This window comes from Zonotrichia leucophrys, chromosome 4 (assembly GCF_028769735.1).
Source record: "Zonotrichia leucophrys gambelii isolate GWCS_2022_RI chromosome 4, RI_Zleu_2.0, whole genome shotgun sequence".
NCBI lineage: Eukaryota > Metazoa > Chordata > Aves > Passeriformes > Passerellidae > Zonotrichia > Zonotrichia leucophrys.
Window position 1 is genome coordinate 57,335,590 of NC_088173.1, and position 72,089 is coordinate 57,407,678.

General features: G+C 38.1%; 1 protein-coding gene across 2 annotated transcripts; it reads right to left on the bottom strand.

The window, feature by feature from the left end:
• Positions 1 to 7,312: 7,312 nt before the first annotated feature.
• Positions 7,313 to 56,583, bottom strand: TAPT1 (transmembrane anterior posterior transformation 1). 2 transcript variants are annotated; one of them, XM_064711825.1, is made up of 15 exons: positions 56,351 to 56,583; positions 51,726 to 51,856; positions 47,515 to 47,633; positions 42,493 to 42,516; positions 33,709 to 33,871; positions 29,851 to 29,986; positions 28,953 to 29,050; positions 28,716 to 28,785; positions 20,939 to 21,019; positions 19,994 to 20,103; positions 18,291 to 18,350; positions 16,800 to 16,868; positions 15,730 to 15,806; positions 12,095 to 12,255; positions 7,313 to 9,446 (listed from the first exon to the last, which is right to left on the bottom strand). In XM_064711825.1, exons 1-15 carry the CDS (start codon positions 56,565 to 56,567, stop codon positions 9,217 to 9,219), a joined length of 1,746 nt encoding a protein of 581 aa, XP_064567895.1. In that variant the 5' UTR covers positions 56,568 to 56,583; the 3' UTR covers positions 7,313 to 9,216. The 2 variants fall into 2 exon arrangements, with proteins under 2 accessions (XP_064567895.1, XP_064567896.1); XM_064711826.1 differs by lacking the exon at positions 42,493 to 42,516.
• Between the last annotated feature and the right edge of the window lie 15,506 nt (positions 56,584 to 72,089).

The following is a 72,089-nucleotide window of genomic DNA, read 5'->3' on the forward strand; positions in this document are numbered from 1 at the left end:
TCAGGCTCCAGGACTTAACTTCATGCCTGAAGTATTTTATTTCAATTCTCATCCAAAAATATAACATCCAGACCTTTGACACCTCGCTGGAAGTGTAAATGTAAAGATTGTTGAAGTGCAAAGGAAATTGGGCAAAGCTTGCAGCTTTCCTCTCCCCTTCACAGGATCAAGGATTTCATGTCAAGACAGTGGCATTGTAAGTGGAGCTGATAATGCACCTCAGCTGCCTGCTTCAGGTCTTGGAATGAAGTGATGTTTGATTATCTGTAATCAAGGTGTCAGGGTCCCAAAGCCAAACCATTAATCCATATTTATGGCTGTTACACCTTAATAATAAGAAGTGCCAATCTCAACAGAATATACAGGAGATCAGTTTCATGAAACTATTCAGGTGTTTAAATAAAATTAATTACTATCTAAATCTTTTTAAAGTCCAGTCTAGACTTGGTTCAATTTGGCCATGCTGCTACATGAGAAACATCCAAACTTTATGCTGACAGAGACAACTTGATGATAGATTTGCTTTATCAACTATAAGGTATTTCAATAGGAGCAAAACATGGAAAGGAAGAATCCCACTGTTGGTTTTGTTCCAACAGAAGGGTTTTGTGAAGCCTTGGCAGGAGGATGGCCTCCAGTTTTGGGACCAATGCAGATAAATTAGGGAGAGTCTACAGGAAAGAACTTTAAGCTATTTAGTCTAGGAAAGAGGTGATCAAGAAGAGTTATTATAACAGTTCTCCACTAAAAATGTAATTTGGAAGAAAGTGATTTGTTGCTCACTCTACCTGCTAGGGTAAGGAGAAAGGAAATTATTGCATCACAGGCTTCCTCTGCTTCCGCTCCTAGCAGGTATCACCACAAAAAAGATGGTTTGTTGTGCTGCTCCAGCATCCTGTCAGCAAGTAAGAATTCATTCTTTGTTGTAGAAAAGAACAAATGGCTTGCCAAAAAAACAAATTACAGTCACCACTGCAATGCAAAAGCAGCAGGGGCTGGTGAAAGGTTCAGATGGGTGTGATGGAAGGGCTCCTGCCCAGGAGATGTGTTCTCTGCACCCAAGCAGCACAAGGACAGCCAAGTGACACAGGAAGGGATGCTGGCCAACAGAGGGCAGGGGAGAAAACAGTAGGGATGCTGCTCTGGACTTGGGAATCCTGAGCCTTCTGCTCTAGGGTCAGGTGAAGCCAAAAGCTTCCTGCAGGGAAGCACACAGGTGATGTTCCCAAGGTGGCTTTGTCACCCTCAGCCAAGGGGTGGCATTGCATGAGCTGTTGAGGAAGATGAGAACCCTCTTGACAAGGGAAGCTTTGTCTATTGGCTTTCCAGGATGGGGAGGCTTTTAGTCAGATTTGGGAGGAAAAGAATATCAGGAGCCCATTGGTAAGCAGTAACTGTTCAATCCCAGCTAAAGCCTAAGGACCAGAAAAAATGAAGTAGTTCCTGTAAATCCAAGGCAAGGACAGGTAGGAATGGGCCTCCACTGAACATTTCAGGTGCTTGTGGATACTGCCTGAGCTGCACACCACTCCATCTCCCTGAGACAGCAAAGCACCAGGACAGAGGGAGAGCCACAGCCCTTACCCTGTGTTTGAGGGTCATGGTAGCTGATTTTGACTTGGCTTTCTTGTTTCCCATCACTGGGTACTTAGGACATCACAAAATGCTTCAGAGATTTATCTCATACCTCCTCTACTCCTGCTGAAGGGCCTTTGGAAAACATCAGTTCTGGTGGCACTGCTCTCCTTTTACCCCTAGAGGTAATCAAAGGCACATTAGCAGGGCTTTGCACACCATGAGAGCTTCTTACTTTATTCATATTACCCTTCTTTGTAGAAACTACGACAGAACACAGCAGTACAAACCCACCATTCTCCCTACCAAATATACCACCAGTAATCTTATGGGAACTTATGGGGATCTTGACACATCAGTATTGGAGGGATGTGAGATTTTTCACTCAGCTTAGGTCTTATCCTTGGCATCAAAAGAGAAAACTCTGAAAAGTGGCTAACAAAGTTGGTAGCAGAATTCTTGTGATTTAAAAGCACAATCTTTGGAAAAGGGAAAAAGGAAATGATAGATCAAACCAACTGCAGTCTTCCACAGTTTTTCTGGGCACATAATCAGATTTGGGTTTTGTTCTTTTCAGCATTTGAAGAGTAATGTGATGATGAATGAAAGCCAGCATAAATTTGTCAGATCATTTCAAACCAGTGCATTTCCCTTCAACACAGCACACCATAAGGTGAGAAGCAGCAGATAATCACATATGTTGACTTTTATGAGGCTTTTGATACTCTTTCATGTGATCTTTCCAAACTAAGGAAACATAGTAGAGATTAAAATTGCTTGGAGCAGCTGATAAAGCTTCTTGGGAAATCCTGCTTGGGGAATATTTATCACCATTTCATCCTCACACAGCAGTAAGGTTTTGCAGGAGTCTCTTCATGCTCCATTGCCACTCAGTGTTTTTAATCAGTAATATTGGGCAGGTGCCAGAGAAAGGTGAAGTGGAGGCTGTGGATACACTACCTGACAGGAGTTCAAAACAAACCTGACTAACCACAGAAACAGATGGTAAAAATTTGAACTGAAGCAGCTCTAATACAGGATTTTACATTTTGGCAGCAGTATATACACCACGAGTGCAGGCTTGGGAATAATCGGGCAGTTCCATTGGAAGCATCTAGTTCCTGCAGCACATTCAAACTCTCCTGGGTCAGAAGTGGCATCCTGTTTTTAAGAGGGAATTTCCATACCAGGATATGGCAGCTAAAAGCTGGCTGATGTAATGCTCAGGTTCAGCTCAGCTGGGATGGAAGGTATCAGCTGGAGTTCTGTGCTCAGAGTGAGCATGGGACACACTCAGCACACAAACAGAAGCTGAATTCATTGTGGGGGTTCAGCAGGAGCCTGAAGGGAAACACAAAGCAGTCTCAGCTGCCAAGGATGTAAGAAGAAAAGAGAGGGAGAGGCAAAATCTATTCTCCATGCCACAGATGGACAAAAAGTAGGGAGGGTTAAATTTCAGTAAGGAAAACATAAAGTGGGAAGGTAATAACAGCATTTGCAGTGTACATATTTACTGTTCAAGAACATTGTAATTTGAGATTGAGAAAGATGTTAATATCAGGATTGGACACTGCATTGGGCAGGACCTGAGCTAGAATCAGTAGCTCTATCCAGCTTCTGATACTGTGAAACAGGCTTGATTAACAAGATTAAAAAATTAGGGAAAACAAGTGAGTGAGCAGTGAGCCCTGGAACAAAACAAGCAGACACAGCTGAGCAGGGCACAGGACAAACCTCAGCTCTGGCACCAAGCTGCAGGGAACCCAGCCACTGGTGCTGGACTATGTGACAAGCACCAACACACAGCAACAAGGGGGAACAGCAGCAGAATAGAACCAGAAAGATCAAAATTTTGACATTGGCTTTCCAGGGCACTCCAGCTGCTCTGGCCTAGTGCACTGGACTCTCTTCCCTGATTCTTTACAAAGCCCAGGCTTTGAGAGGCCCAGCAGTGGAAGGGCTGGAGCTGATGTTGGGTGACTTCAATGCCTCCTTTGCCTTCTGATGCCATTAGCAGAGCATCCATGCAAAGAATCGCTACTGGGGCTTTGGTCCTTGCTTTTGAGAAATGAGGGTCTGGCACAAAAACTGGCTGGAGAATTTATTTGCTCCCACTTGGAAGCCAAATAGCTGGTGGTCAGTCAGTGAATGGCTGAAGATGCAGCACAAAGCATCACCTCAAATGCAGCAGAATTCACTTTACTCCAGTGTTAAAGTAATTTAAAATGACTAAAGACACTCAGATTTTTTCATCAGCCCAACAGGTGTATCCTCTGCTATTGCATTAGGGACATTGTCTCCCATCAGAGGTCAACACAAGGTTCATTTTCATTGCAGCTACACCTCAAGAGACTCCAAAGGGCAGAAAGCATCAACCTGAAAAGTGTCCCACAGCTTGCAGGTTGGATACACATGGTACTTCAGGAATTGTTCCCAGAAGGAACTCACCTATCACAGCTCTGCTGCCTTGGCTACAGAAAGGTGGCTGCTGGCTGAATTGCTGCCTTTAACAGGAGTGCCAAGCTCAAATCAAAGCTGCAGGAAAATTTTGGTCTGACATTCAGAGCTGTACCAGGATTGTACTTGGTAGCATCAACTCACACACATTCCTGTGTTGATTTAGTGTATTGGTCCTAAGAATATGCTGTCCAGTGCTGCATTTTAAGTTTCCTTTCACACTTCTCAGTATATCAAATGCATCACTTCCTAAGAATCTGCAATTCCACTTATTTTAAACTGTCAATATCAAACATGTCATTCCTGAGCTACCTTGACAGCAGACAGGGAGCCTACAAGATGGAGAAACTTTTACAAGGGCATGTAGTGACAGCACAAGGGGGAATGGCTTCAAACTGGGAGTAGGTTTAGATTAGACATTAGGAAGAAATTATTTAAAGTGAGGCTGGTGAGACACTGGCACAGGTTGCCCAGAGAAGCTGGAGATGCCTCATCCCCAGATGTGTTCAAGGCCGGGTTGGACGGGGCTCTGAGCAACCTGGTCTAGAGAAAGGTGTCCCTGCCCATGGCAGTGGGGTTGGAATTAGATGATATTTAAGGTCTCTTCCAACCCAAACCATTCAGTGACTCTGTGATCTAAGCACCTGTCAGGACTGGGCATCATAGGAACAGGACGCCCAGTCCTGACAGGTGCTTAGATCACAGAGGTACTGAAAACTGTCAATAAAGTTACTGCTATTGTCCAGCAAACAGCATGGATGGAAAGAACAACCAACATAACCTGAGACTTCTTGAACACCAAAAATTGCTCTATTAAAAATATACTGCCTTGTAGCTCTCATACCACCACTCCAAGATTAGTAATTTCTGATATAAAAGTGTGGAAGCAGCAAACACAACATATAATGCATGGAACGTGTTTGCCTTTACAATACAGGGTTTATCTAGCAAAGCTTGTCATAGAACTGCTCAGGTCAACCCAAAAAAACCAGAACCCAAGGCAGTGCTACTGAACCCAATTCTTCCTACCCACAAAAATTGATTCCTGTGTCTCCCTCTCCCCACAATGCTCAATATTTCCTTGCAGTTCATCTGTCAGACAGAACTGCCTCCAGCTGGGAATGAACCTCAGCTCTGCTTGACAGCATCACTGTCCTAGGCAGTGGTGATGAATGGGAGCAGTGACAGCCTACACAGCCTAAAGCTGCAGCTGTGAGGCACAGGTGGGCAGCAGTTACAACACGGGCACGTTTTAAAAGCTGAGTTTGTATCATGACAAACATGATAAGTGTTTTGGTAAAAATTGTGACATTTCTTAAAACCTATTGCAATTTTGGATTTTTTTTGTTATTACAACTGTGAGCTTATGAATAAATGTTCTTTAGTGTTATAAATTTATGATCTTTTACAACTCTGCTGGCAGTGTTTTACTAAATCAGGGTATACTGAAGTTCTAAAAAAAGACTCAGGCTTGGTAGGTATGGTTGATGAAAGTTACTACAAAAAAGACTTACAGAAATGATACATCATTTTCTGACAGCCTTCACAGTCTAATCATTTTATATAATTATATACAGGAAAATTCCTTTGAGATAAAGGTGGTCCCAACTGCAGCTCGCCCTGACAGCTGCTCAGTGTTTACACAGAGCTATTTGCTTCCCTGCATCAGCAAAATTAAGCCAGTCCAAATTTCTAAGAAAGAGCACTTATTCTGAAGAAGTTTTAAAAGCAAATTTTGTTTAACATTTGTGAAGAGCATTCTGAAGCTATGACTCCCCAAGACTGAGTTGAACAACACCTAGTTTACTCACAATGAAAGAGCCCGGTTTATAAAACAAAATGTTTCAGGAGCTTCAGAGTCTGATTATGTTTATGCTATAATTAAGTTGCATCCATCCTTGCTCACCACCACCACCACCAAGATTCACATCTCCAGCCCTACAGCTGAACTGGCACAGCAGCCACAACTGGGCAAACACTGCCTTTAACAACAGTGACCTCATCAATTATGCTGAGTCACAGAAACAGACTTTGGAACAAATTAGTGGACTACACAAAATTTTGCACCACAAGAAATTAAGACAAAGTTGAAAAGTTTTCACAAACTCACTTTAAATTAAGAGGAGAGTAAATTAACAGCATGGTTATGATTGTAAAACTACTATGCTTGAGGGGAAATTCTGCTTGGCTGATGAGCATCTGAAAGGCTTGAAAAGATTAATTAAATAATCCTGTCAAAACCAGTTGTTTCTTAATGCTCCCATAATGAATAATACTAATTATGAATATACACTGTACTCAATGTGTGCTTTTGGAATTAATTTGGCAACTGTGACTTTGGCTGAAATGTTTCCTAGATTTTATTTTTGGAGGGATTTATCAATTGAAGAACTTAATTTATTCACTACTTAACTTGTGATGCTCTTATCTGTATCACTGTTAAGACAGGAGCTTTTCAAGAAAACCTAAATAACTTCTTTAGATGAGAAATTAGGTGTTGCTGTTTTTTCTTGTTTAGTGGTTTGTTCCCCTTCAGCCACCTCTACAGTACAGAGGACCACCCAGGGTCAGAAAGCAGCTGTGATTTTTCATCAAAGATACTCTGCTAGAGATCCAAGGAATCCCTATAAATCATGCACACAAAGATGAGAGCAGTCAGAGCTTGCAGCAAAGGAAGGAATGCCCAGCAGGGCCCCCCCAGAGCTGGGGGGCTCAGGGGAAGTGCTGTGCTTGCCGTGCCCCTGCTCAGTGCCCCGAGTCCCCCTTGGTGCCATGGTGCTGCCAGGGCAAGGAAGCCTCGCCTGCAGGGCAGGCAGGGCTGTGCCAGCCACACCCAGAGCCCAGCTGGGCTGCTTCAGAGCAGGAACCACAACTCAAGTGCCAGACCAAGCCCCGGGAGGATTCAGGCCCCAGTGCTCAGCAAGGGCTCTGCCTGTGCTGCTCCTGCACTCACACCTGGCTTCGTGGGGAGGTGTAAATCCAGTTGTAGGAACTGACTACAGAAAGTACAACTCCCTGAGACACGGGATTTTTTCATTCACATGGTGTGTGCCCTTAAAAACCAAATTAATAATAGGTTGGCATCAATATCTTCTTTCTCCAAGTGGCAACAACCAACTGCTACAGGAACAGATCTGAAGCCATTGATAACCCAGTTCTTACACTCATATGTGTCCCACATTTGCAAGAATCCTACTTTATGGAAATTGGAAATTAACACATTAAATACTTTGCAAGATCACCAACTCTGAATATTAAAAAAGAAATGTCAACGCTGTACTTTTCCTTTTTTAAACAAATATTACAAAATTGAATTTTATTGAGTTTCACACAAGATGCACTTATAAAATTGATACAGAATGTCATTCAACAGAAAAAAAATTAAAGCAATTTCAAGCTTTCTTTAGCAACTGCTAAATAATTATAAAATAAGATACACCCAATTGACAGATAATCTTAATTTCAATGTGTGAACATCTCCAATTAGTATAAAATACATCAAAAATTAAAGATTTTCAAATTTTTCCACAGCACAAGTCCTCTTCTTTTTACTTCATCCCTAAACATAACCACAGATTTTGGCCATTACTCCCACTACTCTTAAGGGAGAGGAGAGGCTGAAAGACTGCAGCAGGGAGTTCCCACCAGAGCAGCCAACCCCAAACTGTACAGCAGAGTTCTCTCATTATCAGTCTGCTCAGACACACAACTCTGTCCAACTGCCTCCATCTGCTATATTACTGTAGTCCTGCAAGTCTCAGGGATTAGCAGATACATTAAACTTTCACATGTTCCTACAGCAAAGAAACTTTGGCTTTCCCATTCTGACAAATTATGAAATTAGCAAAGAGCAAATTGTCTTCATTTGTTCAGTACTGAAGTACTTTTATGATACCTTCCCTTGGAAAGTAAAATTGGTGTTTACTTGAATGTCTGAAAGGCATTTTGGAAGCTAATGCTGTGTTTTAACAACATATGAAGAATTTATCACTAACTAAGGGGTCTCTTCTGATAAAACTCTCCAGCCTATGTTTTGAGCACAAATTTAATCCACTCTTGGTCTGAGGATTCCAAAACTTCTTTTGTCAACCCTCCCAACTCTGCATCTGACACAGAAATTAAGATGCATTGTAATGCTTAAATGCTCTTTATAGATCTAGTCCATCTACTTAAGTTTGACTACAACCAATCAATTACATTGAATGGATAATTATGGTTTGATTGTCAGTGTGAGCTTTTATAGGCATGTTCTCAGGCAAGTTAATACACAGATGTCATTCTCCTAAGAGTTATATGCAAAATGCAGTGCAATGTTCTTTACTGCTGTGTTAATGCCACACCTACAGTTCCAACACAACACTTGCTTGCTGCAATTAACACTCCTGTTCTTTAACATTAGAAGTGCCCCTTAATATTTTTTCCTACAGCAACAAAAAATCCTCAGCTTTTAAAAAAAAAATTCTAAATAATTTGCCTTGCAGGACACACAACACATGAAATGAATATGCTTCATATTTGCCCAGTTAAGCAGAACCTTCATTACTGTGATTTTTCCTCGGTGTTTAGTATTCAGATAAAATACTAAGCAGTAAGTCTTTCACTTAAAGGCAAAATTTTATTCTGATTACAAGATTTTCAAGATACATCTTGAAAATATTTTTGTTGACAAGAATAACTGTCTTGACTTACTGTTTTATGTACCAATGCTTTATGTGTTTGTTGATATAAGCACGAGTTTTGAATTCTGCTTGCAGATGTTTAATAAAACACGGTAACTGGATAGGCAAGCTTCCGGTCAAGTCACCAAACATTTCCAGGAATATCCTTACACTGGAGGAACCTTCATGACCAATAGTGTTCTGGAAGCATGGTTGCATAATGCAGAACAGGGTTATGCTTTTTTCCAGTCTGTGTTCCAGAAAAGTGATACTGCAGCTCTGCCACCAGGCTAGAGACTCATGATCCACCACATTTTCCAAGAGGCAAGTTAAAGATCACTTACTTGACCTGACCAGATACCAAGCCAAGTTACTTGTAGAAAGAAATTAATAATTTTTTTGCCATTAATAATTTAAGTTTTTAAATAAATATTTATTTGCCTTTTGGCAACTGTCCATTCTGGTAGCATCTGCTGTCCCAACAGCTCAGTATCCTTAGCACATAGATTTCAAAAAAAATAAATTCTTAGTCAATTCTGTTTCCACAAATAGTAAACCTGTCTATCTCCAACAAGTCTTTCTTTGCAGACCTGTGTTTTAATTCTGAGCTGTCTTGGCTTATATCTTTTTCTTCTCCATCAGGAGTTGTCAGAAATTGATCAGAATTGCTTGTTACAAGTAAAGATGGCATATTCTCCTTCTGATGCACTGGTTGATTGGTAACTGATGTAGAACCGTTTTCATCTGTGGAAATTCCTGTGGGAACAGAAGGTAGTTACAAAGATAATAATGAATTTAACACAGACATATCGATACAATGTGCAACTTCCAAATTCGTCCAAAGCTATCCTGAAAAAGTGTGCTGCAGCAAGTCAGCAGAACAGCAGAAAAATGCTTTCTGGAAGCCACTACCTCTTTTTAGCTTTATGGTAAGAGATTTCCTTTTTTAATTTAGAAAACATATAGAAAATAAATATACAGCAAAAACAAATTCTACAGCAGTTCAAATAATCAGCAAGAGAATAAGCAGCAGAAGTTAGGACATACATGCTTATTTTTGTTGGCTTAAGCAAAAAGATTTGACAGTCCTTGTGTGAATCACACAAATGTTTGCTACTGAAATGAACAAAAGGAATCTCTGTAGCAGGAACTAGATGTGCCTAATCCTCTTGATAAGTACAATAAACCTGCCTTCTCCAGGGATAGCTAATAAATGACTCATGCACTGCTATGCACTGGCTTCTAAAGCAGTGCTATTAAAGATGTCTATTTTTATTCCTGTCTCTTACTTCAGTGGAACTGAACACTGACTTCATTAACCTAGGATATTGGTAAGTTATATCCATGTGTTTTTTCCTATTTTGTTAAAATGCTTAAAGAATTAAAATGCACAAGCAAATCACAAGGAGATAAGAAAAAATATAAGAAAAAAATTATCTCCTCCCCAGTAAAGACTGAGCTATTGTTTCTAAAGGAGTCTGAAAAAATCTGATTGATGTGGAGAGTACTGCAGACCAGCCCAAGGAAACGTTACCTGTCAGAATGGCAGCATTATCCAAATTACTACAAAATTATTTCTGCAGAGCATCTGTCCACACTATGCCATCTACTACTTGGAAGTACATGAGTTACCCTCTACAATCTTACAGAAATTAAAGGTACTAAACTTGCATTGAAAAAGGACACAAATAATTTTAATTTTAGAATTTGGTTACAAATGTAAATATTTTCTACCTCAGCAGCTTCCAGATGTAGCTGGTCAGCCTATAAATGATTACCAGTAATTAGAGCTTTCATCCTTCAAGAGCAAGTTTAGAATTTTATTATTCAAAAATTCAACTGGTTTTGTGGACAAAGTGGAAACTCTTTAGGAAATTAACTGACTTAAACTATAAGCTGGCAGAAAGGAGACCAGATTAATTAATTCCCTTACCCTCATTCTAAGAAGAGATGGGTTGAGAGACTGTATTGTAAAACTCTGGTAAGTGGGGCACAGAGACTGACTAATACTGCAGAGTCCATCCAGCAGTAATAAGGCAAAAGCTGGGAAAGGTAAAATCATTCTTTCATGTAATCAAGAATTCTAGTAAAAAGAGGTGCTAAAAAACATAAAATCTCCAAAAAACTGTAAAATTGAGCTTTTCCCATCACCAGTGGAAGCCAGGAATACTCTGAATAAAATCCATAAAAGCTTTTTGGTTGCTACGTTTTGTTCAAAAGCTTTCTGCTGGAGAAAATAAGCATCCCTGCTACTTCAGCTCAAAAGAGTCTTCAGGATTTATATAATGTAAGTTAAAAGCTCAATGTAAGTAAGAACAACTTACAAATGCAGTAATAGAATGTTTAATTAAAACATTATCATCATTATAGTACTCTAATGAAATGCAAAATTGAATGCAAATATGAATTCAGAACAATTCAGATCACATTCTTTCATCATGAATGCAAAGCAGTTGTATGAACCTAAAAGTAAACATTTGCACCAAGTTTGTGCCTGATGTGATCTGACACATATGAGACACAGAGGTTTAAGCCAAACACTGACAGATTCTTAACTCTCCCCTTGCTGGCCAGACACTCTGACGACTAACGAGCACCTTGCATTTCAGGCTGCTCGAGTTGCTGGCAAGCCATGGAGTGAACACAATAAAAGCCCCACTGTTAGGTTCTCTAAGGCTCTCATTGAGCTTTTCCCACAGGAAGATGCAATCCAATTCAGTTGACAGGAACAATGAAGGTTTCTGTTTCCTTCTATAATGTGTCACACAAACACAATACTGCCATATTCCCATTATAAATTAACTGCTGATGCTGAGGACCTGTAAGAGGAAATGGTGCTGCACAGACTGGAAATGGGGTAGAGACCCACTGAAATTCCTATCTGGATATCATAAAGCTTTTCATTATGTGTTCATGACAACTACAATTAACTACACCTATGCATAAACCTACCATGTTTTACTTTGATTTCCAAGAGAAATACAGATTGCTTCCCTACTGAACTTAAGCACTGTCACAGATGATGTGTAAATATTCACTTGCACAGTGACATAGCAAAGGGGGTTGGACTAGGTGGTCTTTAAAGGTTCCTTCCAACCCAAACCAAACCATTCTATGGTTATGATTTTAAAACAAAAGCATGCTTCTATTCCATTGTTTCTATCACCTCCACATATCACAGTGACATCTTATCAGAGATATGAGAATTTATTACTAAAGAAGATGCATGAACTAAAAGCAAAAAATTCTACTATATTTGCAGACTTGTATTCATAGCTGTGCTATGGCACAATTAAGGTCCAGCAACAGGGTTTGTGCAGCAAATATTGTCATGCATCTGGTTTATTATCAAATTTAGTCTGAAAAATTTTCACTGAAAAACACATCAAGGCAGCTGGCCTTACCTTGGGTAGATTTAAATGTGCCTTGCTGTTTGCCAGCTGGCTTCCCTGGGGTGGCAGTCAGGATAGGATTGAATAATTTCTCCTCCATTTTTGCTTCCTTTACATATTGACATGATTTCCCCAGCAGTACAATGCTGTTAAGGACCTTGAGAGATATTAACCTGGAAAAAAAACAGTTTACATATTTGCATTACCACATTAAAATAATTGCATATTATTCATACTGCAATTATTCATATGAAAATAATTACATATGGTAAGTGCTGTCTTAGAAGGATTAGCTAACAAGTTAAATCCTTTCAATATCAAGATCAAAAGGTTTCCTAACGATTTGTTTCAGATTCAATGCTTAATTTTCTTTTTCCTCCAGAAAGCATCTAGAAAAAAAGTCAAGTTTTATTATTTAACTAAAGGACTACAAGGACAATTAAGCAGCCATTTAGGACATTAAATATTTAAACACAGAATTAAAAAGTGCCCTCAACACTGCAAGTCCAAAATAAATGTACCCAAATTAAGTGTGCCCAGCCAAGGATCTCTAGTAGACTTGGAACCACAGCACAGCAAACACAGAACCATGGAATCATAAAGGTTGGAAAAGATTTCCAAGCTCATTGAGTCCAGTCATTAACCCAGCACTGCCAAGTCCAATGTCTAGCTTTTACAAGCTACAGGCTAATCATGGAAAGTCATTTTTCACATCACAGGAGACAGTCCATAAAACTCAACAAATCCAAAGAGGTAGCACTGCATTAACATCATAGCACAGTCCAAGTGATGGCAGATTCTTTTTCTACTATGACTAAAATGCAGCACAAACATCACTGACTCCCCTTCCCACCTGTCTCCTTTTTTGAAGAAAAGGCCTAAACTACCATCAAGTGCTTTTTTACCATTCAACTGAGTTTTGCAAAATCTGATTTTCATTACTAGCAACACTTGACTCATAGAGCAATGTCCACTCCAGGGAGTGAAGGCTCATTGCAGAACAACAAGGAGAGAGGGATCTGTTCTCTGCAGAATGAATGAAATATTCTCTATGCAAATGAGTGAACCAAATGCAGACTCTAAATTCATTCTCCACTCTCTGAAGTCTGTTTATCATGTACATCATTAAAAGACTAAAAAGACAGCTTGAAATGAACATTCACAGACCCATGGAGCAGGTCTAACTGTTTCATCATAAAGTGACTCAGGCACACTCCAGCAGCAGCTCCCCTATCTCTCTGTGTAAATGTAATCAGAACTTGTCAAACAAAAAACCAAACTACTCTACACCTTTAAGGGAAAAAGTAAGTTTATTCTATTTCAAAAGAGAAATGGAAGAATGTGCAGAGCACACCACTTTCAGTACTCAGAAGAGAGTGACATTTTAGTATCCAAGCAACTACAAAGAAGATATCATTTTATATAATTTGAAAGCTGTGCTTCTCTTCAATTTTATTATATTATTGGGACAGATTTTATTTCAGACAGTTGAGAAGGCTTCCTTCATTTTTAATGTTTTAGAGGTGTTTTTCTTATGCTTCTTATGTAACATGTTTTTTGTTCTGAGAGAACAGGTTTCCACAGCATAGTTTGACTCTAATTTAATGAGATCAGAAGTTGAAAAGGCCATAAACCACCACTTCCCTGTATCAGTTCCAGCTTCTCACAGAAAATTATGCAAGCATTTCTAGCAATTCTTTATTCTTTTCTGCCAGCCTACCTCAGGCTCAAATTTCTAACAATGGAAGTTTGAAGTTGTTCAAAATTCTAGCAAAAGAAAACTCATGGGTTTTTGGCAAGACTCTTTAACTAGGATTAAAGTTTAACTAGAGTTTTTAATAGACAATACAAAATTAATCCATCCATAGTATAGGCTCAATTCTTTGCCCAGCTAACTGCTTCAGATTTTATCATGCCATTTCTCACATATCTATGCTATTATGTTTGTATTCTATATATATTCTAACATCTGATGAAAAGCTGAAATTTATGTTTCAGAATATGTTTCTGATGAAAAGCTGAAAATTATGTCTCAGAATAAGAATTATTTGAAAGATACAGGAGGTGAGCTAGCTCCAAGTCTGAGATCACAGCAAGAGTAAAAATTTCTTCTCACTTTTCAATGAGGACAAAATAGACCAAAATGCATTTAGTTTTGTGATCTATGTCTTTAAATAGCAGCATTTAACAATTAATGTTAATCACATTACTGCTTTCTGCCCTCCATTCCCCAAGCCAAAGAGAGGGAAAAATCCTAGGTTGCAGCAGTGGAATGGTAGAGGTAGGAAAATATTTACACATATTGGGAAAAAGGAAAAACCACTGAGCAGGATGAAAGTGCTGACCCTGATGTACCACAGCTTGAATGCGATGATCAGGGCAGAGTGCTTTGAGTTATACAAAGCTAGCTTTAGGGAGAACATGGGCACAGCATGTAGTATGCTGGGGAAAAAGTCAAAGTATGGTACAAAGGAATATGGCTAAAATTTTACTGTTTGGCCTATATGCAGTATCTCAAAGTCTTAGTTATCTGTCACTGAACAGATGTGTCCCTACATGGATGTAGACAAAACACTCCTGATTGAGCTCCATTTTTTGCAGATTAGTGTCAGATTAGAGATAAGAGTCTATCTATTAATTAAGAATGTGTAGTAATCCTATTCTTTTCACAAGCTATTGTAGAACAGCAGCCTCCTCCCTTCCAGCATGGTCTCCTCTCTTCCTGCTGAACCACTGCCTCAGCCTTAGCAGTCTTATGCTTCTCAAGCCTTGCTGCCTTCACTTAAAACACAGCTTGGCAGGACACTGGAAGAAGCACTCCCACAATACTGCAGGCAGGTTCTTCTGTCAACAGCTTGAAACACTTCATTGCTTATGATCAATTTTGAGAGACAACAAACAATGACAGTGCAGTATACAGCTTTCCTAGAAATTACAGACAGTACACAGCAAGTGTCTCAGGACAGGCAGACTCAACTGGATGTAAAGTACACTTATGCAGTCTAGAAATACCTATCAACTGGTGAGAAGTTAAAGGTAAGGTAAGTATAAACTGACTTGGCAGTGAAGGGATGCTGAAGGAATAATTACACACCTTTGGTATGGAAAATGAACTGCCATTGAACATTGTATTTCTTAACTAAGGTTACTTAATGACCCACCCTTCCCAGGAAATGTGAGCCTTGCATTTATTTTTTTTTAACAGTAGTTTCCTAGACCAAAGTAAACCTTGCATTTAACTACCTGAGAGAAAAATTCATTATCTGCTCAGAGCACTTGAACTGCTTGCTTTTGTTCACTTATTGAATCTTTTGGTCTTTTTACAGAAAACTTCATTCCTTGGAATCCAATTTCCCTTTTTACACAGAAGTATGGTGCTTGTCTCTCAGATTGTCTTAGTCTTGTTGCAATGAGTTATTTCCATTACTGAAGTTACTTATTGAGGGCAATAATCTCCCAATGTACTCACAGTACTCAGGGACAAATCTGCACTGTCAATTTCAGATTATGAGCATAAGGGTTTTACATTTTTGTTCTACTGAATATAAATTCTGTTTATCCTTACATCCAGACATATCAACAGAAACTTCTTGCACATATGTAATCAAATAATAGTGAATACTTTTCAATTGTGTGGATTTACTTACCCACAGTAGAACAGCACAACACAAACATACGCTAAGACTCCTTGTACTTTTATTGAGCTTGTTACGACTCTGATGAGCTGTTTTAAGGATAAAAGTTAAAATTTAGCACACAGTTATTAACAGAATGTTGTAACAGACATTTCTTATTTGGTGAATAAGAAAATTCAAGAAAAAGTAGAAACATTTACACTAACAGAAATTTAGTCTAATGCTCCCCTTGGCAGTACTAACTACTCCAGATCTTGATCTGAATGAGTATTGTACCAGCACTTAGTTGCAACTTTGCCAAAACCAGAGCTTGACAATGTTTCCTTAACACTGACTTTCAAGCAAAATAAGAAGTGGAAAAAACCATATTTGCTGACAAAGCATGCACAGATCCCCAGCATTATAACTACTGCTTGTCTGTATGTGTGTATCTTATGTGTGTAGGGGGAAAGTTGGGACAGCTACTTAGAGAAAACATTCTGCAATAGTTAATTCAGGACAGCACATGGACAGAGTTTCATTAATTAAGTCATTCATTTTATAGCAATGTGCATGTGTAACAAAGTCAACTATTTCAGAGTGATATACTCAACAACAGATCAGGAGCTCAGTGCCCCATATAAAAGAATATTGAATCATGAAGCATCATTATAGGGACAGCCACAAGGATTTCTATGAAAAACCTCAATAAACTGCTGCACTACTGCTAACCTTCTGCTTCTGCAGCAACCAGCTGCTTTGACCTTTCCAAATGAATGAATAGGATAACTGCCAAAAGGAATACATGTTTAGTAAATGCAGATGTAGTTTAATTCCACTGGTACAATTCAAGTTCCTTCAAATTCTACAGAATTAATATATATTTGATTTTCATGAAAGGCTGGGAAACACTAATGCATTTGTGAAGCCCCGAGTAGTATGTGATACAGGTTATACTGAGTGTTAACTCAACCTTTCAGCATAATTTCAGTTACCTCAGATGATAATTTCATCCTTAAAACATCCAGCCAGCTATCTCAGAGGGACACATTCTCAAAGTGAGATCTTATTGACAGAAAACTGATAGGAATGATACTACTTACTAAAACAGCCAGTGGAAGAGGAATGAAACCCATTCTTCTGGAAACTGAATCACTATAATCTGTATATGCCTAGGAAAAGAAGAGGAAGAATAATGAACTATTTATGCAAAGGAATGAGCTTATTTTAGCTTGGCACACCCTCCAGATAAGAATAAAGCTCTGTTAACAAACACTATACTGGTATAAAGTGTACCTATTCACATTTTGGAATTCAAATGCAGATAGCTGCACTCTCAGACAAAATGTAATAAATACTACCATGACCAGTAAGATTAGCTTCAATGCCCTAAATCAAGAGCAACTGGAGTATAATACAAATGTCTAAACTGAGAGCAACTAGGACACTGAATCCAAAGCCACTATGATATTTCATCTGTATATTATTACCAGCTTAGAGACCTTTTTGTATTAATTTGACTGATCCTCAAATTCTCTACAGAAAAACCCGTTACAGGGATAAAAGAACAATTATCCACCACACTAGCAATTTTAAATCATTCTACAAACATCTATAATGAGCCTTAAGATAACTGCGTTAAAATTATTCTGAAAATGTTTTTACATTTGTACTCAAAACACAAGTACTTCACATGACAGTTTGCCTGCAGTATTGAACATCACACCAAAGTCAGTGCCTAAATGATGCTATTTTATTTCTCAGAGATGATCCTTAGGAAAAGTAATGGAGTTTTCAAAACTTATGAACTGGGGTTTTTATTACTAAGAAATAATAACGACAACGATAATAATAACAATAATTATTATTATTATTAGTAGTAGCTGTTGGTGTCTAGCTTCTTTATAAGGTTTAAGTACTGCATTCCTCACAACAGCCCAAGAAACAAGCCCAAGAAAACTAGAGAAATCATAGTAAGGAAGTTCATTTATAGTTACAGCACACTTCTAAAGCACTGATGAGTGAAATGCTAACAAGTCAAACCTAGTCCTCATCCATGAAAGGTGTGCAGTAAACAGCTTTCCAAAAAATGGTACTAACTAAAAACAAATGGTCTGTGTGTTCTATAAATACCCATGCCATGACAGTAATATGCATAGTACAAACATCTCTAAATATCTGTGCACTCTATCTGTAAAGAAGCCTAAATTCCTAATGAATACTGTGCTTTAACCCAACACAGTTAAAATACCATGAAAAGAACAGTAATATGAAATTACCCTGTTAAATTTACTTACTTCCCATGTATGGCAAAAATGTAAAATTGTTACAATTGTCCCTTTACTGTAAGTATATTTGGAAGAGACTACTCAGCAGTATATTAAATGAAGCTCAAACTGACCTGAACAACTGGATATAATATAAATCATAAAGAAACATTCCTGTTATCTCTTATTAAAGAAAGCAGAGCAGAGTTTCAGCACTGCAGGAGTGTAACAGTACTGTAAGTATTTCTTTAAGAGTTTGTTCCAACATCCCCCTTGTAACAATTGTCTTAGTTAATACAGGAAAGAGCAATTTATTTTCAGGCTTACATTTTTCTGTCGACTGCTAACAAGGTCAAATGCAAGACTGGCTCTGTATTCACTGTAGACCTGGAAAAAATCCAGCACATCAGATGTGTGAATAATTTGTTATCACATGTTATAAAAGCAACACAGATACTAATAAAGTATTTCCATAAAGTATTATGAACTTATGCATTGGCTGAAAGAGTCAAAGCCAGTTTTTCTGAGGTCTAATGGCACTCTTCAAGAGATGAGCCTCTATTTCTGCAATGAAGTAATTTGCATACATATATATATATATACACACACACAACAAACAACACTATGCTATGCTTTAGGAGTTGAATGAGACTTCATAAAGTTACTGAATTTCAGGATCATGAGAATGATCCTGACAAATAACAGGAAATAACAGAAATAACACAAAAGAACAGAAATCACATTTAGTTTTTTCCCCCCCACAGTTCACAACTGCTTTTAAGCTACAGGAAAGCTAGCCCTGGTATCAAATCAAACAAATGAGAGAGCTTTCTTATACACTAAGCAAATGATCGTATGCAAAACTCAAACTGCATCTGAAGATGAATTAATTTTTTCCTTCTCTTTAAAAAAGTTCAGCATATTAAGAAAGAAAAGCATCTATCTTAAAGATAAGTGGCAGGACAACTTGCACTGCAGGTGTTAATAATTCTGGAAAAAGTCTGATGTAGCAACCATGAATCTTTAGAGTTTCATACACAAATCCCACAAAGTTTATTTAATAAACCTTGCAAAAAATTGCCAGTGACTACCCCCATCCTCCAGCTGTTTCAGCACTCTGAAGCATGCTACATTTTTGGCTACCATGGCTTCATTACTGCTCTTTTCCATGCTCTCTATACAAAAGTAGGGCATGCATAAATGCCTCTGGCATAAGGGAGCTTATTAAGTGCATCTATTACACTTGTTTCTACACCTCACAGTTACTTTAGAGATGCTGAAAAAGAAAGCACCTCACAAGTTCTGATCTCATTTTCTGAGAAGTGGTTTTAACAGTGAAAGGACACTGGCTCACATCTTCACAAATTTATCGAGTGTGTTTGAATTCCCAGTGTGGAACACAAATGGCCCATGTGTAATGCTGCAACACACAAGAAGCAACCTCATCCACTGCTTTAAAAGAAGGACTGGATAATATATGCGGCCTAAGAAATTTCAGGAGTGGGAAACTAACATAACCTACTTCCTATTAGTGCTCTAGGGACAGTGGGGAAAAAAAGATCTCTGATTTCAGATTCCACTTTTAACATACATGCGATAATAGAGGTAAAGCAGCCTAACAAAATGTGGTTTTCCAAAAGCCCGAATTTTAACCTACAGTCCATTTTGTTAGGGAAGGCTACAAGCTCTGTCTAGAATATTGAACAAGTAACTTTCTTTCAGTTTAAATCACTTCACAAAATGATCTGCCAGTAATGTGAATTGTAGCTATTATGTGAGCTGTTATACCAAACTTGCAATAATTCATGGATCTGGAACTACCAATTTAGTAGAGATGTTAGTTACACATTAAAAAGGTCCTCAAAAGTATATTGTATCAGGAAACTAGCAAGCTTTCCCAAGTGATATCAAACATATGAAAATAACAATTTTTACATTTTCTTCACTGGAAAAAAATTAATATTAAAAAAAAAATAGCAAAATTAAATACAATTTAAAATAGCACCCAGCATTCCAAACAGGATACCTACATCTGCCGTGATGTCATTGAATTTTGTTATAAAGGCATGTTTCACAATATCCACTGCAATTTCTGAAGCAACCACCATGCAAACATCCGGGAATAACACCCAAAAGTGATCTGAAGGTAGTGAAAAACAAGTTAGGCCATTTAATTTATTGTGAGCATACAAAAAGAATTATAACAATTCTATTCAACAATGAAAAATCCTTGTGAGTCTGAAGAATATGTAAGTTGACATATCACTAAGCATGCAGTGTGCAAATTCTTGCTTATTCCATTGCTGTCCTAAAAACTTATCAGTGCAGTACTATCACACCACAGTTAGGATCAGGCTCTAAACTTTTCACTTTGTAAACCTCTACCTCTAGTAGGAAGATAACCTTTGTAAGTACTAGATAAATGTGTTCAGTATGTGTAAGACATAGACAAAGCATCTGCAGTTTTAGGTACTTAAGGTAAAATTTAGGTAGACTGGTAAGATTCAGGCAAAATATACTACACAGAGCAGGGGTCAAAATTATTAAAACAATGAAATTGTTATTTTACACAATATTTATTTAAGATGTCATTAAAATCTTCAGTATAATCAATATTAGATTAAGAATTGTATTTTAACATAATCTTTATCACATTTCAATCTCAATAGCTACTTTCTGGAGATCCTTCATTCACAGCATATTTAAAGGAAAGGAAAGGGCTGGGAAGAAATTGTTCCAGACACTGCTTGAAAGATAACTACACATGTTTATAGCATAACAATAGATATTTCTAGCAGAAAGAACACTGTCATTCTTAGAAGAATACCAGAAATAGAAAAATGAGAATCTAAGGTATTTGATAAAATTAGGATTTGTTAATTAAATGTATTGATTACTCTTCTCTTTCAGATTGGAGGAAGAAGTAAGAAATACAGCTCTTGATAGCACAGAATTTTTTCTTCTAGTTTACTCACCTGGATTCCATGAGAACTGTTCCATATTTCTTAAACATACAATTAGTAGCAGCACGTAATTAGTGAACCTCTCCTTTATATCTGGATTAAAAAAACCACAAAATCTGTCAGCTCCCAAGGAACATTTATTTGCATACAAAGATATCTACTCATTCTGAGGTTCCATCTATTAATTCTTGGATTAGATAACATTTTCCATAAATTATTTAACTGGATTTAAGGGGTAGGGGAAATGCTGGGAACCACACCATGGACAGCATTTCCACAGTAGGTTGTGAACTGGTCTGTCCAATGCTGCCTCACCTCGGAGTTCCCAGCAGCAGAAGGGAATTGTGACTTACTATCACCTCTTCTAATACATTAATAAAATCATCATTCTTCTTGATAAAGTCTGTGCTTTCCTTCTGTGATTCAAAAAGAACCAGCACTTCCTGTTACTAAAATGAAAAGAATGTACCAATCTGTCCTTTCAAGCTATTAGCAAGGTGCATTTCATTTTCTACAGATCATAGATATCCAAATTGCTGTATACTGGGTTCAGTGAAAGGAAGAAAAAATGTTTGAAGACAACTGTTACATCTTTCACAGTCTTTCACACTGCCCTCTTAAAAGGGAACAGCAGGATATATCAGCAGAATTATCAAAATTGTAAGCACCACAGCACCAGAGCAATCTAATTCGGGACAAAGTCCTATGCCTTGCCCCCCAGACAAGGCAGTCTTTTACTCTACCTTGGTATTCTGTCTCCAGAGATGACACACATAGAGCTTGCTTCAGGAAGCATCACAATTTTTACCTTACTAAAAAACACCCTCCTGAAACTGTATTACTAAAAAGCAAGGTAAAACCTAAAACATAATGTCATCACAATTTAGGAAGTCCAAAAAAGTCTTTTTAGAAGATAGAGCCACTGAGAAAATCTGTGAAGACACTCTTATTGCTTGTCACACCTGTCAATAACCACAAAAATAATTTCTTTGTGGGCCCAAGGGTTCATTTTCTTAAGCACCTCCAATATTCTGTGGGGTTCTACCTACTGATTTTGGGAAACAAGAAATAGAAATGTTCAGAAGAACACACAAGGATTAAGCTGGAAAAAAAAAATTGACTTTTGTGTCAACAGTTTCCATCATCTATGACTGACTACAGGTCACCAGCAGTGCTTGTGGCTGCAGTTACTACAGTGTAATAATATCCCTCATTTTAGAATAGAAGTTTGGAAATAACTGGCAGCTCTGAAAAATTGGGCAAAAATAATAGAAGAAATCCTCCAGGAGAAGGAAAGAAAAAGCACACAGAATTCAAGAAGAATGAGATTTCATGCACAGTGTCATAAATTCATTTGTCAGTATGTCCCTTCCTCTCCCTGGGGAAGGGACAGAGGAAGCACAAGCTTTTAAAATAGAATGAATGGCATATATATGGGGGGGGGGGAGAGAAAAAGGAAATATTTTAGTACAATAAACTTAAAGCAGAAAAAAGGACTTAAGTAAAACCTAATCATAATTTCCTCATTTCCTGCCAATAACACTCCAACAAGTGAAGTGCATTCTTCTGTGCTTCTGAATTCACAAAATACTGCCCAAATGACCAGAACACAGTACTGTCTGAAAAACCTAGTGACAAGGCACCACTTGACACTGTCACAACTGGATGAAAATGCAGTCAAGCACTCATTGATCTACATGCTTTATCATGCCCATTAGTGACTTGGAAATAACCACTGAATTTCAAAATAGTTTTATCTTCTATTTCCCACACTGCCATGACACACCACTGGCCAGCAATGAAGAACAAACACAGATCTCATCTCCATTTTTTCAAGTCCCATGGAGGCCTGTACAGAGAGATATTCTCAAGTGGGAAGCAAGGACATTAATTCAGGCCTAACATTAAAGAATGTCTCAAGCTAATCCTCCAGACATTTATTACCTGCTTGGTATATGTTAGCTCACCAGTCAACAGGATTAAATTGAGAAAGGACATTTTGGACTTTAAATTTCTTTTTATAATGCTGTAATAATACCAATTTTTCTTCCACTAATTTCTGAGACTGGGTGACAGGCTGATACCTATTTTCCCCCTCTGCTTATTTCCCATGTTCTCAGTGGCCTCTCTTCTAATCTGTTATCTCCTCTGCCACAGCTGTTCAAGGCTGTTAGGAGGAAGAGGAATAACTGTGGCTGCTGCTCTTCATTCTCATCCTTCTCATCAACTGTCAGAGCTGCAAGCAAGGCAGACAGGGCACTTTACAGCAGCTTCAACAGCAAACTCAAACAAATCAAAAATTCATTTCATTTCTCACCCTCATGGACAAGGACAAAAAAGGCTTCAGGATATCCAAAATAACTACTGGTAATCAGTTTTAAATATTAATTAAAATTCCAGAATACAAAATATGTACAGTAATGTTTCATCATTTATTATGAACTAATTTGATGTTGTATATGTTCATCTGTTTTTTTTAAATTGTTGAGGGGATCTTCCTGTACCATGTATTGCCACTTCTTGGATGATGTGGTGAACTATAGAACAAGTGAAGCTACATCCCTGGGTCCACACTTGCTCATGCTCTTAAGAACAACAAAGGTAAAGTATATCAATGCAATTGTGAATTTGGCAAAATGGTGACAAACCACCAGTGTTAGTGATTAGTTACAGATAGCACAGGTACGAGCAGGAGGCAATCATTCTATTCTGCTTCAGCATAACAAAGAGTAAAGTGGAAACAAAAGTGATCTCTTCATTCTCCATGGTGACAACGCTTAGTAACATTGATATAAGCCATTTCAACTCACTTTTGCACGTATTCCACTAAATATATATGATAAGCACAGCACATAACTGTTTTTCTGTCAGGATACAGTATAGCTTCAATAATCTTTGCCATTATAAATCAGGGTTAAATGAGAGTCAAAATGTCAGGCCAATGACATTTTAAATGGTCTTCAGCTACCTCCACAAGGACATGATTAAGAAGCTTGCTTTCTCAGTGTTTATGAATCTAAGTGTTAAAAACCTGACATGTAGCACTAATTCAGATATATTCATTCCCTTGACCAGTCTCTTGTCAGCACATGCCATGCACAGTGCTGATGACATATTGTGCATGAAATCTGGATGGATATCAGTGACAGGTGCTGCTCCTCAAGGGTCCATATTGGGACCAGTGTTATTCAGTATCTTCAATAACAACACAGATGAAGGAGCTGAGTGCACCCTCAGCAAAACTGCAGATGACTGAGTGCTGAGGTTGCCTCACCAGAAGGGTAGGATGTCATCCAGAAGGACCTGGACCTATGGGAGTGTCAAGAGGTGTAATGAGACCAAGTGCAAGGAGCTGCAGGGTTGGGGCAGCCCCAGGTACCAACACAGGCTGGGGATGAACAGATCAAACCAGCCCTGTTGAGAAGGACTTGGTGGTTCTGGTGGATGAGAGGCGGGGCACAAGCTGGCAATGCTGCTCACAGCCCAGAGAGCCAAATGTGTCCTGGGCTGCATCACAGTGAGAGCCCAGGAACAGAGATCCTGAGGTAGGGTAAATAGTCTTCAGAACACACAGCTATTTCCTTCCAGATTTCCTGACACATTATGCAGGATTCCCAAACCAGAAGGAAAAAAAAATTATCATGCTAATCCCACTGTTTATATGTTTAGATCAAAAGCTAGTTATAAATTGTAGCATGTAAGAAGTGAAAGAAGATCTTTTGGTTTACATCTCAGCAACTCCTAAATAGCCATAGTGCCAACTACTTCTTAACAAGTGACCAGAGCACAAGAAAGGATCAAACACTGAACAAGGAACCATCAAGGACACACCAATCTCAAACACAGTCCTGCCCCCAAATTCCTCATCTTTAAAATAAACAACTTGATTAGAATAATGGTATTAAAGAAACCCAAAGCCACACAAGAAAGCAGTTCAAATTTCAAAGACCAAAGGTAAAAATAAAGGCTATTCAGTATTGAGATCAAAGTCAGAGACTGATAAATTTGGAACAAAGAAGAAGAGAGAAGAAAAAGTACAGAATTATAAAGAAGAAAACTGAAGTTCCTAAAACTTTAGAATAAATATGTTAAATTTTTGAGACAGGAGATTTAAAAAACAAGGAAGAGTCAGGCCTAATAACGAACTGAAGGAAATAACCTAATGCACTACATCTAATGCACTTCTTTGCATGAGGTACAATTGACTTTTGTGAAAAAATTCAATCTAGAGCTTGAAATTAAAATAAGACATTTAAAAGCATAAAGGAAGGCAGCATGCTGGGCTTTCAACAATGATGAAAGAACTTCTCTTTATAATTTGGTCTCCTTGTTCTCTAATACTGACCCTACAAAATTAGTTTACAGGTAAGTATTTCAAAAAGAGAATATACTATTTAAATTTAGGGAAATATTTCTTTCTGATACAACAAATAAAAGGCTTTGTGTATAGAACTGCTTTCCAATGGCTGCAATGTTTAGATTGCCTGGGTGTACATAAATTTCCTTGTAAAAGTCAGGGTGACAATGCAAAAGTAGTTTTGCTGCAGCTGACAAATCAAAGCTGTGGGAATAGCATGGCTGAAGTCCCAGATTCTGTAGCTGCAGTGTCAAGCAGCTATAGAAGCCCCAAGGTCTTTGTTGATCTGCTCCTAAAAGATAACAAGTTTAGTTTTATTAGATAACAATTAACTTATGTATATTTCATGTCCTGTTCAATTTATTTTTATGTAGATGATTCAGAGTTATTTTGATCCTGAAGTTTTAGTGGATTAGCAGTTACAGTAGAATTTTAAATGGCCATACAAAGGTGAGAAGGATCACTGACTCCATTAAGTCCAGAAATGAAATGTAAATACTGAGAAAAATAATACAGCTACACATCAGCTTGCTATCCACCAACTGGTGCTGAGCTCAATGCCAAGTGAAAATGATTTCACAATTTCCAGCAGCTTGGTGGCCCTTCCTATCGTGATGTCATAATATGTAGAAGCTTGAGCCAGGCAGGGCTCTGCAAGGTATTTCAATGTGTGATACAGGGCATTTCTTAGAAAGTACAGCTTGCACAGTTAATTTCCGTTTTCACACTTTTATTCACAAGAAAACTTGCTTTTGAGTTTTAGTTGTAGCAACTTCTGTTGAACACAATATCTACTCTTGTGGTCATTGCTTATCTTTTCTGCTATGTCATATTTTTCTTTTGATTAACATGCTAAATAAGAAGAAAGTTTCACCTACTCATGAGAAATTCCTCAGATGCCCCTGTGAGACTCCTATTATTCCCCTCAAATTATTTACCTACTTTGTATTAATCAGTACATTCACACTGAATTGAAAACATTTAAATACTATTTAAATACTGTTTAATAACAGTAATACTTTGAGCTGAGCCCAGAAAAGGTGAATCCATTCAGTGTGTCCAAGCTTCACCAGCTACTGCTGCCATCATTACCCTACAGATGACTGCAGACCTCAGAAAATTACTGAAAGAAGCAGAGAAAGGTGGGGAATATCTGGGAGTGCCTAGATTTAGTGTTTCCTTTCAGAAGTTTAGTTCAGCCCAGGCATGCAGTTTGAGCACAGGGTGTTCTAGGACACACAAGACACTCCAAAGGCTAACTGGAAGCTCAGCTGACAGGAGCAGACTAGCCTCAGTCCCAGGATAGGATGAAGTACTGGCATACCATGCCACCACCATCATAAAGATACACCATCAAAAGATGCACCATCATTTCAGCTGAATTAAATAAAACATTTAAGGGATACTAAAGTGATCAGAATACATGAATTGAAACAAAACTCTTCCATCCTTACTGAGGCTGTGATGCAGTAAATCTGTTCAAGTTCAAAAGAGGTGAAAAGCTCTACTAAAAATCTGTCAGTTATTTATCTCTGAGAAGAAAAACACTGCTATTTACAACCATACTGAAAGGTGTTCCAGGAAAAGTGATCTGTTTGAAAGGAATAAATTAGCTTGTTTTGTGCACTCTTCTATGTACGTACTCACTGCTTCCATCCCCACACTAATGAATGGCAATACTTCTTCCATCAACTGATAAAGGACGACCTGGTTCTGCTATTATGGGTCTTCAATAATAATGTCCAGCAATAAAATATTGATACCCTTTTCTTTTTATGGAGGAAATTGCTAGCAATTTCTAATATCAGTCCCTTGCTTATTTCAACATGAAAGAGGCCTCACCTTTAGGCAGGAGAGCTAGATGCATAGTTGTAACTATTTTCTGCACTAATAATAAACCTTATCTAGGTTTTCTGTCAATAGTTAAGTAAATTTCATTTTTAGCATTCTCACTGTAAAATTAAATATGTCTGATTTTAAAATATAAGTAACTAGATCTTGGAACTGAAAATAATACTATTACTACAGAGTAAACATTATCAACATATCTGGGAAGATCTTTTTGGGGAGGTTTAAGCTTAAAATTTAGTGTTAATTTTCTGTTATATAATTCTCTGTGATATATTTAAGGTTTTACGTAAGTAGTCTTTCATCCAAAGAATTACAGAATATTTGCACATAATATTGAAGTTTGCAGATGAATTAGACAGGGGTCATATCAATAGTCAGAACTCAAAACCTGATGTAAGCCTATTGAAAATTTAACTTATGATACAAAAATGTGAATAATCTGTTTTTAAATAAGTAGCTATTTTAATTTTTTAACCTATTGCATATTTGAGTTATCTGGTTTAAAAACTTTGGGCTGTAATGAAAAGAGTATGTTCTATTTTCTGTGCTCATCTGTATCAATGAAAGTGGGGAAATTCCAATCAGATATGCTGAAGGAATTCTTCACTGTGAGGGTGCTGAGGCACTGGCACAGGCTGCCCAAAGCAGCTGTGGATGTCCCCCCTCTGGAGGAGGGGACCAGGGTGGATGGGGCTCTGAGCAACCTGGTCTAGTGGAAGGTGACCCTGCCCATAGCTGGGGGTGGAATGAGACAATCTTTGAGGCCCCATCCAGTCCAGGGCATTCTGAGATGCCACAAAACCAGTACAAGCAAAGAAGCTCTAGCACAGCCTTAAAGTGCAACCATTCCTACTGGCTTTAAAATCAAGAATTCAATAAATATTTCAAATTGTTGATATCAGTATTAGGAAGAGTCTCCATCAAAGGGTACCGGAACAGCTTTTATTCATGAGACACACTGAGTACAAGTGCCCAAAATTCATCCTGAGCAGCAACACAGTTAAGAAGTGCCAGAAGCATGCTTCTTAAGTACCTTCTACCTATTATCTTGGGAACATATCACAAATTAGACTAATCTCTGGTATACCCCTCATATATCAGCTACTTTCTTGAGCTGGCTTTTTGTTTATTTGAGGTTTTATTTGTTTGGGATTTTTTTTTGTTTGTTTTAGGGTTGGGGGGAGGTATTTCAAAATCCACCCTCACAGCCACCCAACAATATGCATTCTGAGATCTCTGTGTCAATACAGCACACTATAAAGTCAATTTTTTGAAAACAGAAGGCTTGATCACTTGGAAGCATGGACATTTCAGCACAAAGCCAGTAGGCTGTTTTAGCACCTCAAATAAAAACTTGCCATAAAAGGACTAAGTGTTCCTTGAAGTGGATCTCAGTTTCATCCTACTGAACCAATCAGTAAAATGGGTGATGAGGAATGCAAGTCAGAACACTCAAATTCACCAAGGTAAAAGGTTTAGAGTAAGAATAATATTAAATACATTGATTATATTAAATACACAAATGAATTAAATAAACAGTCTCCCTCCACATTTTCTCCTGATCAGCACTGCTATACATACCACTATTTGACATTTGAAAAAGATTGTTCTTCTCAAACTTCTTGAAAACGCTTCCTTTTATTTCGACGAACTGCAATTTTTAGAAACAGTTAGTTAGTTTTTACTCATATGAAATTCACATAAATAATATTATCAAAAAAGATGTTATTTTAAAATATTAATATTTAAGACATATGATACATAAAGACATAGGATTCTGAAACAAATGAGGGTAGCTAGACAAAGGTACATACTCACATTATTGGACATCATGATGGTAAGCAGTGATTTATTGTGGGAGTTGAAGGCCACATTAAGGGTTGTTGCTTGAACCATTATGAGAATAGCATGCAGGACTGCACAGCAGGGTTAAGGAAGAATATCTGAAATAGGTTTTCTGCACAACAGTACTGAAGAGCAGTGCACTACAGATCTCCTATTTTGCTTTCAAAGTTTAACAGGAAAGTTTCCACATTCCTGTAAACCAGACCTACAGTGAGACAATACTTACATGGATGTAATAAATGTACAGTGCTTTGTAGCATGTAATAATGATGCTAATTTTTTCTTGCTCTAAAAAAATCCAATGAGATTAGTTGTGAGAAACATCAACACAATCTGAAGAAAAAAATCTCAGCTAAAGATGCAGAATTAGCCTAAGAATTTCACACAAAATAGGGAAAAATTGTAAGAATTTTAAATTCATTACCAAAACTACAGGACTACAGTATCTCTTTAGATTCATAAATTCATTTTAAGATTATTTCACACTGAGAACATTTGCATCCTGAATATGCATTAGTTTATCCTTCCACTTTAAGAAAATATACTCATGCTAGATGCATTTAACATACCACTAAAAAACAAAACCCCTCTATCTTTAAGGCCCTGTGAGCCAAAATACTCCAAACCAAATCAGAAATAAATTTTTCCATGAACTATCCAGCTATGGCTTTTCATTTTACTACAGGTACACCATCATGAAGGGATTATTTCTTTTAAAGCAGGTGGTATTGGCAATCTTACTTTTCAAGTAAAGGAAGACTGATTTAGGAATACTATCAATTTTTCAAATGTATTAAAATAAAATAATTCAGAGCAATTACTCTGTAATTTAACTTAGAAAATGTTGTAATTTATCAAAGAAAAAGGATACAGACATAGAACACTGCCATGAAGAAGTGAGGAATCACACCTATGTGAGCTCTTTTTCTTTCCTTAGGTTCTGTAGCTGTCCAATAAAGAGCATCCAAAATATCTTGTCCAAATGAAGAAATCAGACGATCAGCCACCTAAACAAAAACAACTTTACTGCTTTTTTCTCTCCAACACTTGAGTAAGCCACGTCAAGAACACTTCAAACTAAACGTATAGCCCAATCTAAAAAAGGTTTCACATATATATCACTTTTGATCTCTTACTTATTCCATTTTCTCTCTGGATTTCACAGCACCACCATTCCTTTTTGTATATTAAGTTCACTTTCCCTTCCAAATTTACTATCCCTTTTGCAACAGTATTTGGAATAAAAAATAATATATTGTTATCTTAGATGCTTTCTTGAAAGATACTCAAGTGCAACTCAAACCTCAGATTTTGATAATGTAGTATGTATGCTGTAACAAACCATTTAAAATGTTTTTCCCCATCCGTCTGGGTTTAATAGAAAAAAACCCAACAATAAAAAAGTGAATTCCAGATGACAGGGAACATTAGCATACAGGTACAAAAAGCCTGAAATTAGACTTGGCTTTACTGCTTTCTATACACTGAAATATACACTTAATGCCAATGTCTACTACATAAAGCAGAATTCAAAATTAAAAGTACTATAGCACAAAAACAAGCGATTAAGAGTGACTTGAAAGTCTGCCAAAAAGGGAAAATATGTTGAAAAAACAACAAACACCGGGAGTATAATCCAAAGAATATACACACAAATAGGAAAAAAACCCTCTAGCAATAATTCTAAAGATAGAAAACATATGGACAGTATTTTGAACTTGTAATTTAATACCACAGCAAGAAAGGTCGTAGGGAGTTCCACCAGTTCCCAACATTTCAGCAACAAACATATAAAATTGAAAATCATTACACAGAACAACATTTTTTCTGTCTATACACTGCTGTTCAATAATTTTAAGACCAAGTTGCACAGGGCAACAAAACCAGAACTTCAAAAATTAAACTTGGCATGTCTGGCTAAAAAAAGAGCTATCTCTCATTGCTTACTAATTCAACCAAATGGAAACAGGTAAAGATGACAAACTGATTATCTCTATTTAAAAGAGACAAGGAATATTTTCTCTTAGTGTCTTTCTGTAAAACAACAATTTTGGACATGTTAAATCAACATGTAGCAGGACAGAACCAGGTGCACAATGTCCCTACAAATACTGATCCTACTAGATAGAAAGTAAGTTCTTGGGACAACACAAACCTAGACTTCAGATAATCTCCTGACTTTTTAAACTAAATAATTGTCAAGGTAAAGATATTGAAGTGAGGAAAGTCATACTTATTTCTGACACTATTACTGAATGAAGTTTCCTAAAATATGAATATTGAATTAAAACAAAATTTTGCTGGATGCCTCAAGCAAATGTACAATGTGCTGTGCCCTAAGAATCACCTATGAAATAAAATAAACAAAGCCGTGAGCTGATGAATTATCATAAATCTGAAGCTCCCAACCCCATCAGTTTGAGAGATATTTACAGTGGCATTGTTTTCGGCTTTTAGATTTTGTAAATTGACATTGTCTGCATTATTTGGTTCCTGCTCATTGTGATGACCCATTGAGTAATTACACCTGGTGTAGTAACACCAGCTACAGAAACTTAAGAGTTTGGTAAGTTTTTGTTCACAATATTGTGAGGGTTTTAATAGATAAAATGGTGGCTTTACTTTCCTTTCTATTTAAGCAGTCCTTGGTTCTTTGCTGAAAGGATGGAAAATATTAAAACCCACCACACAATATTGTTGCTTGCTTTTCCAAATGTGACTTACCTAAACCCTACATGCCGGCTCCAGGCTCCAGCAGAATTCCATGGTGAGTGCTGTCACCAGCGTAACGCACACTGGGGCTTCACAAGGAGCAGGAGCCGGTGGGGCTGAATCTACAAAAGAAAAGTGTCATTTAAGCCAAATGTGCTGAATGCTCCCCTTAGCCTGTCAGTTGGGAGCATTCAGCACATAATTTGAAGATTTTGCATTCCTCATATCTGTCCAGGACAATACTCCCTGGACTTGCCAACAGCCGAAAACATTAGGACATTGTAAACATCTCTGCTGCTAAGTGATTTACTAGACTGAAAAGATCTTCCTTATTTTGAAAACTTGGGAAAATATGTAAAGCATATTGCTTAAAAAAGAGCATATTAAGAATTCCTTAAAAAAATTGCTTGCATCAGTAGCAAAGACTTTTAATAAAAATCACCAAAGCAGTCTAAGCAAGCCAATATTCAAACTGTTGAAAGCTGACTATCCAAGGCTTTCAGTGGGTTACATTTTCTGCCAATACTGCTGCAACCTGTCATGGTAAAAAAGCCCCTTAAAAACACACACTCTGCTTGGCATGCTGGGTTTCATGAGACACCATGGAAATTAAATACTGTTCCCAAATTCAAAGTCTAACATAATTTTTCTAATAACCATGAGTAGTAACAAACTTCCCCTTTTCCCTAAAAGAAACAATGCAGCACTTTTCTTAGTTAAACACACAATTTTGGTTCTGCCAAACATAGCAAAGTAATTCAATTCCTCATTCCAAACAGAATGTCACATGGCTTCCAATTCACAGCAAACACTGCAGTATTGCTTCAAATTATGTGGTAAGCACATAAAGCTGAGAAAGTACAGCACTAAGTGATTTGTAGTCTTGAAATAAAGAGAAAATACTATTTTAAGCACATGGATTTATTTAGTAAGTGATAATCTCTCAGCAATTATGAAGCTATATATGAATGAGTATTTCCCCACACAACTAAAATCTAGATAGTAACTCAGTGCCAATTTAATATTTGTACATATTTTCCAGCAAACATAAAATCAAAAGCAACAAAAACCCTTTGAGTAAACAACTGGGGTGGCTTGTATGATATTTATTTCACTTACTATAACAAAGTGTGTTCCTTATGCAATATTTTCATATTTTATTAGGAAAGAACAAATTCCTTCAGACAAAATATTCAGATTTTGCAGAATGTCACCTTGCTTCAGCAGTCTTCAAACAAGGGTACAACACATGTTCAAATAAGGATTAATACATCATTCAGGAATCCCAGATACCTAGCAGAATAACTTTTGTGTTCAAAGCTCTGATTGAGTCCCTGTAAGAGGTTGTATTCCTACATGTCCTATATTTGCAGGATGGAGATAAGATTGTGCCCATGAAAACATTATTTATTTTGTGAACCATTGATCATAGAAGCACATTTAAAAATTTTATGCTTTACATTAACAGAAAAACAGAATTTCTCTCTATTCTCTATATCTACCTCCCAAAACAGAATTTCCTTTACTACATTCATTCATTCACCTTAAAGGCTTGTCTGCTAGCCAGGACTGAGGTGATGCTGTAACATGTGTCCTTGCATACAATGAAAGCTATATTTCCATAATGATGAATTAAAACCCAAATTCCATGTATTCTATTATCTTCCTTCTCTCCTCTTTCTCAGGATCTTATCATTATTTCAAATCAACAGCTTTTACTTTTCTTGGTGAGCTCAAAACCTCATTCATTACCTGGCATTTCACAAGACACTTCTTTCATTTCCATTCCTCAAGTTTCTTGCTATGAAATTGATTAATAAGCTCCATAAATTAGGCATTATGAAACAGTATCTAAACCCTGATTTTTCACAAACCTGTTTCACTGCATCTGTGCTTATTATCTGTGGGAAGATTTGTGAGAATACCAGATGTGCCACATTCTAAGTCAATACTGGAACACAAAATATTTTATAGTCTGACAAAAGCATGCTTCATATTCTGATGTCAACATCCTTACCTCAAGCATGTTATAGATGATGTAGAGCTTTATGACAGACTGTCCCCTTATCAGATGATACATCATAGAGTAGTCAACATAGTGCATCATGAAGTAGCAGATGACCAGTATCACTCCTTTGAGCATGTCACATACCTGAGCAGGTTGTAGCAAACGTCTGTCACTGAAATACAAAGGGCAGAAAGTTCCACTAAATGTCATATACCCACAAAATACAGATGCTACTAACACACTATGAATTTAAACAGCTCTTCATCATGGATATATTTTTATGTAGTTTATTATGCCTCCTCCCCTGCCCCTCACTTCACCACCACGACTGTGACCCACATTTATAGATCACACTCACAAACAGGATCACAGTCTCTTACTAGCTACATCCCTGTAATTAAACCATTATATTTGTTTAGAGCTTCCACTTTTCAATAACCTGTATGCATGCCCTTGGTTTCTAATTTAACTTCCCAGTTCCACACAATTCTATGATTTTGACTTCCTCAGGCACAGGAATTGTATTCACTATGATCAAAAAGATATGAAACAGTCATCTTCTATTTCAGTATAATGAACCAGGTGCTGAGGAATGGGTTGTAAATGCTGTATCTTCATTTAGCTCTAAACTCTCCAGCAGTAAATGCAAATAATTTGACATCAGAGCTGGAGGTTGATTGTGAAACAAATGCAGAAGTTTTCCATGAGTAACCCAGGAGGCTAAAGGAATCATTACACAATTCCTACCTAGCGAAACTACAGGAAGAAAATGGCTTTATCTCAATTGCTACAACAGTATACATAAGCATAGTGAAATAGCAAGGCGTGTCTATTTAGTTTGATATTAATAGGATGCAAAGAAGCTAAAAAGTCTATGAATTCCATCAAAAGGTTGATAATTAAATATAAAAATGGAGGAAATAATTTCTATTAAATATATGTATTTTTTAAAATACACTGAAATGCTTTTAAAGAAGCTAATGTTTCAAAGAAGTTGCAAGCAATTAGCAGAATTCAAGCCATTAATTTTCAGTTTCTGTATTCTTAAATCAGTAAGTCATCCAGACATTAGACAATGTTTCCATGAACTGATAACACTTTGAAAAAAAAAATTAAAGAGTTATCTTGTAAAGATGTATGCCATTTGTAAAAAACATCCAAACAGCTACTTATGACCTCTGGAGTAATTCTACAGACCCTGCAGAGAAGTCTAAAATCCCTGCTACCTCACTCATTCTATTTAATCACACCTGGAGTGTTATAATTTGGGTTTCTTTGTTGTTTTCCATTCAAAAGAAATCACCCTGAAAACAACACTCATACATTATATCACTCCAGGAACCACACAATGACATTCCACAATGGGCAAACAGGTCCTTGCTCTTGCTGGAAGTACAAGCAAGAAAGTTTCCAGAACTCTCAGATTTACAGTATAGCACTTTGAACAGAGAGCAACTGCTCCTTTTATTATATAATTTTTACTGCATAAACTTTATTAAAAACAATTACATTCTAAATAAATGAATTCAACCTGGTCCAGCATACCAGAACTGCTTACACGGGCTTTCTCTCCCTAAGAGACATTTTCCTGCCTTCACAAGTGCTCCAGTAACAAACAATATTCACACCATATCTTATTTTAACTGCAAACACCAATCGAAAAAATTAAAGAAAACTGAATGTGTACCTTTTGCCCACTGCTTAAAAAGGCTATGATTGTCTTTGCAAGACACACAAAAAAATGTACCCTTCTCAACCTGTAAAATCACACTTTGAAAATTTACTGCCTTATTTAATGACATCTGACTTAAATGATTATAGTTATTAAAATATAACAGTATATATTGAAATATTTACAAGACTTAGACAAGCTCATGATTATGATTACTGTTCATAGGCTGAGTAACAGCATATTCCTTTTCCTCCGATCTACTTCCATTTTGGAAGTGCATTCAGTCATTTCTGTGCAAGCTTCTCAGCCAACACTCAAACCCTGAAATACAGATTGGAACACAGTCATAAAGGTACTATGCCATAACAGTAATACCAGGCCTTAGCACATGAAAAAGAGAATCAGAATTTATTACTCAGAATATCAGCATCTTCATTCTTCCAGCCAACAACTACCTCAATATTAGAGAAGTAGTGAATACCTGGTAGAGAAAACCTGATGAACAAAAGAGACACCCACCTGAAAATTTCACTCAGAGTCTTTTAAAAGTTTTTTAAGGTACCAGTTTTAAAAATAGGATGGTCTCTTACTGAAATGCACTAGTGAGTAGAATCTGTTTATGAAGCTTCTGAAGGAGTCCAGAAAGATTGTCAAAGGAAAATGCTTTGACGACCACAAGTCAATACAGACTGAGAATATCACATCAAAGATTTTCTGGCTTACAAGTAACATCAAGGATGCTCAACCACCAGTCACAAGCTGCAGATGTTCTGTACTGATAACTCTAGCACTCTTCTGCTTGTGTTGATGCTCACCTGACTACACTCAAGTAAAACAAACTCAGGAGAAGCCAATGTAAATGCACACAGCAACCATGACAAGGCACTACAAATTCTAACTACATAAAACCAGGAGAACAACTGCTCTTCTAAAGGTGCTCTCAACTCTGAAAACTGTCACAGGAGACTAACTCTTTATCAAGTTGCATACCAACTTGCATACAGCATCCTATAAAAGATTTTGAGAATGTGCTGTGTACAGGAACAAACTTGATTATCATTGAAATTCAATTCAAAAGCTGCCCTAAAGAGTCAGATCAACTACTCTCGATTGCTGTGCTTTACAGGAATTAAACTTTGGTAGATCAGATCCCGTTCAAATAATATTTTTATAGAATTTCAGAATCATTTAGCTTGGAAAAGACCTTTTAGATAATCGAGTTAACTGATCACTGCCAAGTCCATCACTAAACAGCAGTCTATCCATCTTTTAAGTCTATCCAAGGATGGTGATTCTACCATTGCCCTGAGCAGCAGCATGCTCCATTGCTTTACAATCATTTTGGTGAAGAAATTTTTCCCAATATCTGTTCTAAACCTCCCCTGGCAAAACTTGAAGTCCTCTTGTCCCCTTGTCTTAACTTAGATTTAGTATCTCACTAGTCTGTCTGTGTGACTAGGAAAAAAACCTGCAATAAACAATATTTTTTAAATATTTTAATTAAAAATACAATCTGTCAATGTTCTATTCAAAGTTCTAAATAACTTCTTGCACTTCTCATTCACACAGGAAGCAGAACCAACAGTAATGCTGTGACAACTTCAGAACAGTGTCCTGGTTTGGGCTGGGACACAGTGCCTGTTATTTTTAGCAGCTGGTTTTTGGATTTAGTGTAAGGATGCTGACAACACATTGAACGTTTTGGTTGTCACTAAGAAGTGTTTACCCTGGGTCAAGGATTTTTCAGTGTCATTTGCTCCACTAGTGAGGAGGTGCACAGAAGGCTGGCACAGAATGTAGCCAGGACAGGATGTCCTAAACTGGCCAAAGGGAAATTCCACACCACAGAGCATCACACGCAGTATATGAACTGGGACAGTTACACAGAATGGGGTCTATCACTGTTCAGGGACTGGCTGGGTACCAGGCAGTTGGTGGACAACTCTGTCACTTGTTTCTCTTAGGGTTTTGTTAGATTCTCTCCTTCTCCTTTTCATTACTATCATTATTATCATATTTAGTATTTTTATTAGCATATTTTGTTTCAATTATTAAATTGTTCTTATCTCAACCCACGAGCTTTACCAAAACTTTCCAATTCCCTTCCCCATGGGTGGAAGACAGAAGGAGTGAATGGCTGTGTGGTACTTAGTTGCCAGCTGGGACTAAACGACAACATCTTAGTCACAAAAATATCCTCACAGTTTCCTCAGTTTGATGACAGAAGAGCTGCCAGCATCCCTCTACTCAGTACAAGGGATTACTGCAAAGATTAACAACAGATGACTGCTTTCTACAAAGTAAGAAGAGTAAGAAGATCCTAGCATTTAAAAGATATTCCAGTTTTCTTTCACTGTACACTAGAAAAGACCCTTTCATACTGCCTAAACAAGTAACCTACAGTGTACCACTAACATTTCCAATTGAGAGAGATTAACATGTCTCCTCCATAAATCCATAGAAGTATTTTTATTGTAGCAGAATCATCTTCCACTTTGGTTAATAGCATTTAAAAAAGGATTTTGAGGTGTGTTTCTGCATATAATAGAGAAAAGGGATAATTATTTCCTACAAAGACACGGAAATCAAGTAAATGGATTAAGTCTCATGATGTGTCACCTTTTGGTGAATACACAGAACTGACTGCAAAGCCTGCAGCAATGAAATGATGCAGTCAGTGTTCAGTGAGAGCTGACCACTGCAGTTTTAGTGCACCATCAGGCACACAGTTCAATCTGTATTTGTCACAAATCATTCCTCTCCTTTGCATTAAGCTATTTAACACACAGAAACAAACACAGGCTGATGCGATTTCATGCCTGTCAGAGCATCCCAGCATTCTGCATTCATTTTTCTCAATATGTGTTTTTACTTATTGTCTCCAGTAACTACTCACTGCCAACACTGAAAAGTACTTTCAGGACATCTTAAGCACTAATTAATCAGACCTCATGATTAATATCACACACAAACTCCTACTGCTGCAGTCATGCACATCATGAGTACCACAGAATCTCAAATAAACAAAATTAAAAGCTCACATTTGCCAAGCTATGACAACTACAAAAAAGCCAAAAAGCAAACAAGAAAAACATAGCATAGTGCTGGTAATTTCAATACCTCACTAGAAAGTAGGGACCCAAGTTTTAAGAATTAGACATTACTGAGCTGATGAGATAACTCAGAGTGTGATATTGTACAACTTTAGAAATCATTGAATGGAGATATGAGAAGCTCAAACAGCTTAGCTCACTTCCAAACACTTCACATTTTTACAGCTGTGCATGAAGTATGACAGAATACTGACAGGAAGATTTCAGATGAGAATTACATGTGGGTCTTTTTTCTCATGAGTGACAAAATGAGAACAATAATTAAAGAGCACTACAACAATGCAACTTCAATCATTCTGGCAGCAAGGTAACAAAGCATTGGGCAGTAAAATTTTTCTCTAGAAAGCAGTTAGTCCTTTTCTTCAAAGCTACCCCAGGCACACAGTGATGCTGCACAACTGAGTTAAATATTAACACTTGCCTGGCTTTAGTGAACTCTGCTCTTGAAAGACGGTATCATGAGAGCCTGTGTCCAAGATGTAGTTCCTCTAATGTCCTACCAGATTCCAGAAATAATGTTACATGGTTTCAAAATTTAGCTGGATATAATTTACCTCACAATTTTCATACCTCAAACTAGTAAATAAAAGGATCCAGAGCATCTGGACTGTCCTTCATAAGCACCTTGTTATGATACATGATTTATATCTTCTCATCTAATTATTTTCTGGATTATTTGAGCAACTTGGTTTAGTGGAAGGTGTCCCTGCCCATGGCAGGGGGGTTGGAACTGGTGATCTTTAAGGTCCCTTCCAACACAAAACATTCAATGATTCTATGATTATTCCATTACTACTTCAAATATTTTTTTGCTTAGGTCATGCTCTCTAAGATGCTCTTTACAGAATTTTACAAGTGGTTTCATTATGGTAAGTCTTAAGTTCTCACATTAGCTGTATAGGTTAGACTATCAAAGAATCAAACTTTAAAACTTGTTCAAACAGCCAAGTATCTTAAGAGTAAGACTTATCCATTCTATTATCCACTATGTTAAATCTTATATTGCTTTATATTACTAACGCTGAATGCACCAAAATGTTTATACATGAGATGATCCTTCAATCTGCATGAATTCAGTGAAAATCCAAGCATTCCTTTACAGATAAACTCTCTTGCACTGTAATTTAACCAGCAAATTATGACAATACAGAAAAAAACCCACACAGAGATTTCACCATTCTACAGCATGTACTTAACAAGATGTTTAAACTCCTCAGCCTGTGGGTATATTTATATTTACATCTACTAATTGACAGAAAACCTCCACTGAAACAAAGCCTTACTTCTAAAAACACTACAAACAAAGAAATCCATACTTTAGGGGACATACAAGCTTATTATTCATTTGACATGGTGATACTATGCAAGCCATACTACTATACCTCTCTATTCAGCATGCTTCTGTTTCAGCCCAGTCAGTTGTTAAAAGGCAGAAGCATGCCACACTCCACGCTTACCCCGCAGCACTTACAGCACCTCAAACTATGACAAAATTTCCACAATGCACTGACTGGCATCAACCAGGAGCTGAGCAAATCAGCGTTACAGAAAAACCCCACTTTTTACAACACAATAAAAATCAAGGGTTAATACTCATGCTTCAAACTTTCCAATTTATTGTTTGTCAACCATGAGACAAATATAGAAAGTGTAAATCCAAGCCTTTCCTCTGTTTAGAAAATCACTGGATCCGTGTATGTCCCCTCCCTTTGGAAAGCTAAAAGCAAGCAAATTGCCTCATAAATATGTAGAATTACTTCCAGAATACTGGTATATTCTATAAAATTAAATTAAAATACTATCAAATTAGAATGTTACCAAATATACTGGCTACCCAAAAACTTGGATAAGCTTTAGGAAAAACAGTAATTTTTTTCAAGATGACTTGTGACACTTGTAAAAAATCCCCTCTGTTACAAAATCAAGTCAAACTTATGTCACAATCTATGTAAAACACCAACCCAATAAAGAAAATTCTAGTGTGAAAACCAGTGCTCATCATAAGCAAACTCAAGTGAAAGTTTAAGGAACTAGTTGAACTAGTTATCCGTCTGTAATTTTCAAGGTATTTCTATTTAACATCATACTCAAAATGCCATGATCCACATTTTATACAGCAGTAAGTCTTCTGTCTCCACCTAGTGGTGGAAAAGCATTAGGTTCCATCATCCACAGGGGCTGTGATTACACAGATGGTCACACTACTGATCCTTAATGTTTGCTACTTTCTCTTTCATAAATTAAAGACGCAAAGCAGCTCAAGGTTTTCAAAGCATTGGTATCTATCCCTCCAAACTTGTTTTTGTTCCAAAAGTTGTACAACTGAATTTACTCAGCATCACGCAGAGCGTTATTAAAGATAAATCACAGTTTACCAATATTTATCTTTAATATGTTCAAAATCACAAGTAGCTAATGAACAAGATTACTTAAGCAAGTGATTTCCAAGAAAACCAAGACTGTGTGTTGGGTATTTTAATAAGATTTGCTTATTGAATTTAAAGTAGTTAAACCATTTGGAACATGAAATGCAACCTGGACAAAAATAAATTTGTTCTTGCTGCATAAAAAAGCTTAAAAGAAGTGTCACTACAGTTGCTTCTCGTATGCTTTTCAGCAACGAACACTACAAAATGAACAATGCTTTCACTACATTGTGTAATCTGCAGACAAGTACACTTGTCTGAGCACTTAGTTACTTTGGCATCCAACCCATATGCACTCTGAATACATTATTTTAAACTTAACTGCACAGACTGTCACATGATGTCATATGATTCCTTTATTTTTATCTTACAGGCCTCCTGGGGCTCCTCAATTCTTCACTAGCCTCATTACATATGGTTTTCCAATCATTTTTTAGAGTCATTTGGGTTTTGATTGTTTTGTTAAGTTTTTTTTTAAATCAACAGGCAGTCAATGTATTTTCTTGTTTATTGATACAATTCACTGCATTTTAATGGATTTCTTTAGTTTAGACTATTTAGTCTCATCCAAATAACTCATATTACTCTAAACAATTACTTCTAAGAAGTCAACACATACAAAATTTCCAATACTGATGTCATATATACAGTAATTTAATGATATGAATACAGTGTCACTGCAAAAATGTTTTAGATGGATATTTTCATCTTAACAACATACACAAATATATATTTTAAAGTTTTTGTAAGAATAATAATGCTGACACTTAAAAAGTCCTTTTTATTTGGGTTTATTGTTGTGCTAATGCACTGAAGAAGACTTTTAGCATCTTACCAGTTTAAGAATGTATTTTACAGCAAACCTCTTCTAACTGTATTATTTATTCAATGCTAACATTTTCAAACAGGCAACCATATATAATATATTTCAGTTATTGATACTGTGGTCTAGTTAAAATTTTGCTTAGGTATCTTTTCTCTCTCCATTTTACATTGAAGATACTTGGACGGAAACTGAACAATGGGGTTTGTTTTATGTGTAGTTTTTACCAGACTCTCTATTCTTCAAGATATCCTTCATAAAAGAATTGTGGTGTCATAAATTTCTAATTTTACATGAAGCACTAACTAAAATTGTTACATTAACACATAAGGGTATATTTTCCTGTTAGCATAATTAAAGATGTAATGGAAAATAAAATCCAAGCGAGGTTGTCTGAAGTGTATACTTGCCCACATAAATACACACTAAAATTCTTTTAAATGGACTATGCAATCTATTGGAAATGTTTTCCTACAATTATGATCAAGTTTGGCTTCAGGAAAAAAGGCTATTTTGAGAAAATCTAATTTCCAGTTTGAGATTTTAAGAAGCGGAACACCATACACTATGCAGGACTTCACTGATGCACAATTGTGATTCTACAGAATTATATGAAAAATACATCACAAATGTGGACTTTTAAGAAATTGAGAGCCAAGCTTGCCAAGATTATGTGGCATTGCATTTCTCAAACAATAAAAAGCCTCTACATGCACACAATACAGCACGAGACCATGCTAAGAATGAAACAAAACCAACCTTGCTGTTAGGCCCCGATGAAAGCTGCCTCAAAAAAAAAAAAAAAAAACAAAACAAGATTTCAAATAAGTGACAGCTAGAATAAGCTTTCATCAGGCTTTTATTTTTTAAATAACAGAATCAAATATAACTGAAGACAGTTAACAAACCTATGCTAAAGTGCTGTATTTTATTATGCATAGAATTATCTAGGAGTCTAATACTAAGACACCTGGCAATGAACTTTCTGAACTCTCTAAGATTGAGGATAAGCATTACAAAAAAAACCTGCTTTAAGTACAAACAAAAATATAGCTATGAACCTGACTGAAGCAGTACTTAGAAGAAACCTCAAAAAGGTTAAGGCACTATAAACTGAAGTACAGCAGGGGCTATAGTTTTTCCAAGACAGCCTTTTTTATACAGGGCCAAATTGGTCCACAGGCACTCTACTTTAAAACTAAGATTATATCATCGTGGAAATAAGTTAAGTTACACAAAAATACACCTACCACAAATTGCACTGAATCAATTTCATGTGTTTGTTATGAAAACTAAGTGTTGGTTCCTCCTTTGAGGTATGTTGGTTAATTTAGCTGTACTACTCATTTGTAACCAGGCTTTTTACTGATTACCTGTAGATGTGTGAATTTGGCTGACCTGACAGCACAGAAGGAAAAAGAAAATCAGGATTTACTCACCAAGGAGGAATCCCTGTGACACCACATTCCATCCTATAAAGGAAGTGAAAGTGCTCTTCCCTTCGGTCTGATTTACAAGAAAGAGAGAAAGAGAAGGTTGTAATGTTGCTACACTATGCACTGTTATGGAAAGGAGAAAGGAGCACTTGATCTGAGAGTATACTACAGAAAAAAATTGAATGCATCTTCCTTTTTTGGTTGGTAGAAAGCTGAACATTTCCGTGGGCAGATGCACAACTTCCTAAATGAACTTCAGGTGACAAAAGGAAGTTTATGGATTTCATAGTTAAGTTCCTCAAAGAGAAAAAAAGGCTTGGAAGTAAGTGTATAACAGAGCTTCAAAATTTTTTAGTAGCCTGATAATATGAACAAATAAATAATGTCCATAAGAAGAATGCCACTGTATTTGTTTGTTTTATTGTTCCAGATATGCCTCACTTCTACAGTTTCTTTCTTGCAATAATGCTGTTCTATTTATTTCTTACTGAAAAACATGAATCTGTAAATTCACAGGAGGCCAATGAGAATTTTAAGATGTACATGCAATATAGCTGAAGTTATTCATGTTATTGCTGACAGGACCTTAAGTCACTTATTTTAGAGAGCAGAGTAAAAGAAAAATACTGAACAGGTATTTATAATCTACCTATATCTACTTCCACATGGAAAAAATTCACAGAATATTCTGAGTTGGAAGGGACCCACAAGGATCATTAAGTCCAACTCTTAAATGACTGGCCTGCACAGGGACTGAACTCACAACTGTGGTGTCACTGGCACCAGGCTCCAGTTCCTGGTGGGATTCAGCTCTGGAGGTGCTGGAGCATGTGAGGGGTGGGTGAGTGCTGCTCACACAAAGCAGGGTCTCATTGGGCTTCCACTATCAAGGTGCCCTCATCCCTGGACCCACTCCTGCCACTGGGCGGGTGGGGAACCCCTGCAGATGAGGTGTGTGTGGGAGGTCTCTTGAAAAGGTTTTGTCAATCTATCCTTACATGGCAGAAAATACATAATCTCCTACTGTATCTTTTTGAGAAAACTACAATTTGGAGAAAAACCCCTCACTTTCCCTCCCAAATCCTTTCTTGCTTTGTGGAGATGATGGAAAATGCCTTCAAACATAATTAAATTGGGAGTCTTATCAGAGTTTCACTAATGTGCAATTTTAGCTTTCATATCATGGTGCTTCACAAATAATACAGAAGAGATTTTCCACATTCCCACATTGCCCTTTATTGGCATGCAACATATTTTCAAGAAAAATTATAAGTTAGCTCTATGAAAGAGCTTCAAAAGAGGCAGTGATATCAATCTACCCAGAATCTCTGGGTCTGAGGTATTGATAAAAAAATTGTCTGAATTGTAAAATGAAACTTTCAACCTTGGGTAGAGTCAGTTTTAGGAACCTGTCACCAAGGACTCTAATTCAAACAGAACTCCACCAGGTCCACTGCTCTGTCTACCTTGGCACATACTTGGCTGGAACAATGAATCTTTTATGCTGTCAAAGAATGTTTTCATAAGGTGAGAATAGCCTAAAAGATTCAAAGAGAATAATTTAGGAAGGTTCTTGTCTCAAATACAGTAGAGCTGTTATTTTCTAATTTCAAAAGATGTTATCTAATTTTGTAAAGTGCTTGTTAATTTTTTTAAAAGCACCCTGTCACTTATAGAGCACAGACTAATGAAATTGCACCTGCCAAAACTACCAAAACCATGCAATGATTCAGCCTTTGCCAGTTTGATCTCAATAATTAAACAAAGCATTTAGTTCACTCAATGACAGAATCTTGGATTCTTCTGACTGAAGTTCTTGAAGTTTTTAAAAAGATTGCTTTGTCAGCGCCAATATAGCTCTGACAAAAACAGAGAACTAAATTTGCTCAAAAGGAAAGATCAAGGGATGAGGAAGGATGACAGAAGTCAAACAGTGCTTACACTGTCTAGGCAGAAAAAGTAAACTATTTTCTTTGAGATACATTACTCTTTGTTTCCTTTCAGAACTCCGTAGAATGAAATATTCCAACATGTGGAAGAGGCTATAAACCACTTCCCCAATATTTAAGCACTTTGCATAACATACCATAGACAGGAATTAGCCCATTTATATAGAATGTGGTTTCATTGTTAAAAAATAAAAAAAGGGTAATATAATCTTTCTCTACACTGAAAAGAGAAGGTAGAATTACGAGGAAATAAATAAGCTGAAGAGTAAAGTGGAAGGGAAACAGAACAGTCACTGCTCAATTACTCCACTGAGATATTGAGAGAAAAGTCAGGATGAAGGGAGGAGCACTTTTATTTACTACACAGAATGGAATATGATGTGGCAGGTTCAAGTAACAACTAGTCAACATTTATTTGATATTTGCAAGGAAGAACAAGCCAGAAGATAAACAGCCACCTGCTTTGTAAGTACCTTTTATAATTACAAATGTGCTTTACTTATTCAACTCTATTTTGTTACAAATACATAAAACTGTATTTCTTGAGCTGGAAGAAAATCACAAATATTTTTTGCCATAACAAATAAAATCAGCATAACTACAAAAACCAAGAAAACCCCCCAAAATTCAAAGTGCAGGCTCTGAATACTTGGAAATAAGAATTATTACATCTGGAGATGTTCCATTACATGAGTCCCTAAAATTTTCAGTAAAAAGCCATAAAATTTATAACATGAATGAATGAAACAAAGCCTCTACTGAACAAGTAGAGATTCTAGTGAACTAGATCCCAACACATTGGAAGAAATTGCTTCAGGAGTTGTTACAAAAACAAAGACTTCTTCACTCAATCTCAGTTTCACAGCATCTTACTTGCTAACACTTTAACACAGTCAAGTTCAACAGATTAAAACACCTTCTATTGTCCCTGACACAAAATACTGTCAAGCAAGCAGACTAAATATTAGCATTGCAGGTGCATGAATGCATATATATACATATCACATGCATGTGAGTGCATATGGTGCTTCAAATGTCACTTTTGTCAGCATACTGAGCAACAACCTAAAACAGTAATTGGTCTTTGAAATCTTTAATTGTAATTTCAGAAGAACGGAAAATTTCTTTGCCAAAAGCAAAGCTGAGTTTATAAACAAGGAAGAACATTTTTTAAACAGAAAAAAGTATGATTCAAATGATAAACTGAACTCCATTACATTTACCTGAATTTAGCAATAGCATCTATACAGATATCTACAAATAGGCACAGAATTTGCCTTGTCATCAGGCTAAAACCAAATAACTGTCATTTCTACACAGCTAAGAAAACTCTCTTGACCTACTAACTCTGAGGTTCAGTTCAAAATTAACAACACAATATTACATTAGAGACTGCCATCTAGTGCCTATGTTTAACATCACCAAATACAAACATCTCAACTTCAGACTATATTTTACAATACTATTTTTTTGCATTCGCTATAATCAAAACATATATTTCTAAACTATGCATCTAAAAGACCTTCATGTATAAAATACAGTATTGATAATGCAAATACAAACAACTTGATCAAAATTTAAAAAAAAAAATCAGTAACCATAAATCAACTTCAAGTTTTGGCAAATTCAGAATAATGATCCTGAAGTCTTTATTTATTCTAGAAAAAAAATTACAGCAATACAATGGCTCCTTTTATTTTAGACTACACTTAAGGCTTACACAACCAACTTTACCATGAAGTAGCAGGTTTTATGAAGGAGATTAATTCTATCCAATTTTTGATGCCTATGCCAGAAAAACTAAAAACTTTATGTATTAGCAACTTCTTAGTATTGATATGAATAGAAAATCAAAGCATTAAGATCTAATATTTCTTAATATTCTGCTTGGTTTTCCTCTCCACGTTTCACTCTCTAGGATTCTTCAGATGAAAGAAAAGAACACTTTTTATTGAGGGATCTTTTCAGCAAAGTTTTCCATGAAAATAAGGAAAGCCTTAACTGTTAAAAAATAAACAACTTCTGTTTTGGTATCAAAGAGCCTATCAAAATACATGAGCCAAGCCTAAGAAATTTTTTAAAAATGTTCACATAGATGTTAGGTAAAAGAACAAAACTATAAGGGAAGGTTACATCTCTCTCCTTTACTAACTTGAATATGCCTAAGTGGTGCTGTTATCAAACTTGTGTCTGAGGGAAGCAATGGTGACAGTGACTGCCGGTAAAGCTTATCACACACACCTTTACTTTGGCTAGCTTAGACTGAGACTTCTGGTTTTCAGTGGAAGAAGTCATTAGTAGTTCAAACAGCACTGAAAGGCCATAAAATGAAGCATACACATAAATGGTGAAATATCATTTAAGGGTATCAACACCTTTCTCTTGAATCAACTTACCGTAAGCCATAGCAAGGCAAAGTGATGAACCGGAACATTGCCAGAAAAACTCTCAAAGGGAGCAGGGTGAACACATACAGAAAAGCATCCAGGCACAAAAAGATTCCAAAAAACATCAACTAAATTACAAAAATAAACAGAAGTACGTTAGTAGTTTATAAAATTCACAAGAAGTTTATAAAGAATTTTGCTATGAAATATACATTTACATAAAACTAATTAACCAAATAAGCACAATATGCTCACTTGTTCAATCAGCTGAACCATAAAAAAAATTAACATGTTATGCATTTGAAGACTGTTCAGCAATTCTGCACCACAAGGTCCAAGTAATGAAGGCTTTTGTAGACTTTCACAGCTCACTGAACTTAGTCTTTATTTAATATATAAACTGCAGTTGAATATACCTGCAGCTCATTTTGCAATGGTGACTTTCCTGTAAGGTTAACAAAGTTCATGTTTTAACCTTAGGGGAAAACCAACAGAGTTGTGTGTAAATGTGCACAGCCATTTTCTTCCTATCTCCTTTTTCATTATTATTTCCTCACCCCAAAAAGTTTTCTATTACCTTGTAAATTTTCTATTGCACAGCTAATTACAGCTGTGGTAGATCTCCTTCAAAGAATAACTACCTTTTTCATACAAAGAATATAACATACAAAGTTTAAATGTCTTATCCTTAATTTACACAAACATTAAAGCCATTCATTGTGGCTACAAGCCAAGCAACTCTATGATCATTAAACTAGACATAAACTCCACAATTCTGAAGCTCCCATATATCAGACCCTCCCCATATGACATTCCTTTTTTATCTGCTCTTTAGATGATTCTGTGTTCTATCTAGATGGAAATCTAGAAATATGGTTTTATGCTTTGGTCAGACTGTGAGGTAGTATTTTTCCTGCAAGGATAATCCCATAGAAGCCAGCTTAACTGGCTACACAATTAAGACTAGCAACATCTAAGCAGACCCACACAACCATGTCAGATATGCATTTACATGTGAAAGTTGTATGTACTGCTGATGGGAAAGGAAGATACTTGGGGTGAGGGTGTAAATCAAAGAACAAGTAAATTACTTTTAGTTCTCACAGTCCCTTTGCCTTTCAAAGTACCTTCTTTGTTAGTTGTGCAATGGCCAGTCCCATGTGAGCACTCTTACACCTCATACACTGTAACTCCAAAACAATCCTACAGACTGCACCCCAGAACAACATCTACAGGCCATGTAAAACAACTGACTTAGGCACAACAATACTGCCATCATTCCTGAAATTTATTTTCCTTTATAATATTATTTCAACCAATTCTACAGTGGTAGAATACATCAATACAATCATGATGTTAAGGTCTCTTTCCTGATATTTACTCATTCATCTCTAGTAGTATTTTCTAAAATGTCATCATTTTTAGTTGTTATTCAAAGTTATCAGGAGCAGTGGTTACATGAACTGTAGATAAGTTTATGCACTGCCTTAATATGTCACTAAGCTATCTATTTATTTTAAAATAACTTTTAAACTAGGTTTTGAATATTCAAGCACTAAAGATGACCAGAACTGAACACTTAGTATTTTTAAACTCCTTAACTCCAACAAAACAGAAAGACAGCCTGTCATTTTGCTTGTGTTCTTCGAGGACATCTTTATAATCTCAAAAACAACACTACTTTTTCTTTTAGATTCAGACAGACTTCTTCTCCCCCGAGTGCAATGACTGTTTTTCACGTTCTATAAGCTTGCATTAATATTTGCAATTATTGCTGAATGTCCTCATTTTCCCAATGTTTTTACTACACACACCCAATGAAATATAATCAGTGCTGAACCTTCTACTCCTTTCTGTAAACATTATTTCTGCTGCTCCATTAGGGAACTAACAGAAAAGCCTACAGAGCTTTTCCATCATCATAAATATAATTTAACACAGGAGCACAAAGTTTAACTTTGAGATCAAATGAAAACTGTTCCCTTAAGATGGCAGGAACAGAGACTACCAGGTCACCTTATTTAGTATAAGTAACCTACTAAATGAAAAGTTCCCACTGAAACTACACAAAATGCCCCTCCCACTGAGTGGAAGTATCACTTACATGGTGAATTATCAAGCTTCTCTAAGCAAAGGAAGGGTGCTCAGAACACCAACAAAAATACCACCCTTTGAACATTACTCTCCTGTCTAAAACTATGGATGTTAAATAAGTGCCTCTTAAGTAATATCTCCCAAGATGAGGCTTTGATAAATTTACTCCAATTTATTCTCACTCTACCTGATTATAGTTTTCATTCTTATTCTGTAATTACACTATTAGGTAGTAAACAAAACAAACCACCAAGAAAATTCTTCTCTTCCTTTACTAGTGCCACACATGCTTTATTTCAAGTAAGTGGATTTTTGTATCACATTGGCAAGCAGTTTCTGCAACAGGTGATGATCTGTACACTATTTAGTTGATTTCTAGGTGCTCAATTTGATAAAGTTAGTATGCATACTAACATGGACTAAGCCAAGGAAAAGAACTAAAAAGTTATTTCATCATCTCAGTGTAAAAAGATAACTATAATTTAAAAAATCTCTTTATTATTCAGTTTCATAATATTTCATATTTAAAGCACAGACTGAAGTTTGATTTACCATGCAAAACCCATCAGTTGTACCACTTACAGCATTAATCTTATTTATAAAAAGACCGCTGGATATTATAGGTTCTTACACACCAAAAATTTTATTGAAAAGCTATGGTGACAATCCTTCAGAATAATTTCTGTGCTTTGGAGACAGCATGTAATAATCTACATAATTAAAAATGGAGATGATGCAGAAACGCTGTGTCATTGAACTGAGTCTCTACCATAAGTGGAATATTCTATCATGAACTGGAATGGGTAAATACTGAGGATGTGAAGACACCATCCCTGGAGGTGTCCAAAGACTTCAATCCTGAACAACCTGTTGTAAGTTACACAGCCTTAGGCAAGGGCATGAACTACTCCATGGGTCCATCCCAATCTCATTCATTCTGTGATTTTCTGCAGTAACTGCCTGGGAATTTAATTTGGTAAAGCCAGGCATCACCATGGCTGAAGGCTGAATTTAATGATACTGAAGGGGGAACATGAACACACTCCTGACCAAGGGAATCCTGCCCACCCTTCCTTCTTCCTCCACTGCTCTTTCATCTTTAGTTATAAAGCTCCCCTTCTGTTCTTGTGTAGACTCTGGATTCTCAAGAATATTGGCTGAGCAAATCAGCTCACTATTCTAGCACAGAGCAAGCAAAGTATAACATTCACCACCTAACTATGAGCGGATTTAACTCCTGGAATAGCCCAACAAGAACCACAGCTCATTCAAAACAGGCAGCATGCATAAAGTAGGAGACTGAAGTGGAAGAAGAACAAAACAAGCTTCTTCCTTCAGTTTAAATTAAAATGATCTAGCCCTATGTAACTTCATCCCTTCCCTAGAGATTTTGGGAATTACAGCAGTATTAATTTTAATGTTATCATTACACTGCAGCCTAGCCAAACCTTATTACCAATGGTGCCTTACTCATCAATCCTGAGCACACTGCTGCTGCTGCTCCCAAATCTACATGGCTAAGCCAGAACAAAACCTTGGCTCACTGCAGGGCCAAAATATTATCTAAGCTGACATAAAGGAGTGGCAAGAATCCCTCAGGAAGGGCCATAACACTGGGACAGAGAGGGGAGATGTGGCAAATAGTGGCAAGAAGCAAAAGAAAAGAAAAACTACAAAAATTAAGTAAAAAACCTTAGAAAAACTCATCTGTCACCATATTTTTATAAGACTGAAACCTTCCCATCCTCAGAGAACTTTACATTGGAAAAAATCTTTGAAAAAAAGATTTTTTTAATGTAAAATTACATTTTGCTGTAAAAAGTTTTCTTTTTCTTGATTATTCCTTTAAGGATCAGTGACATCCATATATTTGAATTAATTTGTTATCATCTGCACTTGTTTGTCTTTTGTCTCTGCTAATAGCATGAGTTGCCAGCAGCAACAAGACAACAGGCAAAAAAAAACTGAAACAAAAATGTTTAAGTTAGTAACATTGAAAAATATCATTATAGAGGTTTACATCTTGTTTTTGTAGCAAAAGTGTTTTAAAAATAAACAGTTCTTTAAATAATTTAATTCAACATATTTAATCTCTAAATGGAATCAAAAGTTAGAGCATACTTCACCTTTTCCAGCTCTTTTGGTATCCGCATGCACGTGTACACTCGCTCCCGCCGCTCTGTGTATTTCGCCTCATTGTGCTCCAGGAAATAACCTCTTGTTAGCTCGGCACTGATGAACCTCAGCAAGGAAAGATCTATTCGGAAACACACACAGGCACAAGTCACTTCAGGCACGGCCTCCAGAGGGTGAGAAGCTGCTAACATTTGTTACTTATTACTTGCTACATGTTGCATTTGCATAGCCTCTAACCCAGAAGGTTTTGCTGATGGGTAAATAACTTTGCAGGAAGGAGTTACAGGAGATGCAATCCAATGCTCTCCAATCCATTTCCCTGCTGCCTCCCACAAACAAGCCACTTTTCCCAGGCAATCAGACATCCACTGCTACAAAACATTACTCAGAGCTGCTACACAAAATGCAACATGCTGAGTGAATCTAATCCTTAATGTATTATCAGAACTCCTAAATTTACTAAACTCTATTTTTGACTTCTTAAAAGCTATTTTCTCACTCAGCAACATTAGCAACTTGTTCTTTATTTAAAGAATTGCTTTCCACAACAGCAAAACGTTGACAGACGTGTGATCCCAAGCGGTTCAGTGCACAAACAGCACAAACGCACAAACCTTTGGGATCAGGTCTTTCACAACCAAAAAGCCATCAGGCACATACAGATCTCCTCTGCTTTAATGGCTGTAGGTAAATAACCTGAAGGCTGACTGGCCTGTGTTTAAGCAGCTCGTATGGCTTCTAAAAAAGACTTTGCACAGAAGAGTCTTACAAAATTTATAACATATGAAATTATAATTATGAAATTCAGGCTGTTAGCACAAGAAGGTTGAACTTAAGTTTCAACACTCACAGCCAAGGTCTGACACTACCACCTTCTTGTAACACTTCAGAAGTGACAGAACACTACAATGAAGTTCAACATCTCTGATTACTGGCATTTAAAACTAGAAACTCTGGTTCACACAATACCCAGAAGACGAAAATCACTCATCTAGACAAACAAATGAAAAGCTAGAGACACTTACTATGATACACACACATGTTCACAAATGGTAAACTCAAATTTCAGCCAAAGTCTTAGGGACGAGAGGAGGGAGAAGTAACCTTGCATGGTATAATGCTCTGCATTTTTCAGGGCAGGAAGAGGCTGTATATACATCCTTAGCAAAACAAGTCAGGTAACAGCTGTTAAGAGTGGAATGCAAGTATTGACACTCTGCATGAAGAATTCACCCAAAACTGTCTGAGGCAATGCCTTCTCAGTGTTCATCACATGGAAGATGAAGCCTTTCACAGTAGCCAGAAGTTTACAAAGAGTGTTAAAGCAAAGAAGGAATCAGCTCAAGCAGAAATATAAAAGAAGCAAAAGAGGGTGTGCTTACAGCCTGCATTACCTTGGGTGGGAGGTGGGATTACAACCTGGAGGCACCTTGTAGTTTGTGGTGCTGCATTAATATTCTCCACATGTCTGCTATTGTGATTTAGCATATTGCTGGTACTGGCTGTAAAACTCACTAACTAGCTGTTAATTATGTATTGTTAATAAATCATGATTTTCTTTAAACTATGAGAACTGACCCATTTTCCAGTGTATGAGCTTGTCACTGGATAGTGATTTTGATGATCCACTTCTACTAAGTAGGCCAAAACCACTCAAAGCCTTAAAGGCATTTAAAAACAAACAAAACAACATGTTGCTTAATGGGTAATAATAAACTAATATTTACATGTGAAGTCTCAAACAAAGTTCAATCTGTGAAATCACTGCTCAGACCTCTTGTAAACTTGTTTTCTGGAGTCTCCCTTTGTAACACTATCACTTTTAACTTTTTTGGTTATGCCAATTCTTCAACGTTTAAAAACTTGAAAGTAAAACCAGGCATGTATAAGCACACCAAATAATAACTCTGTTAAATGCCCAGGTGTATTTTCTTCTACCTTAAATAACCAACCTTCTCTAACTTAAAGATAGACCAATGTCAAACAACTGAAGTTTCCAGCACAGTAAATATATGCATGTGGGTGAGTACCATGGGGTAATTTATGAGTCCCTGCCAACTTCAGATATTCTAAGAATTTAGCTAATGAGCTATTTGTTCCCACCCCTTCTTACCTAACACAAAGTATTTTAGAGGTCTATCACTGAAAACCAAATTATTTGAAGTTTCCAACCCCTTAGACTTTCATGCCCTAGATATTGAGGACTAATCAATCCTCCTGACCGAGCCTGATCAATACACAAGCTCCAGAGTGTGACTGCAAAGTCCCCCCTCCAGTGCCAGGGATGCCCCGGAGCACACAGTCAGTCACAGCCACCTCCCTCCTTCTGCCACCCAGCAGCAGCCTCAGCTCTGTGCCAGCTGTGAAACAGATCAGGGCTGACCCTGTAGGAAAAACACAGTAACCAAAAGAACAGCATGAGACACCACGGCACAACAAAGTAATAAATCATTCCAGAAACAGCTTAATTCTGCTATCAAAGCATCAAGCAACATTTTCTTTTAAAAGTAAACTCTACCTCCCACTTCAAATTCCTTCCCTACTTCAAATTCCCCTCTTTTGCAGTCAAAGTTTTAGACTGTGGTCCAAGTTTAATCTGTTCAGACAGATTCATACTCTTAATGCTCACAGTACGCTCATTTACCTCCACACCTCAGGACAGGAGAGCATAAGCATCTTCAAAAAACACAAAAGACACAAATTCCTTCAAGGTAAGAAGACAGTGATTTAGATAAGTTATACTTCAACGCATAGCTGCACAAAGGATAACCATTAACCAGAAAGGAGAGGAAAAGTTGAGGAAATGTGAAATGTACTGCACTTCAGTAAGTTTCTATTCTATAATCATTAATTTAATCCTAACTACAGCAGTTCCAGGCTCACTTCACTCCTGTCAATCCTAAATACACACTTCTTCCATAATTATGCCAATTAATCAAGAAAATATATATTTTAAAAAGTTTTCTTCTCCTCTAATCAACTTCTCTTTACAGTACTAACGTATTGCTACCCTTAGATGGGTTGGAATTTTTGGCTGCTCAATCAAGAAGCCTGTTCTTATGTTTTCTTGCCATGAAACATCAAAGAGCACTGAAGGTTTTTAACTATTTTAAAATTTCAAATCAATTGCATGGACATAGTAAAGTATTCTCCAGCAGCTCCAGTAACAATCCTCTTTTTATAAAGTTATTTGTTCAGTTGTTTTTCAGGCACATGGGTATGTATCTTGATCATTCTTTTTTTTCACCTCAAAGCAATTCACACTACTGCAATCAAGCTAATTCCTTTCCAACTATGAAAATTACATCACCTTTACATTCTGTAGTGTTCATCAGCACCACAGAACTGCGGTCAATGATGCTGCATGTCTGATGATCTAACACATCAGAAACAGACACTGCGCCCATCAAACTCGAAGGAAAGCATTCAATTATTGACACATTATTAAAGTTAAATCCTAATTCCCATTATTTTCTTTTCCTTTTTTTTTAGAAGACCTGTGTTATCACATTCAATCCAAGACTGAAAAAGCCTTGAAAGTTTTACACTTCAAGCACTTTCCAGATTTTAAGCAAGCCAATCATTCAAGAATACAGTAGCAATATAGTTATTTGTAACCTTAAAATAATTTATAACATTAAATTAATCCTGCCATGGTGACTGACGGTTTTTACAAAAACGGCAGGGGTATTTTTTTAAAAAGTTACTGAGTAGGCACCTGAAATAACCGGCTGAAGTCTGAATGTAAATATAGCTTCATACTGATAACAAAGGCCATGACATTTCCCCTTATTTTTCCTTATAAATCCCCAGCTGGCAAATTTAATTTACTTTAAATAACTTTTAATAATCTGCGTACAACTTCAAAGTTCTAACAGCATCGTCAATGCCAGCAGCACAGGCAAACACCACTGTAGTCACAGCTGTGAGCGTGTAACAAGACCTGGTAAGACGACCAAACATTTCTAACACTTCAGCAAGAAACTCGAGCGAGCCCGCAGCCTCCCGGCCCTCGGGGAGCGCTCTGAGCGGCCCCGCTCGCTCCAGGCAGCAGCCGGGCCCGACAGCGCAGTCCCACCTTGGGGCACAGCACCCCTCCAGGGGCCCGGGGAGCGCTCTGAGCGGCCCCTCTACGCTCCAGGCACGCACCGCGCCGGCTGCACCGGGCAGGTACCGAGCCCGACAGCGGCGTCCCACCTTGGGGCACAGCATCTCTCCAGGGACGGTGCCCGTGGGGCTCGCACCCCTCCTGAGCAGCAGCGGCTGACAAACTGCGTGACAGGGCACGGGGACCCGTCCGCCTGCGCTCCGCACCCCAACACCCGTACGGGGACCGGGGCACGGCCGGCCAGGCGCACCCCGCCTCACGGAGCGACCCCACGGGCAGGGCTGAGGGAGAGCTCCCCCGGGCCGCCCGCCGCTCCCGGGGCCCGCCCGCTCCCGGCGCACTTTTCAAGTCGCTCGCCCAAGTTCGCACGGGCGAACCAAGAGCCGCCCGCCCTGGGCAACGCCGCTACGGTCACCCCGGTACCCGGTGCGGGCCACCCTGTCCCGGGGCCCCCTCTGCCGCGAAGAGGAGCCTGCTGGCCCCACTGCCGCCGCCGCCGCCCCTCACCCGAGAGGCTCCGCTTCTTCTTCCTGCCCCGGTCGCTCTCGTAGAAGCCCAACGTCTCCGTTCGCTGCTGCGGGGACGGCTGCCCCGGGCCGGCGGGGGGCGGTCGCGGCTCGCTGCTCCCCCAGAGAGTTTTCGGCTCCCCGCGGCCGGTGTCCTGCCGCCCTTCCCCGCCGCTGCCCGGCGCGGCGGCGGCGGCGGCGTCGGCAACGCCGGCCATGTTCGCCGCCCGCTGCGCGCCCGCCGCCCCCGCGCCGCGCGCCTGCCGGTGACTCATCACCGCGCGACAGCCGCGGGCCCGGCCGCGCGCCACTGCCCCTCGCGCGGGGGGCGGAGAGGGGCGGGCCGGCGCGCCGCCATCTTGCCGCCGTTAACCCCTCAGGGAACGGGCCCTGGCCTGGCGCCTCCCGCTGCCCCGCCCCGAGGCTCCCGCGGCTCTGAGTGTGCTGCGATGGAAAGCAGCAGGTTTGTGTCGGGGGGCGGACTCAGTGGGGCCTCCGCCGTTTTTCGTAAAACGCGTATGACAGTCACGGTTTCACGCCCCCCTCCCCTCCCCGCGGGCCGTGGGACAGCAGCTCAAAGCGGTGGCTAACAAGGTGATTAAACCTTGAACCACGCAAATAAAGAACTTGTTCAAAAATGGAAAGTCAGTGGTGAATTATTAACTTTAAAGCCAACAGGGCTTCGGTGAACTGCAGAGCACGAGTTGGCCTGGGCCGAGCGCCTGAGGTCACAGCCCCGACTGCCCCGGCCCTGGCGGAGCCGCGGCTGCGGGGCCTGCCCTGCCCTGCCCTGCCCTGCCCTGCCCCGCCCCGCCCCGCCCGGAGCTCCCCGCGCCCCGCAGCGCTCGGACAGCCCAAAAACTCAGCGAGCCCCACCAGCCCGAACAAAGGGCCTGAAATGGCGTGGTTCGTAAAGTGCTGGAAATGCCATTCGGTCCTGGCACCGTGGTACTGGCGGTGATGAGGCTTGCTAGACACCGTCCTAATGAAAAATAATTGTTCCTGCCACAGGCTGTTTGTAATTTACACACAAAGGTGAGTATGAGAAGCAGGCAGCTCAAGGTAACAGTGAAGCACTTGTTTGCAAGGGAATTCACGTGGGCACAAGGACAAAATACCTGGCCTGAATTTCAAGTACGAGATCTCCTTCGCATTCAGTTCTGTTGTTCTTATCACACATTCACAGGCCAGATTCGGTCAGCTTAATATTTAGCCATTCACCCTGGGAAAACAAAGAATGCTTTATTTTTTCTTTGGAAGACCATAGTAGTCTTCATCTATAACTTAATTGTACAGTTGTCTCAAAGAGCATTTTGGTCTTTGGACAGACTGGATATGCTCATTCCCATTGCCATTAGTAGTTGTAAATGCCCCAAATCTGGCATTTCAAGCCAAATATTGTATTTTCAATCAAAATGTTGTATCCAAGCCAATTTTGTATTCAATCCAATTTTTGTATCCAAATCCAAATCTTGTGTTTTCAGACAGGGGAGTGCTTCTTGCAGACAGTGATACTGTGTAATAGCATCAGAGAGGGAGCTATCAGTAATAGCTACTATACTACACATTTTCAGTCTGGAGTTTCTTTTTAGATGTAGAAAGCAGTTGGAAAAATAGGATGCAGAACAAAAGTTTCAAAAAAACCTGAAAAATTCTCTCACCTGAAGGGCTGGTGCAGTCTATGCAAAGTTACATGATGCCCTGAGAAATGTTCTGCTTCTCTTCTTCCAACTGTGTAAACTTTTATCCAACCACAAGATGCATTGGATGATATTTAAGGACAACAAATTGTCAGAACCTTGTGTCAGTCTTTCCAAAAAGAAGGTGCTTGCAGCATCCAGCATCATCTAACATCTTATTCAGGCCCACTGAGAAGCTATCTAATGAGTTGCTGGCACCAGTTGTGACAGCACATACATTTTTGTCTTCTGGGGTTGACCCAAGACAATCTTGCTCCATTTACTGAACTGAAAGATCTTCAGTTTTCTGCTTGAAGTAATTCAGCTGAAGGCACGATGATATTATGACTGCAGCATGGTTCAGCTAAGAATTCACTCTACTTTTGACACTTCAAAAACACTTTGAGCACATATCCTTGAGTTTCTACCCAGGGAGTCTTTCTGCTTTTTCTTTTCTGTTTTTACATACAGTTTATAAACCTAATTTGCTGGATGATTAGTATGTTCTTTTTCACTTGCACATACGTGTATTCCAAATATTACATGTGATATTTTGCCACAGCAGCCATTTCTGGAAGGTCAACCCAACTGCAGCAAAATCCAGTGTTTAGGTATTTGAGGCCTTGAACTAGTCAAGGCAGAGGAGAAAAGTTGCTTGGTGAGAAACATTAGCAATGCTCATATAGGAAATAGTGGTTAATTATGATATCTGCTGTTGGGAATTATCTGGAACCATCTGCTGTTTGGGCAGGAAAAGCTGATTTTTTTTTTTTGCCTTCCAAAGCTTATCTGCTTTGAGACACACTATGGAGTGACTCTGCAGCACTGTTCACGAATCTTTTTCCTGAAACGATTTTCTTAGAACAAGACACAGCCCTGTCAATGTTCCTACAGCTGCAGTTCCACCTTTTTCCCCAAGAGATAATTAGCAGGTGGGGAGGAGAGGGAGGATTGTTTCAAAACAATGACTGTCTCCCAGGAGAAAAACCCAGTTTCATTCATAGAACAGCAAAAAACACTAGGATAGTGAATACAGACTGAGAAGTAAGGGCTACTTAAATTTTAGTAGGAATGCCAGCTCTTTTGATCTTTGGGGCTTGCTTTGCACAAGCTACCTAATTTTTTGCCCTAAATTTTCCATACATACAGTAGACTAATGCTTAAACTACACAAAACGTATCTTATACATAATCATCAGAGAGGGATTTTTACCAATTTGATATCAGAAAAGTTTTTCTGGCACTGTTAAGTATTAAAACTTTTATAATGTATCCAGCTCAGCTGTGCTTTAGTTCCTCAGTACCCATCACTCCCTCTGACTGAGGAGAGTTCTTTTACTCTGAAGAACATTTTACATGGTTTAAAACTCCTCCTTTTTTGTAGTGGATTTTTCCCCCCAAAAGCCACAACAAAAGGTCACTAAGAAGACTTGGAAAATGCATAATAATTTTTTTTTGTAAGTGCTTTATGCTGGCAGAACTTTTTTGTCTTTTCAGACCTTGTCTTTTCAGATCTGTGTCATTCACGCCCACCACTCAGCCCTCTTAAGAAAGATGATATATCAGTGATGTGTGTTAAAAAGAAGTAAACTAAGATCTTCTTTTTAGGTAGTAATAGAAACATGGAAAAAAGATCTATCACCAAAATTATATTTCATATGAGAGGTAAATTGCGGACATAGGTTAGGAAATGTGAACGAAGTCTAGAGAAACTCAGTGTACTGCCCCAAGCAGAGTTAAGTGAAAAAAAAAATACATTAAGTAACAATAAAGAAGAAGCAGGTGTTAAAATGATGATAATAGCAGTGCAATATGAAACAGTGACAAGTAACTGCAATACTCATAACTATGTCAAAACATCTTGTTTCTTTCCATTGTAAGGTTTTTGCTAGTGGGGTCCAAACTTCTCTAGACTTTGCAATAGCATTCAAAACAGACTAGATAGTAAAAATGTATGGTTTAATGATTTAGTTTCTTGAGTCTCCTGCAAGAATTATCTTGAATTGTGATCTTGAATGTGATTATGAATAACTTTTCCTTTTTAAAAGTGTCATTGGTGTGCACACTTTCTCTGAGGAGGTTAGTTAACAAAATTAATGTTGAATTCTAAGCGCAATAATGCTGATTTATTTCCACAATCCAATATTTTTAGCCCCTTTTGTAATAAAAAATTTTTTTTGTGTTGAGTTTGTGACTTTTAGTTCATCTATCTATTTATTATGTGAGTGCGTATTCATTTTTCTACTAAAGGCAGTGCATCTCTTAGCAACAACTGATATTAACAAACTTAGTTCTAAATCTTTCAGAGTTGCAGCTGTCATATATTTGCAAGGTACAAAAGTATTGGTTGGAAATATAATCTAATTCTGTCTCAGTCAGTTGTGTTTGGTAGCTGAAGTTAAAAATATCTGTTTACGCCCACAGGGGAAAAATCCCGTAAAGACTTTTTCTTCCATTTTATGTTCAACATCTAAGCAGCACATTAATTTTGCATGGGATAATCCTCACATATGAAAAATAGTCTGTATAAGCAATTTTCATATGCTGTATCACTTTTTAAAGAAATCTCAATAGAAAATTACAATGCTAAGGTTTACCATATTTGTTACTATGTTGTAGGCAAAAGATTGACTCCTAGGTAAGCTAAAGGCATTACTCAACATCAGCATGTCCTTGAATAATGAAAGTACAAATCATGTTATGCAATACTACAGTACCTGAAAGTCGAGTTTGACTTCTCACTGGTACATTTCCATTGTTTGTTTGCTCTGGATACCTCATTATATACTGCAACAGCACAGGAGCTACTGCACAGTTAAAAGTCGATGGTGCTTTCCAGTGGCATCATGATTGTCCACACCTGCCATCCTTGAAATTTTTGGGGAAATAGATGCTTTTGTATGACATTTCATCCTGTGGGATCATTGTTCGAGAAGGACTGAAGGGAAGAGTTGCAGAAAGTTAGTTCACTATTACAGATTTTTAAATGCATGCTCACATTATCTTAAAAATAAAATTGATAAAATTATTTGATTTTTAAGGCTTCTAAGAGTTTCCCAGTGTAATATTTTTATATTTACTTTTCTTTCAAATTTCATGATTTTTTTTTTATCAAGGCAATACTTTTTTGGTGATCATCAGAGACAGTGCTTTCCTGCCCATGACCTGATCTGCATTTCTCAGTGCCAAGATTTCTTCAGGTTTTATATCTTGTTTTAGATGCCACAACTAATTCTTAAACTGCTGCCTCTGCTGGAGTGCAAACATCTGAACCACTGACAGTTTTTATGTAAGAAGAGCAACAAAGTGTCTTTTCAACATCAGCATCACTGAACTCTATGATGAGGCATTTCTCCACGAAGTTCAAAGTAAAGTAAAATTTGAAAGTAGAGTAGCACAAAGATTTTTCAATTCCAAGTTACTTTTATCACAACCTTCACCCTGAGATGCTGGAAAAAAGGTTTTGTAATCTCTTCTTTTCTCTTTTTCTCACATTATGCGCCTGTAGCTGCATAACATTCAAAGATGGCTCTATACATGACAAGATAAAGTGTTATAAAATATAAGTGCAGCTGCCTTTGACTCCATCCCCAGCTGCTTCCTCAGGAAAGCTAAGCCAGACATGAAGTGTGAGAGGACTAGGTGGGAGGAAATCGGTGGAGAAAATGCAGATGGAAAAATGGTTATAAAGAGCTCCAAAAGCCAAGAATTGAGGAGAGCACCTGGCAAATAGGGTCTCAGCATCTAAACATGAGTTTCCTGAATGAAACTCCCAGTATCCTACAGAAATTGGCTGGTGTTTTGTTTAGGTGTCAGAAAAAATGTTGCCTCTAAAAATGGGTTTTCTAATGTATAAGTTTCAGTCTACCATTTCTTCATATTTTTCAGGCCCAGGGAGCAGAGATTAAATCCCAAATTTAGAGTGTCCAGGATTTTATGATTGAATTTACAATGAGTTTTCAGTCATGCCAAACCCAGGTGGAGATGGAAGTCCCTGTTATAAGAATCATTAGCAATCAGGTTTGCTGTAAATGGTCCTATTGATTTTAACAAGTTGAAGATCTCAATTCAGCAAGAGCATTTCTGTTATGATAGTATAAGAAGATATATAGGTATAGAAATGCAGATATGTATAAATATACACATGTACAAGCTTTGTGCCTAAAATTAAGTTGTGAGATCTCTAGATCTGAAGTCTCTCACTTCTGGGAAACATCTCTACTCAGAAGAGAATTCAAATGTGTTTTTGATTTGAACATAAAGGTGTTTTCTGACTTTGGGCAGTAAAAACCACAGAATCACAGAGTAGGTAAGACTGGGAGGGACCACAGTGGGTCATCTGGTCCAGCTTCCCTTCTCAAGGAGGGCCATGCCAGAGAATGTGGCACAGGGCTGCATCCAGACACTTCTTCAATATCTCCAGTGTGGGAGACTCCAGAACCTCTCTGGACAACCTGTTCCAGTGCAAGGTCACCTGTACAGTGCAGAAATTCCTCCTCATGTTCAGCTGTAACTACATGGGCCTCAGTTTCTGCCCACTGCTGCTTTTCCTGTTGCTTGGCAGCACTGAGCAGAGCCTGGCTCCATCCTCCTGCCACCCTCCCTTCAGACACTGACAGACATGGATGAGGTTCCCTCCCAGTTTTCTGTTCTCAAGTCTGAACAGGCCCAGCTCCCTCAGCCTTTTCTCATGAGACAGATGCTCATGTCCCTTCATCGTCTTCACTGCCCACTGCTGGGTGTGCTCCACGAGCTCCATGTCTTTCCTGTGCTGAGGAGCCCAGAACTGGACACAGCACTGCGGATGTGGCTTCAATAGGGCTGGGTAGAGGGGCAGGATCCCATCTCTCCCTGCTGGCAATGCTCTCCATGATGCACCCAGGGGCACCATTGGCCCTCTTGGCCCCCAGGGCACACTCCTGGCTCAGGGACAGCTTGCTGTCCAGCAGGACCCCCAGGTCCTTCTCTGCAGAGCTGGGGTCTCCAGCAGGTCAGCCCCCAGCCGGTGCTGGTGCCCAGGTTCATTCTTTTCCAGTTAAGGACCCTGAACTTGCCTCTGTTGAATTCCAGATGGTTCCTTTCTGCCCATCTCTCCACCCTGCCCAGGGCATTCTGAAGGGCTGCACAGCACTCAGGGGACCAGCCCAAAGCTCCTCCCAGCTTTGTGTTGTCAGTGAAGCTGCTGAGGAGGCAGCTGGACCTTCATTCCAGTCACTGATGAAGAAGTTAAACAATCCTAAGACCAGTGTTGAACCCTGGGGCACATCTCTTGAGACAGGCCTCCAACTAGATCCTGTGCCCCTGACTACAAACCTGTGGGATCTGCTGTTCAGCCAGGTCCCAATTCACCTCACTGTCCACTCATCCAGTCCACAATTCCTGACCCTATGAGGAGGTTGTGGGAGACAGTGTTGAAAGCCTTGCTGAAGTCAGAGTGGACAATATCTGCTGCTCTCCCCTTATTCCTCTAGGTTTCCCCATAAAAGGCAATCTGGTTGGCTAAGCATGATTTATCTTCAATGAATGCAGGCTGACTATTGCTGATCACCTTCCTGTCATCCATGAGAAGAGATGGCCTCCAGAATGAGACACTCCATTACCTTCCAGGGTCAGAGGTCATGCTGACTGGACAGTAGTTCCTTGGGTCCTCCTTCTTGTCCTTTTTGAAGACCAGGGTGACATTTGCTTTCTTGCAGTCCTCAGCCACCTCTCCTGATCTCCATGACCTTTCAGAGATGATCATCAATGGTGTCACTTCAGTGTCTGCCAGCTCTCTCAGCATTCATTGATGCATCCCACCAAGGCCCGTGTGTTCTTCACAAACATTGTGCCTCCTGTAGGACTAACTGAATCAATTAAGATGTTCTGGGACACTAAGCTTAGATTTCTATGTGTGAAAAATCATCATTCATTTTGTAATTATACTTGCATGTGAACTGTAGCATGCACAGTAAAGGAAATGTATGGCTTATAAATATAGGATGAATGGCGTTTAGACTAAATATTCAGTCATTGTAAGTCAAAATAAAGTCATGACCTTTACTGTACTCATGCAGTGTTCATGAGGTCAGGACTGCTTTTGAAATATTTGAAGTTTGAAAGAATAAATGTTTTATTGTTTAATTGTTATTTGTTATTTAAACAATGCTAGCATAGGTATACAATCCACTTGATCCACTTAATCCATATAAGAAGGCTGAGAAACAGTTTCTACAGAACTGTTCTTCATGAACACACATTGTTTTTTACATGTGTAGACACACAAATGTTTCTTTACATATATATGACAATGAAATACTGAAATCAAGGTCAGCTTTAGGAGCTGAAGTCAAGGTCAATTTTAAGTATTTTTTTAACATAAAGATCAGCTATTCTCTTTCAGGAAGCGCTTCAGTGTTGTGATTTTTTAAATAATAATCATCCCTTTAGATAAGCTTTTGCTTTATTTATTGGTTTTATTATTAACTCTTACAGTTCAGTTGCCAAATGTGGGAACAGAATTTGGATCAAATTCAACTCTAAATTAATTTCAGTGACACCAATATAGTCTGTATGATCTTTTTCTTTTAATGTTAGTGTTGGAGGTATTGAGTTTTGATACATTTACAAAGTATATCCATCAATATATCAAATTGTGTCTATCGACAGCATGGTGAGAGCATCAAGAGAATGATTTCATATGTGCCAAAGACCCTCTGTAGTAGCCTGATGAGATAAGAACACATCATCAACTGAACTCAAAATCTTCTGTCCTTTTTTTGCTCAAGTTGTATATTTTAAGCAGGCAATTTTAATTTGGCAGGCTCCTTACAAGTCCAATTATCATTTGGAACTGAGGGAGTTGGATTTGCTCTATCTTGATGAGTAACAAGATCCAGTGGAATGTACTGGGATTGTTGTTTCAGCACTGACAGATCATAAAGAAAGGCACTTCACACTGAAAATGCTTAATATTCCTTCAGAGTAACCCTACCTGCCCTATATTTCAATCAACTAGCACAACTATAACTAAACATATTTTTTCCTTTCCATTTTCAAATTATTTTTGTTGTGAGATTCAGTAATTTTCAACAATTTATATGCCCCAGAGTCACATTTTGAGTTAACAGAACTCCTGGAGAGCCATCAAGTGTAAAACTAGAGATTCTATTTGTCAGTTGCTGAGTTCACACTGGAATATCAGAACATATGTCTTGGGGAAACTGTTTGTCCTGGTTTAGGGCAAATCTGGGAGGAAGCTTCCAAAGCGATCCCTCTAGAAAGCAGATTGAAGAGGCCCCGCACCCTACTGGTTCAGGAAAAGGTTAAAAATATCTAGCAATTTAATTGAAGCAAAATGAAATATATTCATTTTTGGAAAATGAGATCACATTTTCAAACACAGGCAGATGACTAAGTACAAGTAATGTAAATTATGTATCTAAACACTATTACATTTAGTAATAATAAAAGTTCTGACAATATTTGAGTTAGCAGGATTTACTTCTATCTCAGGTTTATGCTTCTTTACATTCTAATGACTTATTTTGGCCTAAAAAACTTGCAGCAATATGCATTGATGTTAATGTTTATTTCGAGCACCTGCACACAGAGATGTGTGTTCCCCTGACCAAGTGTCCAATATCCCATGGAGGTGTTGATGAAAACAAGCCTAGACGTGCAATTATCCAACCAGCCTGCACAAAGATGACTCCCATGGATATGGATATTTTTGTGGGCATTAGTCAGTTGCTTGGTTGTGGTAACTTGATCCAAAGTCTGACTCTGGAGTTATTTTAGTGACCAGGGTGCACTATTTTAGTTCTGTATTATAAATCCCTATAATTTAATTGCTGACAGAACCTTTATCGCAGCATTGCTAACAGGTCATTTAGGATCGTTATGGTCTGCTAGAAGATCATTTATTCATTCAACCCAGGAATAAAATGCTTGATACATAAATTTTAATAATTGTAGCCCTGCCCAGTCAGGATGACCCTTTCCGAATGACTGGAAATTATATGACTCATTCCTCGTTTTTATATTCCCAACTGGTACATTCAGTTCCCTCCCAGTACTCCTATATTTCACAATCCATAACAATCATTCTCCCATTTCCTTAAGTGAGATTGTTTGAAATGAAATCAGGAGATTTATAAATTGAAATAAGAACAGTTGAATGCTTGAGTGCTGCCCCTTGGATGAATGCAAAGCTATCATCTTAATTGAAAGCAGCACACTTTGTGGTAATATACAAAGTATACCTTCTGATTATCCACAGAGCACTAGTGTACATTTAAATTGGAGTCCCTGATATGGACTAAGAGATACCTGAGAATTGGCAGAAAAAAAGTTAATGATGTTCACAGAACTACTGTGCCTTCTTATTTACTCTTTCCTAACCACAGCATGCTCTTGATTTCTGAGGCCATGAATTCGGATTACTCATGATGTCAAACCACCCTTTTTTTTCTGCAGTGCCTCCAGGACACGTCTTGTTTTTTTCAACACATTTTGCTCAGGTCTTCAGCAGGCAAACTTTACTTTGCCTGAACAGTATTGTGGACTTTTCAGACCTCTAGCCCAACTTGAGTGAGCACATTTAATGCCTGGCTGAATCAGCCACATGATGAGCACCCCAGTGTCCAGCAGGCACAGCCAGGAGCTGCGTGTTTCACTCTGGAAAATAACTGGTGTCCTGGGAGAGAGAAGCACCCTCCCATTTGTTTGCAATGGCTGCTCAAACACTGTTGTGCTAGAAGCCTTCTGTTCTGCGAAGCTAAGGAATACACTGATCCTGGGCCAGCTCTTTCTGTGCAGCAAAGCCCAGTTTCAATGGGCTTTCAGGGATCACTGAGCAGATAACTCAGTGCTGAGAACGTGAGAGCGCTTGTGTCCTGCTGGGTTAGAGGCAGTTGGGGGTGGCAAGCAGTTTTGCAATGGAGCCATTTATATTTAAAATTTTAGATCTGCATTGTAGAGGATCATTTTAGATACCCAGGTTTAAAAGTTGGAACTTAAATTTAGGTGTGGGTTAACAACTGGACTTTGTGTCTTGTGGGAAATGAATTTCCAGATTGGGAACTACTCTAACAAGGCAGTTTTCCCATTTGTTAAATATAGCTATTAGTTTTAATTTGCATAAAGAATATGGATATATGAGCCCCCAATTACTTTAAAAGCAATGAGATGATGAAGTAATTAGTTCCATGAGGAAATGATATTACGTAGTGGAAAGCTTAGTTTGCCAAGGATCAATTTGTTGACATTTGAGTCCAACTAGAAATGAAATGTGTGGAACAAAAAGTAGAGTATTTTAGTAAAAAGCCATCTCATCAATTTGGATACAAATTAAAAGCATCTCTGCTTCCCAGCCAGAGGGGCTAATAATGGATTTTTCTGCAGTAGAAGTCTCACAATGACCATTTAAAATAGAAGAAAAATACAACAGTGTATCATTAAGGCATAAGGAATGAGCATGTTTCTTTCTTTATTCCAGATGTGGAATCATCATAGCACTTTCCCCCTATGTATAAATGAGGATACTACTACACATGCCACCTTTTACCAGAGCTGTGGTGCTTGATCCTGGAACACAGAATCATAGAACAATTTAGGTTGGAAGGGATCTTAAAGATTGTCTAGTTTCAACCCTGCTGCCATGGGGTAGGGTGTGTGTGTTTGTGTGTGATGTGCATAATGAGTGTTGTGTCCGTGAAACCTCTGAAATCCTCAAATATAAAATAAAAAAGGAAGTGAAATAGCATAGCTTTGGTTTACATCTGGATTTCCTTTGCATGATGGCTATAGTTGTATATGTAGTCATATGTTTATATGTAGTCATATAAATTCACTGCATCATCTCCACAACTAAAGCACAACAAAATTTTGTTCCAAGAATTTTCCTGTCTGAACAGGAGATTATAATAAATACAAATCAAGTGATAACAATGAAAAAGGAGTAAACTACAAGGAAATGAAGAATACAGCTGCGAGAGGTAAAAAAGCAGTTGCTATAATAACACATTTTGCTAGTTTGTTCAAGAAACAAAAGGGAAGGGCAAGGTGCTTTTTACAGGCCAGAAGGTTTTCTTTCTGAGTACAAGATAGATGTGAAGCTTGCAGATATAACAGGCAAATGAAGGGTTACATGAATTATCCAAAGTAAAATGACTTTTAGTTATTCTTGAAAATAATAGCAGTTTTAAAATCTTTTAATTAACTTAAGCTTGGATTTAAAGTATATATGCCCCACAAAATTTTACTTTTGCATTATTCATAGAGTCATATAGCTACAATAAATTTACAAAAGGTAATATATAAGATCATTCATGTCAGTGTTGGATAAACACTCAGCAAAAGGATAGCAAGGGTTCACTTTGTCATCTAGCGATTGTGTAATCATGCCTGTCAGAAATAAATGCATATATATATATATATATATATATATATACACACATATATAAACCCCCATCCTGCTAAAAGCATTCAGAATATCTCCTCAAATAAAATTGGATCAAAATGGGGATAAAGAAAAGCTCTTTTAATAGCATATAGGTATGCTGCTCAACAGCTTCAAATAGGAAATGAAGTCATAATATCCAGAATTGAATTGGCAAAGATCCAGTTCTGTCGTAAGAATTAATTTTCACTTTTTTTGGGCATGAATCAAATTTAACTGATGAGAGTTAGAAAAATCTGCCTATACAACCACTTTTTATTCCAGCCTCATATGCTTCAGAATTTCTTGCTCTTTCCTCAGAAGAAAACAATTGAGATTGAAGATGGGCTGCTGGAGACTGGATAGTGCCTCATGGTAAGGCTAAATCCCCCCAGCTGTGGCTGGGCTTATCTGTTTATCCAAAACACGCACAGATTTTCTGCATTCCAGTGTCACAGGTCTTTTTAGAACTACACCATGAGCAATTACCAGTAGCAGAAAAGAATTCACCACTTAAAACCAAAAGAGGCCCCCAGGTGGCTGGGTGCTGCCTTTCTGTGGTTGCACTCCTGTGGATGGGCTGGGTCAGGTAGTGGAGTAGTTCTGGCACATCCCATGATTCTGCTGTATTCTGCTTTCACCTCCTTTTGCAGCTTTGGCAGAATTGGCTCAGCAGTGTTTCAGGCTGGCTGAGATCATTCCTGTCTCGCTGGTTGGTGATGCTGACTGCTCTGTGCCTCACACTGCTGCTGTAACCTGGACCTCACTGAGGCAGGACCAGGACCTCAGAAAGGAAAGATTGCTTCTGGGTCACTCACGTGTTCCTTGTTTGTCAGTTGTGAGCTTAAGCCATTTTGGAGGTGAAAAATGTGCAGGGACTGATCATGTGTGTGATGAAGAAATTCCATTGAGTCTGAGTCTGTGTGGATTATATGGGTATTTGAGAAACATTAGTGACATAGTGACTATTGAATCTGCATACCTCTAATAATGGTACAAAGCCCACAATCTCTGTTGGCATTAAGTGATTAACATTTTCAGTAATAATACAAAGCATTGTGAACTGAGGAAACAATCAGCAATTAATTATATTTTGTATTCTAGAGACTTGCCACAGCTAGGTTAACAAAGAATGACTGCATGGCCAAACCAAGAGGCTCCAGAACACAGCTGTGTGCAGCTGGTGGCACTGACACACCCCTGGCAGAGCCACTGTGAGATGGGTCTGTCAAAGGCACCTCAGGGGAAAATGTGAAGCAGGAGAAAAATATGCCCTGGGTAGTCTGTCATTCCACCTGTGGCTTGGCTCTTTATTGGGGGGAAAATAAGCAGACGTCACAAATTATGGGAGACATTTAGATTAGGCAAATGTAGGCTGCACACACCTGAGGTAGCATCTATCCCTTTGAATTATGGCTTTTCTTGGCTCTCTGTTATCTTAGAGGCCTTCAACTCAGAACTTTGTTCACTACTCTGTCTTAATGATGTGTAAGTTATTTATGAGTAACCCCTTGAGTTTTAAAAATGCATCTTTCACTGCACTGTAGTTTTTTTTCCAATGTGGACTTAGATCTACATAGCTGCTAGTAAAGAGTTCTTGCCAGGAGTTGAATTATCACTAATTCTCTAATTCTCACGTGGATATAAATTTTGTGTGCTTTTCTGCTTATAAGAACAATTTCTCTTTGAGAAAATCAAAAAGTAAGCAGATTTTTAAAGAAAGGCCTGAAATTCTTTAGGAAAATGTAAACTAAATATTTAACTAGGCTTCTATAAAATATTTATCAAATGTAGCGCCAAAGAGAAAATTGTTTGAGCACTGTTAAAAAATCTCAGTGTTTATAGTGTAAATCAACATTAACCAAATCACCCAAGTCCAAACACAAGGTATCAGACATCTTTAATTCTCTGCTGCCATCTTGTGACTGTTCCTGTGACCTGCTGGTGTGTAACAAAATCCGAGATATTTTTTCCCAAGGAAGTGCACCTGTAGTGAGGTGGAGGAACATCTCTTGGAAGAATTTGTAGCTCCAGTTCAGAAGATTGCATAGGGAAGAGTGGGAAGTTCAGTTAAGACAGCACCATGGTATTGAATTGCTTTAAGAATTTTCTACTTTCTTTGTTCACCTTTAGTTTTGATCACATAGTACATGATCATGGTGAAATAAGAAATAATGTTTTTGTAGCAAGTAAATGGAGCTAATTTTTTAGCACATGCAGCAGGTCTGGTATGTTGCACTCTGTGTGCAGGATGAAGTACATGTTTTATGTACACAGATGATGCATGTATTACCCATAATTAATCTCACACATTTGCTACACTTCAGTGAATGCAGTGCTGCATTTCATGATGTATCTGAGCTGACATTCTGAGCACGTTGTGTGGATGGGCAGAGTGGCAGTTCTTTTCCTGTTGGAAGGTATTTTCAGACAGATGAAGAGAGCAGTGGCAGCTAGTTGAGTGAGTGGCAGAGATGGAGACTGCATTGAAGATTGACTGTTGAGGAAAGTTGCACAGGGAGCCAGATGTTGCTGTAACAGGTATTTTGAAATTATTGAGTTATAACACAGCAATCTTTTGTGTATTCGACTGGGTGTAGCAAAATAAATGCACTGTCATTTACAGGTGCTCAGAAAGCACAGCTGGCTGGAGATTGATGAGGGGTGTCAGACAAATTAAGTTCTTGAACCTGTATGTGCCATGATGTTCCTGCTTTCTCACAGTTTGCTTTGAAAAATGATAACAGCATAACCTTCTTTTTTTGAAGTGCAGTGAGCTAGTGGTGAGACACATGGCTCATATACCAACTACAAAGAGCTACATCCTTTTCTGAACCTTCTTTGTGGTCAGAAGGCAAAGCCATGTGGTAAGAAAACTGGGTTGGGTGCTATTTATTAAGTCCTCATGGCCATAAAACCTTTTGTTCACCCTGTTCCATTCCCCAGGGAGCTCTGCACACTTCCTGCATTCTGTACCTTAGGGACACCTCAATAACCCAGCTGAAAGGTGACATGCAAGTCACAGCCATCTCCAGAACCCAAACTTCTCTGCATGTGCCCCTGCAGTTCCCTGCATCTTTGTCTGAACAAGGCTGTGCTGTGTCTGCATGTGCTGCACCTTGGAAGAACTGGGGAGCTTCTACCTTTGCTGCTTCCCTAGCAGCTTGGACTCACAGTAGGAAAGCTGGCCTGTGTTTGACTTATTCAGTGGCACTGCTGGTTTCAGAAAAATAACTAAAATCATATATGGATGATTTTTGGCTGTGGGCCTTCCTGACTAATTCAATCACCACAACAGGGCACCCTTGGTTAAAATAATGACTTGTTAAAGTAATATATCCTTTATCAACCATAAGGTTTCAAATAAATTGAGGGTTTTCTAATGTATTTTGATCTGTTGTTTTGCATTGAATGGTTAAATTTATTTCAGTTGTTAAGGATCACAGACAATAGTGATACTGCCTAAGAGCTGACTAGATACTCATAGTTAAGTTTGACAAGACTCAGGAAAAAGACCTTATTTGTTTGAGGTCATGCAGTTATTTCAGTATCACTGTTTCCATTCTTTTGACTTTGCAAAATAAATGTCTTTTTTTTTTTTAATTACTTCTTCTCTCAAGTTTTCTACAAGTTTTCAATACT

Excerpts from the sequence above, each read along its gene's own strand:
- TAPT1 (XM_064711825.1), bottom strand. The coding sequence starts at position 56,567 with ATGGCCGGCGTTGCCGACGCCGCCGCCGCCGCCGCGCCGGGCAGCGGC. Across the intron at positions 29,987-33,708 it reads TCATCTATAACATGCTTGAG|GTGGCTGATCGTCTGATTTC; the intron begins GTAAGGATGTTG and ends GTTTTTGTTTAG. Across the intron at positions 12,256-15,729 it reads GTTGTGCTGTTCTACTGTGG|GTTAATATCTCTCAAGGTCC; the intron begins GTAAGTAAATCC and ends TTTTTTTTCCAG.